The 72089-nt window shown below is 37.2% G+C and overlaps 4 protein-coding genes and 2 long non-coding RNA genes across 7 annotated transcripts; 4 read left to right on the top strand and 2 right to left on the bottom strand.

Moving 5' to 3' along the window:
- Positions 1-14709: 14709 nt before the first annotated feature.
- Positions 14710-19323, bottom strand: LOC110724599. Of its 2 annotated transcripts, XR_002512025.1 has the most exons (4): positions 18695-19323; positions 18490-18588; positions 15136-15445; positions 14710-15027 (listed from the first exon to the last, which is right to left on the bottom strand). It is a non-coding gene; the product is annotated as an uncharacterized LOC110724599 (long non-coding RNA). The 2 variants fall into 2 exon arrangements; XR_002512024.1 differs by having other exon boundaries at positions 18490-19322.
- A 3506-nt stretch (positions 19324-22829) lies between these two features.
- On the top strand, positions 22830-26969 carry LOC110724482 (UDP-glucose 6-dehydrogenase 2-like). The gene is made up of 2 exons (XM_021903903.1): positions 22830-22877; positions 25614-26969. Exons 1-2 carry the CDS (start codon positions 22830-22832, stop codon positions 26967-26969), a joined length of 1404 nt encoding a protein of 467 aa, XP_021759595.1.
- A 147-nt stretch (positions 26970-27116) lies between these two features.
- On the bottom strand, positions 27117-27791 carry LOC110724483 (UDP-glucose 6-dehydrogenase 1-like). Its single transcript, XM_021903904.1, has one exon. The coding sequence runs from the start codon at positions 27789-27791 to the stop codon at positions 27117-27119; it is 675 nt and encodes a 224-aa protein (XP_021759596.1).
- A 5130-nt stretch (positions 27792-32921) lies between these two features.
- On the top strand, positions 32922-42290 carry LOC110724600. The gene is made up of 8 exons (XM_021904011.1): positions 32922-33065; positions 33168-33791; positions 37847-37953; positions 38037-38113; positions 40360-40417; positions 40569-40659; positions 40744-40806; positions 41557-42290. The coding sequence occupies exons 1-8, from the start codon at positions 32994-32996 to the stop codon at positions 42166-42168; spliced, it is 1704 nt and encodes a 567-aa protein (XP_021759703.1). The 5' UTR covers positions 32922-32993; the 3' UTR covers positions 42169-42290.
- Positions 42291-49472: 7182 nt separating this feature from the next.
- Positions 49473-51384, top strand: LOC110724526. The gene is made up of 2 exons (XR_002512001.1): positions 49473-49804; positions 49884-51384. It is a non-coding gene; the product is annotated as an uncharacterized LOC110724526 (long non-coding RNA).
- A 4104-nt stretch (positions 51385-55488) lies between these two features.
- LOC110724484 lies at positions 55489-56337 on the top strand. The gene has a single exon (XM_021903905.1). It carries the CDS (start codon positions 55489-55491, stop codon positions 56335-56337), a length of 849 nt encoding a protein of 282 aa, XP_021759597.1.
- The last annotated feature ends 15752 nt before the right edge of the window (positions 56338-72089 follow it).

The raw sequence follows: 72089 nt of genomic DNA on the forward strand, positions 1-72089 counted from the left end.
TTGTCTAATCATATGTAAAATATGCAATTTTCATAGAACATATAAGCAAGACATTCGAAAAACAACCATTGTTATAGTCTTGTGATCAATTACCCGGCGTCCAACGCCATAGATCAAAATATGTTCAAAGGCATGATAAACATGAATTAGTTTAATTACAAACCAAAGACAAATAATGTGCCTACAAGCAAGACGGAAAGACCATCTTCATTGTCCGCTCGTAGTTGCACATCCACTTGTGAAACCCTCACTTGGTCCCTGAAAATGGGAACATAAAGTGAGTTAAACATGGTATCTAATACCTATGAATAACTTTATACACAAGTGTTAAGGAAGATACTTGAGTTAGATGAAACATTCCTCTCCTCCTCATCCCTTTGGAAGATCTTGCATTCCCTCTTGTAGTGGCCTTGCCCACAACAATAGAAACATTGCATCTTCGCTTTGTTCTTGAAATCCTTCTTCTTTGCTCTCAAGGGCTTTTTGGTTGCTCCATAGGAGGTGGCTTGGCGAAGTAGCTGCACTACATCTCTTAAAGAGTGTATCTCCTTTCCCGCAACTATATGCATCCTAAGTGCATCATAGCCCGAGTGGAGTGAACCAAGCAAGATATGACCCGCCATATCACCCTCCAATGGGATTTCGAGAAGCTCCATGTGCTTGAGAGCCTAGTCATTCTTAGCACATGAGGTTGAAGGGGCATACCGGGTCTCAACTTGGTATCGTAGACCATTGACCAAAGCCGGTACCTCTCCTTAACAAGTCAACCTTCTTCCGGTGGCTTAATCTTCATGTTTGAGAGTGACCTAGTCACATCAAACACGAGTCCATCATAACTTCCATTGAGACTTCTTGGTGACTCTCACATTGATAACGTCCTCAAGTGCTTTGAGGAACATGTCCGGAAAATAGGAGGAGAACTTTTCCTTCCATTCTTCCGGGATGGAATTAGCCATAAGTCGTGAAACTTTCTTGCAATTAGAAGACCATTCATCATGAGCTTCATCAGTCATGATTCCCATAAAGAAGAAGCTTGGAATGGGAATATCAAGAATGTACTCCATGGAACAACTCCGAAGAGTTGTCCGGAGTTCCTTTTCCCACTCCTTGAAGTTGACCAAGTTTAGGCTAAGAGCTAACTTGTCGGGGAGTTCCGGGCACATTAAGTTGTTGTTGTTGTTAGATGCAGACATGTTTTTACAATTGAAAAAATTTGAAATGAAAAACCATTCATAAAACCTATAAGTTTGAAATTTAAAGCATACATGCAAATTTTCAATCTTATTGAGCGTTTCATCCATGCATTAAAATTAGTCCCTTTTAGGCGAGAATAAAACAATTCCAAGATCCCAAAAATCAAAAAGTGATTAAGAATTCTTTGGCTTGTCTTAACACTTAATTTTTTAAGGTAAGCATTCCAATTGCTAATAGCTTTAAGCTACTCTTGGTTCGATAAAATGTCGCATCTAATGCTTTCTTGACATTTTATCTCCATTGCCACGACATCTAAGGACTCCTTACTGATATCATTAAGCTTAACCAAGACCAACTTGTATACCTAGTATACCTTACGTTCCTACGGAAGTAGTGATGCCTCGCTTTGGCGTAGCCCATCACTACGCGCATTAGTTCGATAAGTGTTGTTCTTGAAATGGCAAATTTGGCTCAATATTATAGGGACCTAGGGTTTCTATGTTGGTTGATTTAAGTGAACATAATTATTCATCGCAACATTTGAAATCCTAAGCATGCATCTATCATACCATTCATTCATATGTAAACATAAATATATATAAAACATAAGTAAAAGATGCATTTGGCAACTAGCATGACCTCTTGAGCCTCAAAGTCTTCAAGGGTCTTCGATGCATCCTCTTGGCACATTGTCTTAGAAACGCCGTCTTTGAAACATCTCCGCCAAATATGCAATTACTAGTTATAATGATTAGGAGTAATCTAAATATTAAGGTACAAAAATACGCAACGGTACGTAGACAGTATTTAGATTTACAAAAATACATAATGGATCGCAGTCCATATTTACTATCCTAATCGGGCCCCACTAGTTTCCATATTCACAAAACCTATGAAACAATATACATTCCATTCATCCATTCACTATTGGTGAATGGCCCATGCATTTTACAACGAACGTAAAACAAGTAACAATGCATAACAGGCGCAAACTAGTAACTAACTTAGGTGGTTAATCCGATTAACGCGCCTAATTAAAACCAGTCAAAGTTGTTAACCAATAATGTGATTAAAACGCAATAAAATTAGCTCATGTAATTAACAAAGCTCCCACTAAATTCCGCATCCAACTTAATTAATCTAATTAATTAAGCTGGTTAACCCAAATTTTGTCAAAATATTTTGCAAGTCCCGGCAAAACCAAGGCCTAGCCTCGTTAAAATAATAATATAATTAAAACTGCAAAATTGCAAATCATATAGCCCAACGATGCTTTACGATGCCTAAGTGCTTATCACCAAGGCTCGAGGTGCCTTACGTGGCCGTACCCGCACAACCGCTTGTGGTCACAAGAACGTGGGAGTGACTTCAATGTCTCTTACGCGTTACACCGACCACATCAGCGCACTTGCACACACACAAGACATGGCCTCAAAAGCCTAAATCACGCGAGCTTATGTTGCCTAGCAACACATCACAGCACCAACGCACACCTTCCCGTAGCATCATGCGCGCATATGGGCGCTGGCTTGCCTAGCTAGCATTGTACGCCACACCTGCTGGCACCAGCAGCCTCGCAGCATGCAACGCATGCTTGCTGGCGCTGGCAGCGTGTGGCTGGCATGCTAGTGCTCGTAAGCCTTGCGGCCTAGCAGCACTTGTGGGCAGCCCCCAGCATCCACGTAGCACCCTGCATCAAGCATGCACCAAGCTCCCACACAATAGCGCATTGTCGTAGCATGAGCAGCCCACACTCACCTCGGCAGCCACATGTGGGTTGCATGAGTGGCCCGGCTAGCCGTAGGTGGTGCTTGGGCGATGCTTGCCTCGATTTACGTGCTTTTATCTCAGGATTTAATCCCGATATATGTGTGACATAAAATTGATTCTAAATTAATTTTAGAATCAACATTGAGTAAGAATGAAAATATAACAAGTCTAACTTAAATAAATTCAATTTTAGTGTAGAAACCAAAATTAATTCAAGAACCTTTCTCTAAATTAATTTTAGGTTCATCTTGATGCTACAAATTTGAAGGGCTATACTCATAATTAATTTATCCAAACCTAAATTAATAAGAAATGTAGTCTTCCTCCCTTGCCACCCATCCAAAAAGTTTGTCTCCACGACCCCTTGCCGAGTACTTGGCGATTTTAATTCTTAAGTTCCAGAAAATTCTGATTCTGATTCTGATGATGACAATTGATTCTGACCTGTTTTGGTACAAATGATATGAAAATGGTCCCTTTTGGTGTTTGTGAGGATGATGAGAATGTATCGGCTTCAGAGATTTTTGAGCTCCTGAGATGCCTGCACTTCTGAAATTTCGACAATCTCTAATTTTTGAGATTCTGAAATTGTTCAGATAATTTTGTGCTTCTACAAATGTTGTTTGATCATCTGAAAATTTTGACCTTATGAGATTTTTGAGCTTCTGAAAATTTAAGATTCTGTAATTTTTTTTGATTTTGAATTTGGTGAGATGTGCTTCTCAAAATGTTGTATGACAGTCTTAATTTTTCGGCTTTTGAGATTCTGTAATTTTTGAGAATCTGAAATTGTTGAGATTTTGTACATTTTGTCCTTCTGAAAATGTTGCGTGACATACAGTGTACAGTCGAATGCCAATTTTGCCCCTGTTTGCTTGCTGGCAAGTTGTAGTTCACGTGGTGCTTCTTGTCATTGCTTGTTTGCTTCTGGCAGTGCTTCCCCTTATTTCTTTTGGTCCTTTTACTCATTTCTTTATTTCTTTGTGGATTTCCTTCTCTTTTGGTCGGTTTCTTTTTACATTAACAACAACACTAAAGGTCAATCATTATGTATTTACTTTTTCTTGATTCCCATACAAAATAAAAAGTGGGAATTATATTATGGGACGAAGGGCATACAATATTTAGGCTAACAACAAACCAATATTATGAAAATAAGATTGATCATTTGGGGGGGGGGGCGGACATTATATTAACCTTTCTCATAATTTATGGTATGTGTAACATGAGTAAGTACAAAAGAAATCTTCTAAAAGTAGCAATAACTATCAAGAAAAGGCATGTTGGAAAACAAGGAGAGACAGAGATAAAACAATAGGTTATATGCCAATGCTTTCTTCAAAACATTTAGATGAGAACATGTTACTTAGATATTTTCTATACATTCACAAGTAAAGATAAATGTACACAATACATTAAACCTATCGTCTAGCCCTAATGAAAACAACCAAGTGTACTGATACCTACATTAACCTTTAAATTTGTATCATTAGCTTTCATTACTTGGAAGATGATCACGCTCAATGCTGATGATATTAATGCATAAATCAAGAATTACCATAACGCTCGTGATTTTAATACATAAATACTGCAAATTCACCGATTGAATTTTGCATGAATCTCAAGCAAATGCGGATATATCAATTAACAAGACTTTTTAATACCTTTTGCTCTTTTACTTCACTTTATTTTCATAGCAAGCATATACTTATGCTGTTGAAAGCTATGAAAAATACTAATGTATTTATTTATCATCACTTTCGCAAACAATTACTGTATATTTAGGCTAACTAAAAAAAATGATATTGTAGAAATAGGGCCGATATGCGCTTGACCCAACAACTAGTTTGTTTATAAAGTTATAACATATAAGTTGTAAATAAGGGTGGCAATGGATCGGAGGTGGGTCGGGTGATGCTTCATCCGCCTCCATCCGCTAAGGTTCCATCCGTCATCTGACCCATTCATCACCCGATTTATCCTCCATTCACATCCGCTTTACCTATCATTCACATATGAATCAAGGTCCATCATAGAGACATAGTGTTTTAATAACATTTAGTAGGAACAAGTATAAATTGGATTCATAAGAAATACATTACTAGTACATTAAACATTTATATAGATATATCAAGTGAATAATAGAGGTATAATTCGAATTGAAATATAAAAATCTTATATTAACATTGACAAGAAGGATAAAAAAATATGGAATTCCGAAAAGAGGAAAGAGAATTTGGAAGAGATTTAGTAGCTAATGAACTATGAGTCAAGATATAGCACAACTAAATCCAAGTTTAATTACGAAATTCAAGGAACATCTAAAAAAAATAAAATTCAAATTGATCCAAAATTTACTGAATTGAAGATTGACATGGACAAAAAACTAAGAGAAAGAGATTGGAGGCCAATTTAAAATACCATACCTAGTTAATCAAGAGTGACAACAACCAAGTTACACTAGAGATCCACGCTACCAGTTGATAAATAACTCGAAAATCATCTTTTATTTTGCTGAATTGGGATAAAAAAAAAAGGGGTCATTCTCAGCCATGGGCATACACATGGCATACATGTGATATATAGACGTGGGATGAGTGAAAATGGTTGGGCGCTGGCCGCCATGTTCGAACTTCATCGAGAAGCTCAAAAAGGGGAGAAAGAAATCGGGAGAGAGAGAAGATGTGAGATTTTTTGGGTTATTCATGTGGTAGGTTAGAAGAAGGGAAGCTAGTGCGTATAAATTATAAAATTACCAAATATGCCATTATTTACATGGGTTTTTTGTTTTTTTATCTGATAGATTAAGTTAATTGAAGGGATATAAATGCTTTTCACCCTTCTCACCATAAGTGTGCTTGTCATATGAGCCTAAATCGAAGGGTCGGGATTCGTTGAGAAGGGTTCTTAATATGTGAAGCGAGAGAAACCTAGATATATCAAGTATGCAATGTAAATACATTAGTTTAAACTACAAATGCATTGATGTTATTCTACTATGACATCAAACTTTTATCATTTTAAGTATCCTAGATACATGGAGTAGCCTCTACAAAACTGTTTTGTGTGGTTTTCGTATTTTTGTTTTAAATTTTCTAAGAAATAGAAAACTGGAATAAAAAGTCAATAACAAACGGGCCCTTAGATCTACCAGGTTGTTTGTTTTAGAAATGAGAAAGAAAATCCCTTAAAACCATCATAATCACTGCCCTTCAGCGCAGCCCCTCCCTTCCCCTCTTTCTCCGGCTGCTACCCCTATAGGCCCTACTCTTCTCTGTCACTGCAGCCGCAGTTTCTCCTCCCTTATTCTATCTTTTAATTTTTTTTATAAAACATCTATCTTAGATCTAGAATTTTTTTGGGTGGTGGGTGGAGATTCTTGTTGGTTGGTTGGGTTTTCAGGAGAGTGGGTGGGGTTTTCGTAAGTGGAAGTGAGTTTTTCAGGTGGGTGGAGATAAGGTTTTGTGGTTGGAATAGGGTGGGGTTCTCGATGGCTGGAGTGGATGATGTTTTCGGTGGTTGGTGGCTTAAAGAAAGGGAACTAGGGGGGTGGGATGGGGTATCAAAGTAGAGGAGTTTGGGGGGTATGGAGAAAGGGAACGATTAAATGACTTTGCAAACAACAAAGAATAGAATTAGACACGTTGATTCTCTTTCCATTTCCTGAATACCCTATACCAACCGCCCCCTAAGTTCATAAAACAAATGTTTTGTATACATCAATCCATGAACCATTCGTGTACCCATCGGACAGCAGCCCTTTCGGGGGTAGGTCGAAGCCAAAGGCTCCCTTCTTCTGGTCGTTGCAAATAATACATTAAACAAACATTTATGTATATTATGAAAATCATTAAAAATACATTAAAGAATCAAGAAGTCATTCTAACTTATTAGACCAAATCCTCAAATTCAATACCAGTATACATTAAGAAAATCACTGAAAATTTTAAAAGCAAATAATTTAACACAGACAATTAAATACAAAAAAGCTCAAGATAGCACATTGTTCAAATGCAAGTTCTATTTCCCTGATCTTCAACTTGCTAAGTTCCTCCATACATTTCAAACACTTCAACACTCCACAAACTGAAATCACAAACAATAAAGCTAGATCTCTTGGGCAATTTGGGTTGTAAAGCGGGGGGGATTGAAGAGTTGTAAAGCGAGTACTCCCACTCATGGGAAAACTGAGCAAGCTCAGTTAGTTGGGTTGGGAAAGACAATTCCGGGAGGAACAAAAAGAAGCTAAGGAACAAGAACATCGTGCTGATTCGGGCCGTTGATTTTTTATCCAAGGGACACAATGGCCCAAGTATTTAATCGAGTGTGAGAATTTAGCTAGCATATTATACTTCTCTATTGCTTGAAACTTTAGGTACAGAGAAATGCAACTGACTTTTGATCTAGCTCATTAATAAAGGTTCTTGTGGTTATAAATTCACTTTATATGAAGTTTGATCATTGAGATGGACATTTTTGTGTTCTTTCACTGACTGAAGTTTAAATTTTTATATGAATATTTGCCTGGTTTTTTAATTAATTCATATGACAGTTTGTGTAGTTCAAATACTCGGTGAAAGGATACTTGTAATTTACTTTGTCTTTTGATATGCATCACATTGTTTGATTTATTCTGTCTTTTGATATGCATCACACTATTTGATTTATTCTGTATTTTGCACCCTTTTGAATTAAGTTCTTCAGAATCCCTCGTTCAACAACTATATGGTGATCATCGTGACTTTAAGTTTTGACATTGCAGGTTACCTTCACTTAGGAGTCTGTCTCTTCACATAGATTCGTTCAGGTTACTTCCTTCTTTTTTGAGTGTTGCATCATATTGGAAGGGATTGGTAGAAAGTGGAGTGTTTTGGATCATGCGTTAAGATTGTCAGTGGGCTTTGGAATCAAATTCATACGTTAAGGTTGCTTGGTGAAGTACAGGTGACAGATGCAGTTGTCATTGCAAGAAATTTTCCTCGTCTCACACATTTGTCACTTAAGAAATGTACCTTAATGGACAATACTTTATCACTAGTATTAGAAGGCCAAAAGAATCTCATTTACCTTGATACAACACATGCACTTCTTCGTGAGAAGAATGTTCGTTGGGCCAAGGATTGGGATGAACCTTCTCTTAAAGGCCAGCAGGGTCACACAATACTTGAGATGTGATATACACGTTTTATATATAGATTTATCCCGACTTTTCATTACATTCTTGTATGGTTTTAGGCTCTTTAGAGCCATTTTCCGCTAACATTCCCTTCTCTAGTGTGTTCGGTGTATTTTTATAAGTTTTACAGGAACTTGAAGTTTCTTGGATGATTCGGACATGTTTTGAGCATTTTGGAGATGTTGGTGGACAAGGATGTAAAACCGAGCTAAACAAGAACCAGTCTTAAAAGAATTTGCAAGCAATGAGCATACTTTGTACTGTGTCCGATCGGGATAAGCATGCCCGGTTAGACCAGGCACAGTAGGAATTCTTGGTTGAAGTTATTCAGGAAGTAAAGAAGCGATTTTATGGTATTATGCCACGCGCCCGATCAGGCAGGCCTCGCCCAGTTGGATCGGGCGCGTGGGGGTTGGTTGTACTACGAAGATCAGGATTGCAAGCCAGCAAAGGTTGTGCCTCACGCCTGATCGGGCGCCATATGCCCGGTTGGATCGGGCGCTGAGGAAGAATGCAAGGAAGAAACAACTGCTTATTTAATCCCACCTGCCCGATCGGGGTGTTATTACCCGGTCTGACCGGGCAGTGTATTGCGATTCCGGTTTTTATTATTTTCGAGTTTTTATTTCATTAAGGGTATGAATACCCATTGTAATTATCATTAGTTGACAGATTATCATCTCCTTAAGTTTTATTTCTCTCTCTAGAACCCTAGTTTTCATACTTTTTAGCAGTTTAACTCTTAGGTTAGATTTGGGTATTGTTGATTAACAATTTGAGTAATTTCAATTGAAGCATCATTGGTATTCATCTCTATTCCTTTCTCTTTCAATTATTTCAATCATGTTTTCTATAATTATGATTGTTATTGCTTTCTTCAATATGTGTGAGTAGATTTCTTATTCCAAGATCTAGGGTAGCCCAATTATGATTGATGCATGAATTAATTCTTTAAATTCTCTAATTACCATTGTAATTGTCTATGCTAAATTGATTGTGATTATGCCAATGCTATATTAGAGATAATTAGTATTGTTATTATTCCATTGTTTCTATCTCAACGAGAGTTGGATTTTAACGGAATTGAGTAAATTGATTTAGGATTTGAAATTCAACATGAGAATAGTTGAACGGATAATTGGGAATTGAAGTAAAGTGTTTAATGTCTCTAATTTGCTTGATACCATGAGAATAGGCTTGATTGTGGGTTAGGGAAGCCATTGATACTCGAGAGAGGTCCTTGGTATTGGTTAGGGTTTGCTTTTCCCCATGTTAATTGGAATTGTATGTTAGGGGTAGATATATAATTGCATCGATCGTAATTGTGGTGATACTTGATCTTGGATGTTTTAGTTTATTGATTCATTATATTCTTTTGATTTATTCTAGTTTTCCATACTTTAGCTCTTAGTTATTCTACCATTGTTTGATTCTTGCTTGGTAATTACTTGAGTCTAGATAAATTGGGTGAACCATAGTCTCTGTGGGATCGACCCTGACTTACCCAACTACATAATTAGGAGGAATAGTTAGATTTAGGGGTGGGACTTTTCAAACCGAACCGTGAAACCGTCCGTTACCGAACCGAACCATCACGGACCGAACCGTTTATAAACCGCTAATTTTAAACCGAAAACCGAACTGAACCGTATAATGTCAAACCAAAACCGAACCGAACCAATTAATGTTAACCCGTTACGAACCGTAAACCGATAACAAACCGAACCGTTTATAAACCGAAACCGTTTGAACCGATTAATGTTAACTCGCTAACTATTTAAACCAGACCATTTATAAACCGAAACCATTTAAACCGTAAGAAAAAACCGTTTAAATCGAACCATTTACAACCCGCTAACCGTTTAAACCGAACTGTTATAACCCATTAAACCGTTTAAACCGAACTATTTTCAAACCGCAACCCGTTTAAACCGATCCGATTACAAACTATTTAAACTGAACCATTTACAACCCGTTCCATTCAAATTGAACTATTTACAGCCTAACAATTTGTTAGAATTCCACGAAATATATTTGATGTTTAATGTAATTTAACAGTACAATTTTTTTTAGGTATAATTATTGATTTAAATTTGTAAATTTTTTTGCTATTATAAAATTAAAATTATATTCTTGTATAGCTAAATTAGGAGTTATAAATTAAATAAAAAAATTAAAAAATTTGGCCACCCACCCAATCCAACCACCCTCCACCCACCCACCACCGTAACCCACCCTAATACCACCCCCGCCGTCACCCCAGACCCACCCTAACACTACCCCACCCACCACCGTTACCGTAACCCACCCCCATCCCACCACCGTTACCGTAACCCACCCCCACCCCACCAACGTCAACCCAGACCCACCCTAACACCACCCCCCACCCACCATAATTACCGTAACCCACCCCACCCCACCCCACCACCCACCGTAAATAAAAAAACCCAGACCCAAACCTTACCCCACCCCATCCACCACCGTCACCGTAAATAATAAAAACCCAGACCCATACCCCACCCCACCTACCACCATCACCGTAACGCACCCCACCCACCCCCTTAACAAACCCCACCCCACCTCACCCACCACCGTCACTGTAAAGGAAAAAAAAAATAGTAGACCCAACCCCAACCACACCCACCACCGTCACCGTAACACACCCCACCCCATACAAAAAAACCGAAAAAAAACCCAAACCCACCGTAACCCCACCCCACCCACCCCCACGAAACCCTACATCCTCGAAACCCCCCCAACTCACTCTAACTGCTCACCCACCATAAAACTCCCTCCCTCCCTCGAAAAATCCTCCCTCCCTACCCACCCGAACTCATTCTAACCGCCGCCACTGCACCCATCCTAACTCGGCCCCCTCCGTCGCCCACAACCTGAAAAAAAAAAAAAAAAAAAAACAGAAAATAAAAAAAGGAAGAACGAAAAAGCCTTATATATTAATCCCGAATTTGGCCTCGAATTTTGTTTTAAAAGGCCAAATTCGATCATGAAACAACTAGAACTAGAGTTTCGTGGTCGAATTTGACCATAAAAACCGTCGTGCGTGGTGCCGGTGGACAGAGAAACGAGATGGAAGAAAGGAGAACATAGACGGGAGAAGGGAGAAGAAGGAAGAAGAAGAAAGGAAGAAGGAAGAGGAGATGAGAGAGAAAACGAGAGAGCAGTGAGCATATTAGCAGCCATGGCTTCAAAATATTGATAATATTACAGAAGAGGAGAGAGAAAACAAGAGAGAAATCAAAAAGAGTACTAAAGAGACGATGGTAAGAGTTATCTGATTGGTGGAAAAGAAAACACACGGATCGTGAATTGGAATATGTGCGATGATAGGCCGTTAGATGACATGCAAATCAATGGCTGATATTTAATATAAGACGGTGACACGGATCATGGGATGATGGATTTGGATAGCATGTTTTTTTTTTATTCATAGCTACGTACTAATAAAAACACTACTGTACTCTTAACTTTATGTAACTTATAAATTGTAAGAAACACAAATGTTTGGAAATTGGAATTGATTCAATACGACATATTTAATGTATATTAGTTATATGTATATCAGTATATGTAATAAATAATAATGTATGGTAGATTGGTATCATACTATCATTGGTATGTATAGATAATCGATAAATGTATCTGATTATTAAAACTTAAAACAGTTGATGATCGATCTAATTGAATACTTCTACTTCCCCACCCGTTTTCTTTAATTTGCAAGTTGCAACATATATATGTTGCAGCCTTGTAGGCACGTAATCTTAAAAGGAGATTAGAGAGGGTAAGACAACAAAGTAATTCAGCAATATAACTTTAACACCAAAATTATGGAATAGTTACAAACAATTGTCAATTATTACTTTATTACACTAATGGGAAATTGAATAATCGTGATTTTAAATAAGTATCCAAATATAGTTCCGTAACATTAAATTATTAGTTTATTACAACATCAATTATCGATTTATCGTATTCAAAGTACCAACTCATCAAATCATGGTCATGACGCGATCTTTAAAACAATTAAAACAAGAAGCTGATAGCCTGATAATATTTGATAATGAAACAATAATACATTAAAATTTAATACCTTATAAATTTGTAATAGACTAATATTTAATAAACAACAACAAGACTATAACCAAACTTGAAACATAACACATTAACATGATATAGAATGAATGAGAATTTCTGTAATTCTATATAATCTAATATCTGAATCGATTTATCGTATTCAAAGTAGCAACTCATCAAAACATGGTCATGACACGATATCTAAAACAATCCAACAAGAAGCTGATAACCTGATAATATATATTTGATAATGAAACAATAATACAATATAAATTTGTAATAGACTAATATGATAATATCGAATAAACAACAACAAGAGTATAACCAAACTTGAAACATAACATATTAACATGATATAGAATAATTGAATAAATGAAGATTTGTGTAATTGTATATAATCCGATGTCTGAAAATAAAGTGACGAAGTCCCAACTTTATATTAAACAAAAACAGCTAACCGGTCAAAAATCTCTTAAAACCCAATTTCTACTCGATCCATTATTTTTTTCACCGACCTATGCCGACCCACTAATGAAATGGAAATACTAGTCCCAACTTGATATAAAACAAAACGCGCTAACTGGTCAAAACCACTTTTTAGAACTCGATTTCAACCCGAATCAAACCAACTTTATCAAGTTCCCTAAAGAAATGAACCGTTTCAACCTAATCCAATTTAACCGATTACCAAACTAACCCGAACGATTTTAGCACCAAACCGAGTATAAACCGAACCGATATGAATCGAACTAGGATTAACCCGGGTAAACCCGCCCCTGAACCGACCCGTTTTAAAATAATCCATTCATGACCCGAACCGATATGAACCCGGACCGACGTTGACCCGGTAAAACCGCCCCTGAACCGATCCGATCATGACCCGAACCGTTTATAAACCGAACGGGCATTGACCCGGGTAAACCCGCCCCTGAACTGACCTGTTTCAAACCGACCCGATTACTAACCAAACCGTTTAAAAATCGAACCGGCATTGACCCGAGTAAACCCGCCCCTGAAGCGACCCGTTTCTAACCGATCTGATTATGACCCGAACTGTTTATAAACCGAACCGTTTATGACCCGAACCGAATTTAAACCGTACAAAAATAAACCGAAACCGAACCGACCTGTGACTAATCAAAACCGAACTGAACCGACCCGCCGTCTAAATGAAACCGTTTCAACCCGAACCGTTTCAAACCGAAACCGTTTCAAACCGAGGTCAAACCGAACTGCCAAACCGAAGTCCCACCCCTAGTTAGATTATTTTTGCTAGGTGTGCGACCGCCTACCAAGATGTGAAATGAGGAATTGTCGCTATTGTTACAAAAGGTATTCTCTTTGAAGTGTGATGAATTTGATATTGCTTGAAACTTGAAAGAGATGGGAAATCACAAATTTGTCATCAGTTTGAAAAACTCGTTACCTTCACGGGAAGGAAAATGCTACCTGATCTATTGCAAAGTCGCCCATTATCATGAACGCACAGGGGGCCTAAAAATCACGCCAGCAAGCCTTTTTGTGGGTGGACCAACGTCTGCATCCCACAAATTCATGGTTTTGTTTTGTATAGGTGCTAGACCTAGTTTATCTCTGGAAGTATGCAATTGTACTCCTCTCTGTTTTATTTACTCTTTGCAGACATGCAGTGCGAAGAATGAAACTATATTTATATCATCTAATGGTTTGGTAAAATTAGGAATTATAACAAATGTCCATTTATTTTTAATTTTTTTTTCTTGGACAAGATGATCACAACCTGCTGCCGATGTCGGACCAAGTTACCTACGGAAAGTAGTTGAAGCTCCATGCAAAAAAAGCGTTCCAGCGGCCATGGCCTGACAACATTTCACCTTTGAAGTTCTATTTTGAAAATTCTCAACAAATTACAATGTGCAATAGGTTGAATAGTTAGCTACTTTCTGTCCACTGTTCTTTATATCACCTTGCGCAGGTTATTGAGTGATGAGCATCAGTGAATACATCTAAACTCTCTCGCTGCGGTACCTCATTAATTGAGTGATGCTAACACGAACATGGTGATCAGTAACACGTCCTTGCGAAAGTTGTATGTACGAATGCGTTCGTATCTGTCACCGCTGCCAATCTATAAAAGTTATCAGTAAATGTAGTTTTCCAATGACTAACCAAAAAAGAATTGAAAATATGCTCGGTAGACAAGAAAACAATTCATATATTCATCTAAAACGAGGATGAATTGTTTAGACGTTTCACCTGCTTTGCCCGAAGCTTTGATTGGTTTATCTAAGTTTTATATTTCTCAATTTCATAAAGCATTGCACATAGTATCTCCAATGCATTGGCCTTGTGCTACAAAACAAGTGCATACAAAACTGGAGAACACAAGTAAAAGTATGGAATATAGACGAGAACAAGATATGCATATAACTCGTTTTAACATTGTATTGTCAGAATAACAAGAATATTTGCAAAAGAGAATATTAAGCATGAAATGCACAAGATAACATAAAGACCGACCCTCAGATTGCTAAACTTTAAGCAAAATGCCAAACAGCCATGTCCATTGATATCCTCCTTAACACCTTATGCCTAACAAATACAGTTCCAAAATTTGTCAAAAAAAAAAAAATTTACAACATTTTTACATGATAAAGGGGCAATGTAGCAACATCCAACGCACCCAACCATCCTAAAAATCAAATCCGGATTATAAGAAATTTACAACTCGTTTTGAAGGCAGCCTGCATGTAGTTGTTGACTTGTGCTCCCTGCAAGCAAAACGCTATGCTTCTTCCATTAGTACCATAACCCTACAGGTTAAAAAAAATGATTACTCAATATGCACAGGATAAAGAGATCTACAAATACTTATCGCCCACATCCTTAGTCAGGAGTAATAAGATTGTTAGTGCAATCACCTATTTACCAATTGTATGCAGCTTATCAGCTTTCCTACCCATGTACAAGGACCAACATCTATCTGCAGCTTAGATTTGAGACAATAGCTCAGAAAGAAGAAAGATCATTCCTGACAAGCTATCTGCAGCTTAGATTTGAGATCGTAGCTTTCAGCTAACTGCATATGATGCTTCTCGATGTCACATGCTTCCTTTACCATCCCTGTTTCCAATTTACTTTTGTCTCCAATATTTTAAATTCTTGTGGTAATTGCATCTTCCAGAGCTTTCAGAGAAGCATTATTCTCATCACTTTTCTCACTGCATCATCCTGTACCGAAGCATATATACAAAGGACCGTAGGCTCAATATGAGCTATAATAGATAGGTATACGTTAGCTTCATGCTGATATGAATGGAAGCCATTTTTTAATCAACAACTGATCATATACTATAATGCTTAGATATAAATACTACACAGTGCTAAATCACCTAAACCACTAACATCATTCAAGTGAATTACTCAGGCTCTGTAAAGCAAGGCATCCAACTTGACATATCCGAAAGTAGATTAACCTAATTGATAAACGCGACATCTAAGGGTATCTCATTTTAGTACTAGTAGCAGTAGTTATTCAACAACCAATCTTTAACCATTAGTACTTGACAATGATAAATGATGAAATCAATCATCACAAAAGCTCTAAAATTCCTGCAAAACTCAACAACCTATAGCATTAGGTTGGAGCATAAAACTCAAATAGGAGTTCTTGTACCACTATAATAATTCAAAGAATCCAGAAATAGAGTAGGGCAAAAAGAAGTGCCTTTAAACAAGAAAATAGGGGTTTTGAATTTCAGATATCACATATCAGTAACACAAACCTAATTACTTTCTAGTAAAGGGGAAATAAACAGCTTTCCCAATATTCAAATCTTCTAAACATCCCTAAAACCCTTAATACTTCAGATGGATCTATAAACATCAGCCAAAGTCATGAATCAGGTAAAAGAAGAGAACCCACAAAACCCCCAATTACAACTGCTTCTCTAATATTATATTATGGCAATGCAGAATTATAATTAAATAGGAAGTTTTTAAGGAAATAGAAGAGAGTCCCATATAAACAAAAATGAATCAGCACATAAAACACCAAATCCGATGCAATTTCAATTATTCTACCATTATATGATAGCTAACTAAATTAAATTTAAAAAGTAGTTCAACTAAGACGCACACTGCTAAAATACAGGTAGCACCCATAATCCATGTGAAGTATGAGTCTTAGTATCACTTAATCCCTCTTTTGAACATCCAGGCTATGCATTTGCCAAATTTATTGTCATCTATTCCAATTGAATTAGAATCGATATACAAGTTGGACTCTTGCTATGCAACACAAAATAAACATCCTCTCAGGTGAATCACTCAATATAAATTTGCCAAGAAAGGATTTATAAATATTAATCCCATAACTTATTATCATCTATTCCAATTGAATTAGAATCGATATACAAGTTGGACTCTTGCAATGCAACACAAAATTAACATCCTCTCCAGTGAATCGCTCCATATAATTTTTCCAAGAAAAGACTAATAAATGCCATAAGATACTGCCAGTTTTTTGCGCGCTACCTAATTAGCTAATATAGTTAGTTTACATTCTTTTATTGGGATAAAATATTATATAATAAAATTCTTTTTCTTTCTCAGATTCAGCACCTAAGAACAGGCAGCGCAACCAATTGTTTATAATGCACACCAGTTACAAGAGGCAGTGCTCAGTACCAAACACAACCAAAGTCTAAAGCCGGATAAATTAGCAAATCCTGATCAATCACAACTCAAGAAACAATACGAAAGAAACCAGACATATACACCAACACAAGCTCAAGTCCAGTCCAAAAACTGAATAAAGGGCTCAATTTACATCTAGTACACTTATGGTGCTCCAAGGTGTTTACAGGAAGAGAAAAGGTACGCCAAGCATGCAATACAACGATACAAGAAAGTGTAAATAATAGATTTGAAGGAACTATGGTTGCTTGAGGCTAGCACCTGGGCATGCTTCTTAAACCTTAGGGTTTGTACTTGGTAAGAGATAGAATGGTGTGTCTCCATAGTATTGCATCTAGGAAGAAGTAAGTTTAAGACCCCGTTTGGCCAAGCTTCTAGAACTGTTTATCAACTTGAGAAACAATTTTTCTAGAAGCCCAAATTGGTTTCTAAGAAAGAAGAGAAGGAGAAACACCAATTTAGAGCTTCTACCCGTGCTTTTCGGGGAGCTCTTTTTCCCTTCAAATGAAATTTTCTTCATTTCCATAATACCCCATATTTTTTGAAAAATGTCCCTAATATCCCACCTAAAACTCCACCTAAAACTACTCTCCTACTCCCTGTTCTTCTCTCTCCTCGTCAAGCCATGATATCTACGGATCCTCCTCCTCGTCCTCTCCCTAATCCATATCCTCCATCAAATAACTTTATGATGCCATATTTTGTTGATTTTATAATACCTATTTACTAACAGTAAGAATTCCCATGTTTACCAATTGCATTGTTACAGATCTTCTTTTTGTTTAGTTATTTATTAAATTTTGATGGCTATTTAATTTGATTTTGATATGTCTGGATAGGTTCTTAAGAACTTGTTTTGTCCTCTGTTGTTTTCAATTATGAAAATATGAATTCTTTGGTGTACAGGTGGAAATTTTTAATTTTTAGTTGCAGAATCTCAACGGGTTTCTCAAATTTTTATCAGATCTTAGAAACTTCAAGCCTTGTGGTATTGTGATTAGTTTTACAAAAATGGAGTGAATTATAATGTAGAGAATTATTCCTACTTCTTCTGTTGTTCATCGTAGTTTCCAAGGAGATGATTTACAATTGTTGTAAAAAGAGATGAAACAACAAGCAGAGGGCCAAAAGAGTTTCTTTGGAGTCCTTTGTTGTTGGAAATCAAATTAACTAATACACTGATTAATGACATTATTACACTAACCCTTGTTGGGGAGTTACCCCAAAGAAAACGACCTTTGTTGGCAAATCAAATTAGTTAATACACTGATTATTAACATTATGCAATGACATAATAGAAAGAAAAGGTAGGCCAGCCAAATACTCTTACTGGTAAACAATGGGCCAAACAGGGATTTTGTTTCTATTCCTAAGTAGCACTTCTAAACTTTTTGGCCAAGCATTTCTGTTTTTCACAAGTGTTTCTGGAGAACTACTTTTAGGAAATAGAAGTTCATTTCTAAATGATTGGCCAAACAGACACTGAGTCATGAATTTATATTTTCTTGGACCTTACTCCTAAATATTTTCAGCATGGATGAGTGTAACTTAAAAGCATGAAAAAAGAGAATACATACCATGTGGAGAGTGTCACGAGGCTTATATCAATCAGGAACTTGAGCTCTGGCAAAAGCAAGTGTCAAGGCTCCTCTATCAATACACCTTTGCCACATTATCTGCGAAGGATATCAATAGAGGCACTTACTAATCAAATTGGTTGAAAATGGCAAGTAACTAAGTTCTAAAGTATAGGTATATAATGTGTAAAGCTGATAAATAAACCTTTGCTAAAGCACTCATATTTCTTAGATCAGTACTGAGCGGATCGTCCAGGTGCATCAATTCTGAACTTATTAGTTACACAGTGAACAAAGATAACTCAAAATAAATTGATGCTCATAATAAAGTATTGGCTCATATTCAATAGAAGTACTGCATCATCACCATTCATATAGCAATTGAGTAAGCCTATAACTAAAGATTCATCTCAACTCTCAAGCAAATTGACTACCCCGTGAAAAATATTCAAATTTAATACAAAATCTACTTCCTTTGTCAAATCAAATTACTCATTCACAATAGATTTTATTTAAACAAGAGGCAAATTAACTCAAACATTGAAACATGAACCATTTCCGTTAAAATTAGCAAGTACCCATATCACATTAATGTCCCAAATGAAATTAAAAACCATAAATTCTGCAAAAGAAAAAGTGGTTGTGCTAGATTTTATAAATTCTTTGTATTCAAAGCTTAATTACATCAATAAGTAAAGGGCGAAATTGGAGAGCTTAAGTAGAAAGGGAGCTAAAATCTCATTGGTCATTAAGGTCCACAAAAGCCAGCTATGAAATCCAGTCCTTTGCTATCACAAAATTCAACAAAACTTGAGACAAAAAAAGTTATGTAAAAGCATACCTATAACTCAACAATCGACAACTAATTGAAGTAATACTTGATCAACCAACAACTGCGACAACATCATAACCACAATATTGCAGGGAAAGAATTATGGGTTTGCAAATATGCTAACCAAAGGAAAAGGGAAATAAGTTGAGATACCTAATTCAAGCCCATTAACCAATTTTCTCTTGGTTTGGACTGGCTCCACATCTGCAAAATGTAAAAACAAGCAATTAACAAGCAATTGATGAGGGAATAAAGGCAGCTGAATCAAAGAACAATAACCGCAATTGAAAATAATAATTAAAAATTGAAATCAAAACTTGAATTACTAAAATGATTAAAAATTGAAACCAACCCATCAAAGTAATCATTGAAACAAAAAAATACCCTGACTAAAACATCCGATCGGGCAAATCAATCATACCCACATGAAACCAAACATCAATTAGATCTATAAAGCTAATAAAATTCCCAACAAATTTAATAAATAATGAGGAAATAAGGCACTCTAACAAAACCCAGATACCAAAGGTTCGACATGACAGTAGGTCTGTAGCTTAACTACTCAAATATGATGTATACAAATTTCAATTTCCTTGTGACCCAACTCCAATATGTATACTGATAATGATGTATACAAATTTCAATTTCTTTGTGACCCAACTCCAATGTGTATACTGATAATGATGTCTCCAAATCTATGATCAGTCATAAGACCATAACGGCCCTTTGCGTTCGGTTTTTTTCCCAGCATGACCGCCATTGCATTCGCCAAATAGAATATAGTTGACAGAAAGTAAATTCATTGTTCATCTAAAGTAAATTCATTCTACAAATGAGAATAACAGAAAGTAAATTCATTTGCAATATAATTCAACCAAAAGACGGACAAATTCATCTAATTAAGAGGGAGAAAAGTATTAAAATTCAAAGAACTGAAGAAACCAATTTCCAGAACAATAATTCAACCAAAACCCACAAAAATCCAAACACCAAAACCCACAAAAGTTCAATTAGAAAAAAAAAATGAAAACCATTAGAAACTGAAATAGAAATCAGACCTGGCAATATATAGAACAATAGTGTCCCTGTTTTTTTGGAAATTCATCCAATCAATCTCTGGCTACACTTTCAGTCGATCACACAGGTCACATGTCTCAACATGATAAGCTTGAGGTGATGCCCACGGCGTCAGTTTCTCTCACTTTCCCACCTACAAAATTAGCACTACAAAAATAAGAACAAACAACACCAAGATTAGTCGTAAAAAAATTAGTAAATTAACATAAGTTTTCCAATTAGCTTGAACAGGGCGATTCATCCTAAATTTTTGTTAGCTAAAAAACCAAACCCTTCCTAATTAAAAAATCACTATAAATTGGGAAAAAAAAAATGAAATACACACATTCAAACAATATAGGCCAAAATTCAACACCAGGAACATAACAAGTTACTGAATCAAAAAGAAAAAAGGAAAATTGAAAGAAAAGGGAACAAATTCATTAGAAATCAACCCAATAAACTTTTAAATACCTCGAATTTGAGAAAGAGTCCGAAAATTTAAGAAACGCTAACCCGAAAAACCCTAAAAAATGAAACATACGGCAAAATTAAAAGAAGAACCATTAATCCACAAAACTAAGCACAAAAGATAGTGAACCAGGATCAAAAGAGGGGAAAAGAATGAAATCAAAAGCTTATAAATTTTCTAAGTGGTGATTTGACAGAAAGAATAGAAATACAGAGGAGAGAGAATGGGGGAGAAATAAAGAAGTTAATGAGAGATTACATCTTCTACATTAATTTGCTGGGATTTTGTAAGCGACGTGAAGTTTCAGATGAAAGAAATAGAATTGGATATCCATTTTAGTGAAAAATCTGTAGAATAGTAAAATGCATTACCCCATTGCAATGTCGTGCGCATATAATTAAAGAATTGGTGGCCCACAACAACACCTGCATCAAAGATATGGCAAAGGCATAGTACAACTTATATCATTGAGACTGTTGCATAAATATGTTGTAGAATTTAGATTGAACTTCTACACCTACCAGGAATGCCCTAAACCACTTGCTGGGATATAGCACTTTCCAGTACTTATCATCTGTTACATTCTGCGAGCAAAGAACCAAGTAAGACTTAGTTTCCAACATCAAAATGCTCGTGAAAATAAATATATAAATATGAGCCAATACTTGAAATTGTATTAATATCAACCAATAGAAAACAGTGGTACACAGTGATACACAAATTGTGAGATAGAGGATCCGGACTCACTTTATATACACTCCATACATTGCTTAATTAGTTTACATCATAGCCAATACAAAAAAATTTCACAAGTGAAATAAGGAAAAGTTTACGAAAGAAAGTAAACTAAATTACTAATACTGTTCTATATTCTTCTCTCTGTTTCACAAGTGAAGCTTCCAAGTCCCAGTCAAACTCAATTTCCATTTTGAAGCTGAGTATGAAGAAAATGGTATTAGCTTTGGTACTATGATTATGCAAGATGAGCAACCATCTGAACCTTTGGAAAGGTTGGCTCTAAACAGTAACCAGATTACATATTAACCAAGTTTATTTGAACCTCCCCAATTGAGAGTAACTCTTAAAAGCCCCAACCGCCTTAGCCCAAAATGAGGCTCCATAAGTGACTTTATCCCATAATAATTGAGATGACAAAGAGATTCCTAAAACTACCCTTCAATTAAGCTCCAGCCCCCCACACACCACTTTCATGGAAGGTAATATCAAGGCTAGGGGAGAAAATCAACACCACTGGACCTGATTACCATAAAAGCATTGCTCCACAACAATTTCTTCTCCATACACATACAAAACCCTCATAATCTAATTTCCATTCGATCCACAATATCTAAAGGGAAAACCCAAGATTCTTAATCCTAAAGAAATAGCAACTTCTAGAGGTATCTTACCATGCCAAAATGTAATAATACATGTGAGCAATACTCGCTAGCAACTCAGCAAAGCATACTAAATCCGGCAAAGACCAAACCTGGCCTTCTCTTCCGAAGCATTATCTAAATTCCCTCCGTCGCAGATCAGTTTCACACATTTATTTTGAGAACTCCACTATTATTTTAATACATCTCTCTTCCCCACTACTATAAGTTAGGGTCTTACGCCCTCTCACATTCAATAAATTAAATACTCCACTATCACTTATCACATCTTTTTCCAAAAAAAAGAAAAAAAAAAGCCTTTAACTATATCTTATCACTTCTACCTATTCAATAAAATAACATCGATATCAAACAACTTATCATCTAAAACTATGTCACATGATAAGTGTCAAAACTAATCTAGAAGGGAGTACCGATTTGTTAGGAAAAACGCGAGAACCGGGAGTCTCAAATATAACAATAAATGGAGTAGTTTCACAAAAGAAAAGATTTTGTTAGTTTTTACATGGCTCATACAGAAATGGTAGAACATGTCACTTGAAAAAATCGCTTAGGAGGGAAGAATAATTTTTAAAAGTAGAAAATGGTGACGAGTATAGAGGATTATTTGAATAATGTAGTTAAGGTTACGGTATCAGATTTCAACAGTTCTAAATAAACCACAACATAATGGAGTTTGAAGAGCATGAACAGAGATTGCTGAATGATTTTAGCAATAATCTGTCATGAAAAGCACTCAAAATCCTTTGAGAAAAAGTCCACGAGAATCAATATCTACTTGATAAACATGTCTCCTTTAAGTGCCTCTGGATTCAAATCCCACAGAGAGTTTGGAACTTTGGATAGGTATATATATACAACTCCAGTCTTCGGATGCAAAGCAGTTGTACACATAAATATAGGTATATATACGATTCATTCCGAAAGATGAAAGGTCTAACATGATGAGACAAAGCAGTGCATAATTGTCTTCCCTGGTTACGGTGAAGAAGAGTTCGGACACATGAAGGTTGATAGAAAGGAAAACCACAGCACACACGACTTCTTTGAAATTGAAACCATTAAAGCACTCAAAAGCCAAAGAAACCTCCTTCAAGTACAAGGTATCCCATAACTTTAAATCCAATTCCTTTCCAAGATGCAAATGATACTCAAGGGGAAGAAGTGTGTAATAGATCAGAAAAATGAAACATAAAAATAGGGAAAAGGAAAAATTGGGGAAAATATAATTGATCAGAGAAAAAGAACATAAAAATGGAACATAACTAAGGCTCCCTCTTCCACTAACATCACCCTACACCTCTCTCATCTTAGGCCACCTCCATGATAATAGAATGATATAGCTAATTTATACTGACTGGAAATGCCAACAGGAGCTACGCCTGACTTCTTAGGGGCCTAGGCTGTTGAAGCTCTACCCTTTGCCTTTCTGTTGCTATCTCCGTCTGGTTGTTCACTATGAAAGTTTATTTTACACTTTAATACTATTCATCAACAGAAAAGTTGCACAAGGCCTCAAAAAAAAAAAAAAGGACCGCGTTATGTAGAATCACCTAAAATATGTATCCTTCCAATTGTTATTCGGCAATTGAGTGGTAAAAAACAACCCCTGTAGATACGAAAAGAGAGGTCCCTCAGTCCTCTTGTGTGAATTCTGCTAAACCCTCCATTTATTCATTTCCCAATCCCCTGTCCTTCATGACTTCATCCATCTGCAGTCTACATCTCTGTCATCCATCCCTTTCCTTTTCTACCCAAATTGTTCAAACCAACAGATTTTAGTGCTCATCAATTGACTATGCCCAGTTTCAAGGAGGTATTCACAGTAATGTTAGACAAATAAAATGCTTGAGTCTAAATTGGTAGCTAACGATTGACTGTTCCCCATAGCTCCAAAAATAACATCTCCAGAAAAATAAATATAAAAGAAAGCAGGGTTGCAACAGGCCATAACTCACCATGTATTGTGACCGTTCATCTTGAATAGCTACTGTCAAGCAACAACAGCAAGTCAAATGTTACACTAGCCACCTGCAATTACCCAAATTTAATTAGTCCGAGAGCATACAGGTGAAGAAAGAACTATTAGTCCGCCTTATTACCTGTACACGCCTACCTTAGATATCAAGATATTTTTTCCTTCAAAAGCACCGAAGTCATATGCACAGGTACAGATTGATTATGAAAAAAATCTTAGCAAACAACAGGCTCCCTTTCTGAGAGCACAATGAATGGATCAGTTTTCGGAAGGAAAGGAGCAACTTGAGGTGTCCGCCAACAAAAGGCTCAACCATGAAGCTATGTAAGATGGATCAACTGCTAAGCTATTGTTTTCTGCAAATATCTGAATATATTTTCACTTTTTTTTTTTTGGAAAGCAAGTAAAATTTCACATTATTTTTTTTGGTAAGCAAGTAAGATATATTACAAAACCTTACAACCAAATACAACCTAAAACCTTGGCAAAAACACCAAGATCAAACTGCAAGGGAACATACTGCCTTTAACAACTACCTAGCTGTCAAGCTACTAAACCAGGCCTTAACCTTATCACTTGCTTTCCTAGGAATGATACTTATGATCCTTCCTAACACTTCTCTTTTCACGTTTTCCATACATTTCTCTATACATATAACTCTATGGTAAAATATGACATTAGACTGCTCAAACACAGGCATAAATTTTGTAGAATACAGATCAGCAAAAAAATGTCAGCTTCAGTACATAATTTTTTTTTTGTGATGGCCAGTAGATTCTAAATAAGGACGAGCATACATAGGCTTAGACCTCAGGCGAAGGAAAGGAGAACAACCAAAAAACTTTAATGAACACAAGCTCACATCAAACACAACAGAATAACTCATCAGATTCATATAAAGTAGTTCCTCTGTTTAATAAAAAAACTGCAACAATTGCCATTTTGGGAAGTTTTAAAAAATGTAACACTTATATTTTGGGGAAGTTTTGGAGTCCAAATATCACAAATTCACAATAACCCTTAACCAAACAATCAACATAATTAATAGCCACACCTCCCTTCAATCTCTGGCAAACCACCCGCCCCACTTCCTGAAGCACTACCACGAACGCAATCGGCACCACCTGTTGTGTTAGAAGCCAACTCCATCAGACTCTAAAGTCAGAAACAATAGATGCCAACATATTCGCCGTTGCAACTGAGCTATAATTTTTTTTCTTTCTGTATGACTATTGCATGAATTATCATTCTAAATTTATGTTTTGTATCCGGTGGGTATGAATATTATTGTTGGTAATAATTTTTAATCCCACTGTAAAAATGTGGAAGTCATGTGAGATGCTTCTATGAAAGGTAGTCGATCTAAATCCTCTTATTATCTTATTGCAGGTGCCTGATATAGATGAATTGACTCGCATATGTTGTATAGGATCCGGTCCATTCGGTGTTTTAACAACTCATGTGTTAGCCGATAGATTTCCATTGAAGCGGTTCATTTTGATTGATGTGAATGATACTCTGATCATTCAATACCAAAATGCAGTTGCAGCAATTGGTGGTGTAGGAGCATTCAACCTACCAATCCAGGAGCCACAATTTGATCAACTGTTTACCGCTATTCACACGGCTCCAAACCCAAATGTTCTATTTCGAACCGCACCGCATCATGCCACTAACATTATACAAGCTCAAGTAATTATTATTTGTGCTGAATTAGATTTGGAGAAGAAAACTAGAAGGATCAGAGCTTTAGCAAACATCGACTTATCAGATTGGGAGAAAGCGGTAAATCTGGTTCGTCGACATGCTATTTCTAGGAAACTCGTAATCGACTTTTCCCCTTTTCCCCCTCTAGATGGGAATAAATTGGGGGATGTGATGGGTAACCATCTACAACATATTTTAGTGTCGAACCCTCAATTTTTTTCCTTAGGAACTGCCATATCAGATTTGACTAATCCCACGAGAGTTGTTTTGGCTTTGAAATTTAATCATCCATTTGGGTATTTGAATTTGGTTCGGTTATTTTATCATCAAATGGGTCAGGGAATAATATTGAATGCGAAATTCAGAGCAGCTGAGTTCGGTAGACTAGCCGCTAATTGTTGTTTGGGAATTATGGCTATTTTTTCTAACATGATGACTAAGGTTGGTAATCAAATTGAGGTTCATATTGAGAATGTCATGAGGGTGATTACTACTGATGTAAGGATTGGTAATAGATTTTTGGATCCATATACTGCTGGTTGGGGCCCAAATTTATTAAGGGATCTTAATGTACTTCAGTTTATAGCCCATCATTACAACTTGGATGATCACGCAAGATTTATTAGATATGCAATTGCGGCTAATGAAGAGAGAATGACTTGTCATATTCGCAAGATGAAGACCTCAATGATTTCATTCAAGGGAAAAACTTTAGCAATTTTTAGGATTGCATTCAAGGAAGGCACTAGTGATATTAAATATTCTACGGCTGTTTCAATGTGCAAAAAGTTGGTAAAGTATGGTTGTAATTTGAGAATATATGATCCTTTGGTACCTAAAGCTATCATTAGGGGGGTTTTCCCAATAGTAAATAGAGTAACTATTATGGGGAAAACTCAAGCTGACATGCTTAATACTTGTCAAGGAACTCATGCCCTCTGTTTTTTCACTCGGAGTGCTAAATTCCAAATTCCAACAGATGGATTGGGGTCCAGCTCGTCCCTTAATGGCTCAGGGTACACAAGTTTTCATGTTTGATTTTGCGCGCAATGCTTTTATAGATGTTGTCATTGCACAAGCCGATATCACCATCGGGTTTCCTCATTTTTTTGAATGAAATGTAAGTATTGTTATTTTCCTTTAGTATTTACTTACAATTAATTAGAATTTACCATATCTTACATTTCATTCAAAAAAATGAGGAAACCCGATGGTGATATCGGCTTGTGCAATGACAACATCTATAAAAGCATTGCGCGCAAAATCAAACATGAAAACTTGTGTACCCTGAGCCATTAAGGGACGAGCCGGACCCCAATCCATCTGTTGGAATTTGGAATTTAGCACTCCGAGTGAAAAAACAGAGGGCATGAGTTCCTTGACAAGTATTAAAGTTTTCCCCATAATAGTTACTCTATTTACTATTGGGAAAACCCCTCTAATGATAGCTTCAGGTACCAAAGGATCATATATTCTCAAATTACAACCATACTTTACCAACTTTTTGCACATTGAAACAGCCGGAGAATAGCTAATATCACTAGTGCCTTCCTCGAATGCAATCCCAAAAATTGCTAAAGTTTTTCCCTTGAATGAAATCATTGAGGTCTTCATCTTGCGAATATGACAAGTCATTCTCTCTTCATTAGCCGCAATCGCATATCTAATAAATCTTGCGTGATCATCCAAGTTGTAATGATGGGCTATAAACCGAAGTACATTAAGATCCCTTAATAAATTTAGGCCCCCAACATCAGTATATGGATCCAAAAATCTATTACCAATCCTTACATCAGTAATAATCACCCTCGTGACATCCTCAACATTAACCTCAATTTGATTATCAACTTCAGTCATCATGTTAGAAAAAATAGCCATAATTCCCAAACAACAATTAGCGGCTAGTCTACCGAACTTAGCTGCTCTGAAGTTTGCATTCCTGACCCATTTGATGATAAAATAACCGAACAAAATTCAAATTCCCAAATGGATGATTAGATTTCAAAGCCAAAACAACTCTTGTGGGATTAGTCAAATCTGATATGGCAGTTCCTAAGGAAAAAAATTGAGGGTTCGACACTAAAATATGTTGTAAATGGTTACCCATCACATCCCCCATCTAGAGGGGGAAAAGGGGAAAAGTCGATTACGAGTTTCCTAGAAATAGCATGTCGACGAACCAGATTTACCGCTTTCTCCCAATCTGATAAGTCGATGTTTGCTAAAGCTCCGATCCTTCTAGTTTTCTTCTCCAAATCTAATTCAGCACAAATAATAATTACTTGAGCTTGCATAATGTTAGTGGCATGATGCGGTGCGGTTCGAAATAGAACATTTGGGTTTGGAGCCGTGTGAATAGCGGTAAACAGTTGATCAAATTGTGGCTCCTGGATTGATAGGTTGAATGCTCCTACACCACCAATTGCTGCAACTGCATTTTGGTATTGAATGATCAGAGTATCATTCACATCAATCAATATGAACCGCTTCAATGGAAATCTATCGGCTAACACATGAGTTGTTAAAACACCGAGTGGACCGGATCCTATACAACATATGCGAGTCAATTCATCTATCCGGCACCTGCAATAAGATAATAAGAGGCTTTAGATCGACTACTTTTCATAGAAGCATCTCACATGACTTCCACATTTTTACAGTGGGATTAAAAATTATTCCCAACAATAATATTCATACCCACTGGATACAAAACATAAATTTAGAATGATAATTCATGCAATAGTCATACAGAAAGAAAAAAATTATAGCTCAGTTGCAACGGCGAATATGTTGGCATCCATTGTTTCTGACTTTAGAGTCGGATGGAGTTGGCTTCTAACACAACAGGTGGTGTCGATTGCGTTCATGGTAGTGCTTCAGGATTCCACTATACTTCGTCCAAGATCAGAACGAGCTTGCCTGGAAGCTTTCGTTTTGGGTCGAAGCACTAAAAAAAAGGATCGGCACTACAAAAACCAAAATATACATAAAAATCAATTTAATTAAATATTATTCAATAAAATCTAAAATCTTCAGGAACAATTAAACAAAACAAATCGAAAATAAACAATGTAGAAATAAAATCGAGGATAAAGTAGAGCCGACAATCAAGTTGAGTTCGGGTTCGATTTTGATTCGGGTCATACTTAAACGGGTTGAAAACCCCAAACCATAACCTATAAACAGGTTCAAAAATATGAACCCTGAGATCGACCCAAACCCGACATGTTCAACCTATTTATTAAAAATCTTGCTATAAACGGGTCAACCTGATCTGCTCAACCCATTTATTTTGCAAACAGGTTGATAAACGGGTCAACCTGATCCGCTTAACCCGTTTATAAAGAGTTTGATATTTGCTTAAGTTCAAGTTGGCACTTCGGTAGCACAAAAGACTTGTTGTCCCATGTTTGTTGTTCAAACAGTCTAAGTAAAATCTAAAGATACTCCAAGTTAAACAATTATTACATCCAGCTAAGTAGCCACTTAAATACATCCAAAGTTCAAAAGTAAAACACTTGAAAATGTTACAATATCAACAACAACATTAATAACAGTAGCTACAACATCAACAACAATAACACCAATAGCAACAAAAATAAAAACAAAAACGACAACAACAGCAAAAATACCAAAAACAGCAGCAACCACAACTTGTATCCTACAATAACACCAACAACAACAGCAGCATCAACAACACCAACAACAATAACAACATCAAGAACACCAACAACAATAAAGCGGCAACAACAACAACAAGAAGACAGCAATCAACATTTCACAACGATTGTTTCAACTAACACCAAAGAAGAAACAAAATATTAACTTCCTTAAGTTATTACCTTAAGTTATTACCTCTTACCTTAAGTTCAACATTTTTTTTTAGAGGAAAGTTATTACCTTAAGTTATTCTAACTTAGACTTATTATTACTCAATTGATTAACTTATCGTTCATACTTAGAATTTAAAAGAAATTGAGTCCTTCAAATTTATGTCCATGAGTATTTCTAAGTCTAATTAGTTCTAATTAAGTCATAGGATAATTGAATTGCAAATTTGAAGTCCAATTGTCATTTTATTTCAATTTTAAGTTGCCGGAAATTCGTCGGAAAATGTTCAAATTCGTCGTCAGAAATCAGTTGAACTAGTCAACTTCCGGGACGATTTCCCGGGGCCTCGGGCGTCCAAATCCCGATCCGAAAAGTGCCATGGACTCCCTGCAATGTCTTCTATCCATCCATGTAAAAAACAGTCCATCCAATACATAACCAATTCAGTACGAGCGTCCAAAGATAGCAAGTCACACAGAAATGTCGGAATTTTGAAAGTGCTCTAAAAATTCTGAAAAATTTACACAACAGAATAAGCCATACAAATAGCTCATACTCCAAAAATCAGTCGAAAATTTCAAGTAGAACACCTTCAATTAATTATTCCAAGTCACTGAAATTAACAAATTATACAACCAATATACTTAACTTAGCAATTACAGATATACATATCCATAGATAGTACATGTATCTAGTTTATGCTGGAAATTAATTAATTGAAAATAGTTTTAGGTACCTTTAATTGAGGAAGGAAAGGAGGAAGAAGTTGTGTCTTCAACACAACACAAACACACGAAAGGACGAAGGAGCAGGAGAAACGAAGAGAAGCTGCGGCTTCGGTGGTTGCCAGACAAGAGAAGACAGACGAAGAGGGAGAGGGAGAAGGAGAGGAGGAGGATGAGCTGGGTTGTTCGGTGTTGTCGAAGAGGTCGAGGGAGTTGAGTTGTGTGAGCTGGAGAAGGGAAGTATGGCTGGTACGAAGGGGAAGGAGAAGGCAGAGGAGAAGAGGACGGCGTGAGGTGGTGGTGGCGGACAGTGGCGGATACAGGATTTGATTAATAGGTTGTCCCATCATCGTCCATCCACCGCATAAAGAAGGGTTCTCTCAAGGTTATTAAAACTAACAATATCATCAAAAGAACGCCCATTAACCTCAATTTTAGTCCACCCTTCATCTCCAAATCTCCGAATTAGCAATTCCCCACTAAATTTCAAAAACCCAGAACAACAAAATCACCATTTTCAATAGCTAATAAGAAGGTTAATTTGATTATACAAATCATAGATCTAACAACTACCTATAAATAATCAATAAAGGCATCATACATTTAAATTATAACAAATTTTGCTTGAATAATGGAATTTGGTACTTTAAACTCTAAAGTCCTGATCTTTATCCTACCCCTTAATTATCTTTAAACTCTAAAGTCCTTATCTTTATCATCATTATGGTTCCAGATTAAAATACAGAAAGGATACTAGTGGAACAATGCTTATGGAGGTCAAGCACTAACCTGCTAGATACCGCGTAGGTTGGACAACTATTATCAATTAAACAGAAATAATACTATAAATCTATAATAGGGCTCAAATAGTCAAATATCCGGCCACAACTCACATTCACAAATCATAACATTCAAGCTCTAAATCGGCTAAACCACATTAATATTACTGATCAGAAGCGGCCTCCACCTAGGCATTCCGATCACTTGACCTCACTGAAGAACTAGGTTTCTAATAAATCAGAACCCTCTATCAAAATAATTCACTTGTTGGAAGGACACCATTCCTTTCACCTCTACCTCTCCCTCTTCATGTTAACTCTCCCTCAGCTACAATATCTGCATATGTTGCTTCCACGTCAGTGTGTTTGGGGTACAATGATCTCAATTTCAAGAACATTATCTGGGGTTTCAATTCTACTAATGGCCTGAACATGTCTCTCAAATTCTTCCCAACTGACAACCTGAGCTTCAACTTCTGGACTTTTCTTCGTTTTAGGTGTGAGTTTATGTCTCCTACTACTCTCAACTTCATTAACAATAGGTTGTTTACCTAACATTAATGACCTAGCAGCTACCACCCCCCCAATGTCCTTCAACCCATCCCCAATCCATATATATATATATATATATATATATATATATATATATATATATATATATATATATATATTTATATATATATATATATATATATATCCTTCTTCCTAGATAAATTAGCAAATATTTTCATTATTAAATCAGCATCACTCTTTAGTTCAACATGCTGCATTTTATAAACATACTTAAAAGTAGGATTTTGGGGTGTTTCTATATTCATTCCTTTGCCTTTTCCCAATATTCAACAACTAGGTTTATCATATTAGCCTTATCAATATCATCAATTGTAATGGTAACATCTTTAACCCTATACTGTAATTGCAACACTATTTTATCATCCATTCTGCAGCAATTACATAAACAAACCAACAATCACACAAACAACCCAACAAGCACATCACATATAAGAATCTAACCCTAGAATGCAAAAAACAGAGCATAACACGCTAGAATGCAAAAAAGAACACATACCTTACTTGTATCAAAATTAATATTGCCGATTTCTCTAGAAATTGATGAAAGATTCGATCTTTGATGCTCAATGTAAGAATTTATGAGCGAAATCAACAAAAAAACCGCAATAATTCTTCATGAAAAATCCCCCAAAATTCAACTAACAAACCCAGTAAAATTACCCAAATTGTAGAATAATACACTAAACTACTCACTCTCCACTAAGAAAAATCAAAGCTCGCAATTTTCAATTGTTGATGTTCTTCTCAATTTTGGTCTCAGTTCATCAACTGAGTTTGTGAAAATAGTGATGGAAGTTCAAACAAATCCTTAAAGCTTGATTAGACACAATTGGTTGGGGAGGAAAATAAATAGGGGTATTTTTGTCTGTTCGTGGTCATTTGGATTAAAAATAACTTAACTCATGTCATCATTGACTGGGTTTAATAAATTATTGATTATCATTGATAAAATCTTATTTCACCCTTTACTAAAGAGAAAAATAAATGAAAATTCGATGATATTAGTAAGAATGACAAAAAAAAAAAAAAAAAGGGGTACCTCTTAATCTTTTTGTGCTCTAAAACCCTACACCCAACGTTCTCCTCTTAAACCCCAAAACCCTTCTTCAAAACTTATTTCATCATCTTCTTTAACAACAACAAAAAAAAAAAAAATGCGCCCTTTTGTTCACCATGCCTCTAACCAGCTTACTTCTTCAGCTCCTGGTACTTCTGCACCTCAACAGGTAACTTGCCCTACAAATTCGTCCCCTGTTTCGACTTTTCGACGAAATCCATGAATTGTTTGATTGATTGTTTCTAGTTTTTGTTTGTATTTAATCTTGCAGGTTGTTGGAAATACGAGTAATTTGTTGCCTAATTTAATGCAAATGCAATCGCAAATGGGTTTTGTTAACAATAATGCTAACTATAACCCGAATTTGGGTAATGGTAATGCTCAAATTCCCCTTGGTTTTATGAATGTTCCCAATTTCAATGGTCATATGGGTAACTCAGCTCAACAAATTCAATCTAATTCTGGGTTTTCACCAAATAGTTTTGGGCAGAATTTGAATGTTTTCGGGTTTCCGGGAAATGGGCAATTGAGCAATTTGGGTCAAGGAAACCTGAATCAATTGTTTGGGAATAATGGGCAGTTTGGGTGGCAAAATCAATTACAAAGTATGAATCAACTTGGGAATATGCCAATGTTGAATCCTTCTCAAGTTAATGCATTGACTCAGTTATTAGGTTGTGCTAACCAAGTTGCTCAGGCCATGAATTCGCAGAATGCTGGTTTTCTCGGTAACCCTAATCCACAGCTTGGTTTTGGCCATCCTAATGGTGGTTTACAGCAGGCAGGTTTCAGTCAACAGCTGCCTGTAGCTCCTCCGCAGCTGCAGAATGTTTCTGTTCCGCCTTCAAATCCCGCTGTTTCATCTCATCCGCATGGTCAGTCCCCAAATTTTCAGGTATGATTGTGATTTGTGAACATGGTCGTTTGAATTCCCTTAAAGTGTTTATGCTGTTGCTTTCTTTGTTAATATAGCTTCTTCATGATGGCTTATAAGTTATAACCAAATAAGATTAATGCTGCTTATGGGTGATTTTGCTATTACTTTTTTGTTTAAATTTTGTAAACTTGGTATTACTTTATTAAAGCTATGATATTCCTCTATGTTAGAGAAATATATCCTCAGTTATAAATTGATATATATTCTTATAGATTTTCCAAATTCCAAGACTTCATATGATTGGAAAAGGGAGGGTGGAAGTTATTCACTTCACTTTGCCTAACTTGTTTCCCTCTTGAATTCCTTGACGCTGTGTTTAGATAGAAGGAGATGGAAGGAAAAGAAAGGAAGGGAAGGGGAGGGGGACAAACTCTCTTGTTTGGGTAAAGGATTGGGGGATGGAAGAGAAAGGAGAGGGAGGGATCCATTTTCCCTCTCTCTTTAAGAAGCATAATCTCTCCAAAATTGGAGAGATTTGGAGGGAAAATAGAGCTAACCTCCCCCTCCCTTTCTTTTCCCTTCCCTTCCCCTTCCTATCCTTCCTTATTTGATATCCAAACAAAGTGTGAGACTTTGAGAGTGTGGAGTTTCCTAAGGAAAGCTATCTATCTTTGAGCTTCAGCTTGAAGTCTCAGTTTCCTTGTCTCCCATCTTAAATGTAAGGAAAGAAAAACAAAAGGCATTTATATGAAGGCGTTCTATGTTGTATTCTTTCCAGATGTTTGGTTTGTAGGAATTTATCATGAAATTGATCAAGTTTCATACTAGAATATCATATTGAAAGGACGATAGATGATGTAGATGAAGTTCTTTGTAGTGTTCATGTGAGATTGGTCTTAAAGGTTTTAGAGGTTAATAAGTTTGGAGCCCTTAATTTTGGAGACCAAAGGGAAAGGAATTTTGGAACACTCTTGATGTTGGTATTCTCTATAATCGGAGTCTTTGGACTTTGGAGACAAAAGAATTTTTTATACTCGTATTTGCACTATGTTTGGATTGAAGGAAATGGAGGGAAAGGAAGATAAGAGAAATGGAGGGATGAATTATCTTCATTTGGATAACAAATGAGGAAAGAAGGGAATTGGAGGGGGGAGAAATGGAGGGATTAAATTGTAAGAAATTGATCTCTCCAACAATAGAGAGATTTTGAAGGAAAACTCATCTTTCTTCCCTCACCTCCCTTTCTCTTCCCTCCCCTTCACCTCCCTCCCCTTCTTTTCTTTCCCATTTCCTTATCCAAACACACCGTTAGCCTTCGTTCTTTCATCACCTAGACTCTCCCTAATAGTTATTTGCAAAGTTAAATGGGAGCAACCTAGGCCTGTATGTACTAGGCTTTATGAACCAGTGCAAAATTCTATAGATAAATTCTTGCAGTTAGATTACCTTGCATTATGAAGCGAATACGTTATTGAACGAACGTGGTGCTGGATTTGTCAGTTACTCGGTTGCACACAGAGGTTATGCTTGCACGGGAGCATTCTTCATCAAGGATGCTCTTGATTCCACAAAATTTTGACTCTGATGATTGGAACCTTTTCCTAGCTTTACTCGCCTGCATTTAAGGAATTTGCTTTACTGGAAATGACTAGGGGGAGTGGGGAGGAAGGAACGATAGAAATATTTTCTTCAAAAAACAATTTTGATTTTAACTGGCTTATGTATTATCCTGGCAAAAAGAAATGAAAAAGGAGAACTTAAGTATCTTTACCTCGTACTACACCCTAGCATATTTTTGATATGTTATATCTCTATCTTTTTCCATTGTGAATTAGAATATACTCTTTCTACTCCATAGTCTTATTCACGAGCTTGATAAAGTTTGTTTAAAGGTTGTACTGGCAGCCTGGCAGGGCTTGAGTAGAGAATTTGTATCTTTTTCCTAAAGATTTCTATACATGGGGAATGAGCTTGTGAAGGCACGTTGCATAAACAATACAAGCTAGGGTGTCTAGTTAAAAACAAAAAGGGTGTAATTTTAAAGCAAACCAAGTAGTTACTAGCTGTCTAGCTCTCATATTCTTGAGTGTTAACAAGTCATTGAAAGGAGTTTTGTCAAACTCGTAACCAATCATGTTTATTCTTATTCTTTTGACCTCCTAGGTTCCATATCATTCCATTCTGCTTGGTTAAATTAGAGAAACAAATTCTGAATTTCATTGTGGATTATTGGTTTAAGAAATTAATAAAATCGCCACCACCCTTCATACTTTTTCTCTTCCTCCCTTACTTTTTCTAACCTTATCTTCTTACTTCATATGTGCGAAGGAATCAGCATTTATTATGCATAATCATCCCAACACCAAAGCCTCATGTTCTTCTACCTCATCACCACCACCATTCCATTCCATGGCCTTCCTACTGCACCAATCTTCGAAAAATTGGATCCTCACTAGTTCTTGTCCTAAATCTCCACATCATCAGAATTGGAGAAATTTAGCTGATCTTTGTCTGAAAGTTCCAGGCTACAACTTGGAGAGTTTTGTTTTCAAATAATAATTCTATATTATCATTATTTTATTTTAATTTAATTTATTTATTTTTTGTGGCAGATTGAATTTTTGGTGCTTTCTCCCTCTTTTACTCTCTAGAAATGAATGAAAACCATTATGGTATGTATGGAACCATCTGCATATTTCAAGATTTTGTTAGATTAAGTGGTATTTGGTCATACCCTACATTTGTCGTCACTTCAATTTTCCTAGCTTGATTGCATTCTAGAGTGCTATTGACTCCACTTTAAGGAATTGACTTTCCTGAAGAGTAACACCTCTGGCTTTTCCAATAAGGCTTGTTAAATGTCCCTACTATGGCTTTCAGCCTTTAGATGAGTGACCGATATAATTTTCTTCATTTGAACAATAGTATAAGAAGCCACTTTTACGGATGTGTTTGTGCAAATGGTTGTTTGTCTCCACATGTTTGAAGTATGTTGTAATAGTATAGTGCACTAACCTGAGGGGGTAGGACACTATTGGTATTGCAATATTAGTCTGTTAGAATTAGTTTGGGGAAGAAGACAAAGAGTTGTTAAAAGGGAGAGATACAAAGGAATTCAGAAGGCTATATGTAGAGAAGATTCAAATGAAGATAAAATAAGCCAAAAACTGTGAGATTTAATGATTTAAGTGCATCAAATTACTACTCCATTACTATATTTGTTCTTATTGACATATGGGAAGAAACTAAGGAAAAGTGGACGCATTTAGTAAAGTGGGGTATTTGGGTAAATAATAACTTAAATAGTGGATAGGAAGAGTTAATGGAGGTACGTTGGACCCAATTGATGGGGTATATGGGAATAAAATGGATAAAAATTAAAAATACTGGATTTAAAGGAAAGATTTTAACAAGGAACAAGCAAACTGCAATTTAAAACAAACATAAATGGAAGGTAGAACAACAATTAGAAATAGAGGGAGTATCAACTATTCAGTTTTCCCTGAATTCTCTTCTATCTTCTCCTTTCACTATTTCTCTGATTATGTTGCATTACTTGCATATGTATTGTTGGATCAATTGCATATTCTTTCTGTTTTCTTTGGGGAAGTGCATACATCTTCACTCATGACTGTCTTGCATCTGCAAGGTACTTGATATAGTTCTGTAGTAGCTTAGAAACAAGCAAACTGCAATTTAAAACAAACATAAATGGAAGGTAGAACAACAATTAGAAATAGAGGGAGTATCAACTATTCAGTTTTCCCTGAATTCTCTTCTATCTTCTCCTTTCACTATTTCTCTGATTATGTTGCATTACTTGCATATGTATTGTTGGATCAATTGCATATTCTTTCTGTTTTCTTTGGGGAAGTGCATACATCTTCACTCATGACTGTCTTGCATCTGCAAGGTACTTGATATAGTTCTGTAGTAGCTTAGAAGAGTATTTATCAAAGACTACCAGCTCTTTTCCCACTCAGCATGATATATGCATATTGATCATGCTATGTTGGTTTTGCATCTTGACTAGAGTACTAGACACTGGACTGATTTATCTGATAATTATGCAGGGTAATCATGGTCAAAAACAAGGAAGGCATGGAATGCATATTCCAAACTCAAATCCTCATCAAAATAAGAGTTTTGTGAACCCTAATAGAGAAGCATCTAACTGGAGGTATACTGTGTTTATTATGCTATCTTTTTTTTTGCAAAATAATTACTCTAATTTTTGTCTCTAACTTTGAATTCTTACTGCAGAAATCAAAAGTCTCAAGATCGCCAGATGCCTAATCCAAAAGGAAAACTTAAGTTTCCTAAGATGAATGAAGGAAAAGGTATTTTAACTTATTCTTGTTGACGAAGTTATGCGGTGTCTTTCCTGTGCTAAATTCAATAGTCATTGTATTACAGAGGGTAAAACCATGTTTGCTTGTAAAACCATCAGCTAGTGTGCTAGTTTGGCTGGATTGACCAGCCTTTTGAAATTGAACCCTTTCTCTCACATGGAAACACATTTTGCTGCGACATAACATCTGGAAGTGTTAGGTCCTTAGGCGTTTCTACCTGAAGCCGGCTGAAGCTCCTTGTGGAGCTGTAGCTCTCTTGCTTAAAAAAGAAATAATTAATCATCGTCTATCATACTAATATAGTTGTTGATATCAGAGCCTATATTAATTATGTTGCAAAAGGATGCCCCAGACTGATTTCATAATTTCACATGAATAATTGTCTTTGAGTTGCTACTTGATAATTGAAAGATTCTTCAACTGTCAAACTGGTGTAAGCCTTATTTCTATTGCTTTATTTTTTGGTTGATATGTTATGGAATGTAGCAGAATTAAGTCAATGAATAAAATAAAGTTTTCAGAGCGTGTAATAGCACATAATGAAATCCTATATATAGCCTGTGTATACTTCATAAAATCTTAGCATATCTGTAAAATATTCTTTTTGGAAACTGATCTGTTGTTGGTAGAGGTGTCACAACCACACCCGATCCAAAACCGACCCGAAAAATATCCGATTCAGATTTGGACTCGCATGGACATAATAATTCAGCATAACTCAACTTTAAAAATTGACCCGACCCGACCTCATCAGACCCGATCCGATCATCCGAATTGACACCTCTAGTTGGTAATGTCATCTTTATAAGAACTTGCTAGCTCAAGAAGTAGAGAGTTTTGTTAATTTCTGGCACATTGCATATGTATGTTAGATTTAATCAGTTAATGAATAATATGGTGATATCTGAAGTCCTAGTCATCTGGCATAATTTTATTCCCATAGCTTATATCTAAAACATATAAACCTAGCTTTATGTATTTATAGATATTAAATTAAAGTTGAGCTGATGATATAGGACCAATGAAGCCAAATGTTTTAAAAACTAGTACAGAAAGTGCAGCAGCAGTAGCAACAACATCAATATATTGTGCTCTTGTAAAGTAGGATCCACAGTAGGTGAGATTATGCAGCTTAGAAGCTCAAATGTTGTATAATTAGATATAGTTTTTTGAATGGCCTGAAGTAGAAAAGCTAAGGCAGTATTCAACCTAAATAAGCAGTTTTTGTAGTAAGGTGCCTAAGGTAATAAGCATTGGTGAATAGAAATAACAAGGAAACCTAAAAAGATTATGATAGTGGAATAAGGTAGAGTGTTTAACAAACTAAGCTCAAGGAAAAGAGAAGACAAGGCCAGACAAGCTATAATTAGGATCTCCCCTGAAGGCCTAGAAAGCTTAAGAAGTGCTGTTTGGAGATGCCATAAGTAGTGTAAGTCTGAGACACCTATGCTGCCATGGAATCTTATCTTCCACTTGCTGCAGTAAATCATGTATGCTTGATCTACTTAACCAATGCTTCTATGCCTCTTATCCACAACCTACCTGTGTTACTCAGGCACAGGCATAGGCATAGGCATGTAAATTAAGAACCTTGGCATGCCAGGTTAAAAATCAAGGTGTCAGATTAGGTTTTCATACTCATGTCATAATGTGAGTGTCTGAAATGTTCATGTAAGCTTAATAAAGAAGTCAAAGTTACATATCTGAACGGAGTGTAATGGTACCCTACTGCATGTGTAGTAAAATTGCTTTTGCTGTGTCTTCTCTTTAATAAGTCTTTTCTTCTTTTTGATCAACCATACCCTTGATTTTTTTCCTTGCTTGGCCTTACTTCAATAGCAGCTTCTGAATCTCTTCCATCTGCAACTCATGAACTTGTATGTTTGCATAACTAATAATGAATGGCTAGCAGTCTAGCAGTAAGTGACTAGAATTTATCATGTATGTGATGCCATTGGCTACCCTCCCTTCAGCAACGATGGTATGAATTATAGGATCTTAAAACTGCTGTCATCTATATTATTTCCTCACAAAAATGCGAAATACAATCATCTTTCCATGCTTTTAGTTCTTATCTGGTCTTAATTGTTCTTTCTTATGGCACCATTCTGCATGCCAATACATGCATGCCTTGGTAAACAGTTTTGTTTAATTGTTAGATTTTCTTTGGTGTAAATCTGTGAATGTATGGATCTGTTTTATGAAATGAATTTCTTCATTTCTTCTGCAAGCAGGCGTTAAAAATGTTGGTTCTGATGATTCTGCAAACCGATCTCAAGGTGGAAAGAGAAGGTACTTGGTTATACAATTGTATACTTCGTATTATATAACAATGAAAAATCAATCTACTCTGTACCACTGTAGTTAGAACTGTGTAGATTCACTCAGTCTTCTGTTTCTGACAGTGTCGTATCTGCGGTATTTCCTTCTATTTTAACTATAGGTCACTCTCTGTGTTCTACACTGAGAAAGAAATTCAGCAATGGCGTGAAGAACGCAAGAAAAATTTTCCTTCAAAAGGCAATGTGGAAAAGGTTGGATTACAGTGCCCAGATTTGAATGCTTTCTGTTGATTAGCTTTATTTCATTTCCTCAAGGGTTGGTTATGTTATTTGCAGAAGCTGGCACAAAAGCAAGCAAATGCTGATGCTGCAGATGAAGATGCTAAGTTACGACGTCAAGTATGGTTTTCCTTTTTATTTATAAATTGACAACTTTTATAGGGTTTGCTTCTATTATTTTCTCAAGGATATGTGTTGGGTATGGTGTGGTGCAAAAATGTCATTCAATAGTTACTATCTCAAGGATTATTCCTTGATGACAAATACGAAGTGTGAATTATAGATATTCTTTAAGATATATGTTTTTCATAAACATATAAAATGTCTCTACCCTTGTTCCCGTCAATTTGAAGAAAAGAAAAAAAAAATGTCGATCATCGAAATGCTGGAAATCTGGAATTGGCTCATATTTGCAAAGAGGGGATTTTAACCTCTTGTGCGATGTAGTTTTAATTATTTGGAGGAAGGTCCTCACAAATTATAACATGAGAGCATAACTATAATAGACTGGATTCATATCAACTTGGACTCACATCTGAGTGATAAAAAAGGAGGTTAACAATGCTTGAATTGTGCTGTGTTTGCAATCTGCAATTTAAAGTTTTGAGTATTTGTCTGTTTGTGCCAGATTTGGGTTGTTCTATTCTAGGGTCTACCATGAAAACTTTGCACGTATTTGGAGGTTTCAAATCAACTGCATTATACTGACAAGCTTCCTGTACATATTCATTTGATATTAGTTATCTTTGCTTGGGGTCAGGATGTTATTATGACCTCCATGTAGGCGATATTGAACATATTTTCAAATCTGGTCACTGTTACCATTTACATGCAGTTTGATTTCTCATTTTCTTTGTTTGGCAAATGCAGCAACTAAAGGATGTATTGGCAAAGCAAGTTGAGTTGGGTTTTGAAGTTCCAGAAATTCCATCCCACTATCTGTTGGATCCGGAGCACCAGGCTCATGGCAGGGATAAATCTAGCAGGCCATTGAACAAGGGCCGCTTCCAAAATAATGGGCGATTCCAGAATAGATTTGATAAAGGGCGAAATTATGACAGCAAAGATCGGTTTACTACAAAGAGGGGCACAGAAGATGATGGTTCATTCAAGAAGTATGATCGATTTGCAAAAAGGCAAAGGTTGGAGAATGATAATGCACCAAAGGCTCATTTGAGTGTCAAGGAACCTACACTTCTGCAAAAGCTTTTGAGCACTGATATAAAGAAAGATCAGAGCTGTCTACTGCAGGCTTTTCGTTTTATGGTCATCAACTCTTTCTTCAAGGACTGGCCTGAGAAACCTCTTAATTTCCCTAAGGTTATTGTCAAGGAAATTGGAGTAGAGAGCAATGCGATTGAAGATGAGTCTTCCATTCTCGAGGGAGAGCTCAGCAATGACGAGGACCAAGATACTTGTGATGGGAAAGATGGTGAAAATGATGTTGTTGACCCTCAAGAAGAGGGAGAAATCACAGACTAGGAGTATTTTTGTTTTGTGACATTGTATATTATGTGTATTTTTTGTACTCCTGACCACAATTGACAATCTCAATTAAGTTTTTTGTAATTGTGTTTCGTTGACCCAAGCTAATATTCATAGTGAAATAGATAAGTATTTATTTTAATTATAACTTGAAGCTTGTATGATCATTTAATAGCAGCAACAACAAAGCGTCACATAATGATTTGGGATTGTAATTATGAATTTGTAATGAGAAACACAAGGAAAATGAACCAAGAGAAGTAAAGGGCATTACCAATTATTGGTTTATGCACCCAGATGCATCCGTAAGGGCAAAATTCAAACAACATGAATAAACACAATTACAAGGCCTAATACAAAAGAACACGAACCTGTAAAAATGTAAGGCTTGAAACGAAAGAACTGAACCCCAAAAAACAAAGAATATGTAGTTTAAACACAAAGAACATGTATTAGTCTCCATGTATAAAAAAAACATGGTTTGTGTTTTAGAGGCTCTAGGTGTCCCTTGAATACGACATGTATAATGACACAAACATTGAGAGTGCCAAGAAAACAGAGAATATCCCAAGGATTAGAATATTTCTCTCCAGACGATCAAATTATTCACTAGAAAGTCGAGAGAGGTTAGACTGATTTTTGAGTAGCACCTTAATATGTATGTAATACCGAATTTGTTTCATTAGTAAATGAATGTTGTTTAGGGTAAAAATTACCCTAGACACGTGGCGCATCACCATTAGTCAACAGGGCTCCAATCCCCTGTTGACACGTGTCCTTGGTACCCTCCATGGGAGACTTGTCTGCCCCACTATAAATAGTGGGGCAAACCTCATTAATGGGGCATTCATAAATACAAACACTATTATCGAGCAATATTAATTGTGGAATTCTCCCAATCAGCGAGAAGAATTTTACCTATTCCGTATTCTTTCCTCCTGTACGTATACTAATTTGATCGTCGGAGGCGAAGCTCCTACCAACCGGAGTCTTCGTGATCTTGCAGGTACAGGCACCGGCAGCTCAGTCTTGGAATCGTAACTCTCCCACAGGACACATCAAAAAACCCCGAAACATTGGCGCCGTCTGTGGGGAGGGTACTTCTAAGATGACTTATGATACTGTTCCATCAAATCTGGACAAACGGCCCATGGCCGAGCCTGAGGTCCAGACGGACCATGAAAGTAGTGACGACTATGAAATCAACACCTATGTGGCCCCAGACGGGTCCTTTAGAACAAAACGCACCCGTTCCAAAGAAATGAAGGAACGAGGTGAGAATCAAGCTGCTCCCAACAACATGACCGGTATGCAGGTTGGGGAAGCCCAAGCAGCAGCAGGATCTGCTCCCGTCACGAGAAACGAACAGGCGACGGAGCTTTGTGCTGTAAAGCAACCGTCAGATTTCAAGAAATCTGACAGAAGAGACAACCGGCCACAGCAGCCGGCAAAAAAGGAAGACAAGAGAAAAGGAATCTAGGCGGCAGACCGGTCTGGTCAGCTGGCCCAGAAGGCAAGAAGAAAATCTGAACCGTACGTCCCCAAGTACGAGTTCACAAAAGACTGCTCCTCAATTCTCATGGAAATCAAAGACCGGTTGTCCCTCCAAAAACCGGTCGCCATGAAAAGCCCCGCCAGCAGTCGGGATAAGAGCAAGTACTGCCAATACCATGAGGATGTTGGCCATGACACTAGTGGCTGCTACAGCCTCAGGCGGCTGTTAGATCGTTTAGCTGACGAGGGAGCTCTTAAGTCTTACTTGCCAAAGCCCAAAGGCAACCCCAAAATAAACAAGGGGCAGACGGCAAAACCCGGCCCTGCTAACTCCGAGACGGATGAAGAGACAGTCTTCACAATAGCAGGCGGTTTTGCCGGTGGAGGCCCAACCATCCGGGGTACAAAAGACAATATTAGGAAGCTGGTCAACTCATTGGATGAGGGCCAGGCGTCGAAAGACACCTTTCCTGAGGTCCTTATTTCTAAAAAGGACCGGGGCAAGGTCAGACGGCCTCACGATGACCCCATCGTCATCGAATGCAAGGTTGCCAACCAGAGGGTTGGCCGGATCTTAATAGATACCGGGAGCTCGTCTGACCTAATCAGCTATCAGTGCTTGACAAAGCTCAAGTACAAGCCCACCAGCATGCAGCAGGCGCCTCACCCCTTAGTTGGTTTTGGGGGAGGAGTGGTGCATCCGGTAGGAAGTGATTAGGGGATTTTTCCCTACCAATCACCATCTGACAAGTGGACCAATCAGGTTCTGCCATGTGTTCGCCACATGGGCCAATAGGAGCCTGCCACGTGTCAAGCGTTGATCTGTCCACCATGGACCAGTTGTGCCTCGCCACGTGGCCTTCATATGCCAAGCAGGCCACCTAGGCGCAATTGCCAAGGGAAGCCCAGTCAGCCCTAGGTTAACCTAAACCTAGTGTTTTGGCACATTTCCCAAGGTTATAAATACTCTAATTAATCCTCGTTAAGGGGGATTAAGCAAATTAATTACTCTCACCTAGAGAAAACCTTTACCTTTTTTCCGCATTTATTACTCTTAAAACAAGTACTAACTTGACCGTCGGAGGCGGAGCTCCCATCACCCGGAGTCTCTGTTGTTTTGCAGGTACAGGCGCACGGTTCCAGTCCCGGAATTGTAACTCTCCCGTAGGACATCAGAAAACCCCAAAACATTTTGGCGCCGTCTGTGGGGAGAGTACTTTCGAGATGGCATCAAAGTCTGTACCGAATCCAGAAGAGAGGCGTCCAGTGGACAACCCTCAAGTCTACTCAGACCAAGATACTGAGAATGAGGTCGAGGTTGAAGCACACACGGCCTCAGACGAGACCCTAAGGGCCCGACGCACTCGTCACACCGAAAGGAAAGAACGGGTAGATTACCAAGCTGGACCCAGCAATCCAGCCGACCAACCGCCTGAGCAACAACAGGAGGCTGAAGGATTCGCTCCCATTACAAGGAATGAACTCATGACTTTCATGAGGGGATTCAAGGGAGAGATCTAAGAGTTGATTAATAAGAAGACGCTTGTTCCCTCCAGGGAGCAGTCGGCTAGAAAACCTTCTCAGTCTGGAAGAAGGAAACCTGTATAGGGTCGAGAGGCGACTCCTCACCCTAAATCTAGGAAGTGGGAGCCGCCTGTGATTGACTTAACAAAGTACCGCTTCCCCTCACCAGGGAAGAGAAAGCCCATTCGTCATGTACAAGCGGATGGGTAAAAGAAAACATACTCAGATGCTCGGCTATTGCTAGAGCAGAAGAAGAATGACCGACTGTCAGAGTCGGCCTCTACTTCAGATTTTCAAGATAGTCTGCACAATACCTCCATGAGGTATACTCAATCAAATTATAAGAGTCAGACAGGCGGTACCTCCCTTCGGTCTGGATTTCATAAAGATCAGTCGGTACCAAACATGCCATACGTACCACAACAACAATACTTTTTGCAGCCTCCTTTGTTTGGAGGACAGGCGGCAAAAAACGCCCAACCTTTGGACTGGCAACTACGGTTGCTAAGACTTGGAGAACAGCCGTCCGCCTTCTCCAAGGAAATTACAGAGGCCGCCCAGCCAGCCAAAGTTAAGAATGTGTTAGTATGCGCCAACGATGGCACTACTAACCCTGAAGATCATTTAATGGCGTTCACCAACCTAATGTACCTCCAAGGGTTGGATGATCCCACTTGGTGCAAGTGTTTCCCAGCAACTCTCAAAGGAATCGCACAACAATGGTTTGACAACCTGCCGACTGGTTGTGTGAATAATTTCAGGACGCTTGCCTACTTGTTCACCTCCAATTTTGCTATGAACATTCCTGCAAAGAAGACGACCCTTGATTTAGGGACCATTCAGCAGGGTGAGAAGGAGGGACTCCGTTCCTACATCAGGCGATTTAACCTGATGAGGATTCAAATACAAGGGCTGCCGGATGAGGTAGCCTACACTGATTTCTTCAGAGGTCTTAAGGATGGGTCGACCTTCAAGTTCGACTTGGTCCGAAAGAGGGTTGCGACTCTCCAAGAAGCACTGATTGAAGCTGAAGCCTACATACAGGCGAATGATCTCTGTAATACTGGAAAGCAGTCGGACGGAAGGAGGTCTGACAAAAAAGAAAGTCGACCAAAGCAGTCGGCAAATAAAGATGAGAAAAAGAGAAAAGAAGTCTGGGCGGCCGACTCCTCTCAACAGCCGGCCTGGAAAAAGAAGAAAGAGTTCAAACCATACTCTCCCAAGTATGCGTTCAACAAGGGTAGCCAAACTATCCTCAAAGAAATCAAGAGCCGGATCTCAATCGAGAAGCCGGCCCCCATGAAGGGTTCTGCAAGCAATCGGAACCAGGATAAATTCTGTCATTTTCATGAAGACATTGGCCATGAAACCAATGAATGTATAAGCCTCATGCGCTACCTGGACCGCCTAGCTGAAAAAGGCGACCTTGACTCCTATGTCAAGAAGTCCAAGGGCAATACTCCCCCAAAGAACAAGCTGTCGGCCAGGAAGAATCATCAGCCAGCCGACAGTTCTGAGACTGATGACGCAGTCGTCTACACTATAGCAGGCGGCTTCTCCGGAGGCGGTCCCACTATTAGGGGAAACAAAGACAATATCAGGCGGCTGGATGTTAATTCCGTTCACCAAGAACGGACCGCCAAGAGTTCATTCCCAGAGATTGTTATCACAGAAGAGGATCTTGGAGGTGTTAAGGGGCCGCATTGAAAGGAATGGTGTCCTTCCAACAAGTGTATTCTTCCGATAAAGGGTTCAGAATTATTACAAAGTTAATTCTTCAGTAAGATCAAGTGATCGGAATGCCTAGGTGGAGGCCGCTTCCGATCAGTAATATCAAGGTACAATTGATATTACAACTTAATCTTAACTGAACCCTTCGGGTCGAACCCAATCGAATCACCGATCCGAGACGACGAATTAATCTGAAAGGATTTAATGAGTCGACAGAGTTTAACGAATACAGATGTCGGATATCGAGCCTAGGGCGTCGAGGCCGAGCGTCACAAAATCACAAGCGATAAGTACGAGCGTAGCCGTAGCACCAGAATGGTCTAACCATGTGGATGCTAGACTAGTTCGAGCTAGCATGCACCTAGCATGGCTAGGCGTAAGCCTAAGCACACTAGGTGTGATAGGCACACCATCGCAGCCTATCATAGCCCATCGCAGCCCAAACAACATCTCTAGGCGCACCATGCGTGCCCTAGGATGGCTGGGCACCATCGCAGCCCAAACAACATCTCTAGGAGCACCATGCGTGCCCTAGGATGGCTGGGCACCATCGCAGCCCAGGCAGCATCTCTAGGCGCACCATGCGTGCCCTAGGATGGCTGGGTGCCGTCGCAGCCCTAGCACAATGCTGGGCGCCGCATGGCAGGACCACACACACCAAGCACAGCTAGTGCTAGGCACTGGCGCATGCGTAGTGCGTGGTGTATGGCAGAGGCTGGTGCATGCATAGTGCGTGGTGCATGGCCGAGGCTGGTGCGTGTGGATGGCGAGGCAAGGGGCCAGCATGCGTGGCTCGCTAGCAGCACACATGCTAGGCCTTGCGTGCGTGAGGGGCTGGCTGGCATGGGTGCGCATAGTATGCGAGTGTGTGTGCGAGGCAGTGTGTGGGAGTGCTAGGGGCCAGCGCCAGCATAACGTGCTAGCAGTGCCTAGCACCAGCACGCACCAGCGCCTAGCACTAGCACGCACCAGCGCCAAGCATTGCCCAGCACCAAGCATGCACTGCCTGGCTGGGATGCGAGGCTGCTGGCTTGGCTGGCTGGGCTAGCTGGCACTGCTAGCTGGCGTGCTAGCTGGCAGCAGCCCAGCAACCCTTGCTTATGCCGGTTTTGTGCTTGCTTGTGGGGATCAAATCAAGGGCCTTGGGGAGCAAGGCAAATGGTCCCCCCCACCTAGCTTTGGCCATCACTCAAGCATGTGATTGTGCCACTTGTCGCAATGTGATTAAGTTGATTATTTATTCAATTTGGAATTAAATAAATTGTTGAGTTTACCAACTCTCCCACATTGATGGGAGATTGGAAATCAAGGGTGCATTTCCCTATAAATACCAAAGCATGGTATTGGGAAAGACACAACCTTGAGTGGAATTAAAAAGGCAACTCTTGTAATTAGAGTAAACCTTTGATTCGTAAAACTCATAGTTTTGTTTGTCCGGGTCTTGACTAACCTTCAAGACTTGGGACGCTCGGGTCGGGTCGAGGGTACGATCCGTCGGAGATCTCGTAGTTTCGGGATTTTGAAGTAAGAGCTCTTCGGGAGCGAAGCACGCAACAAAGGTATAATTCTTGTTCTTAGTCTTGCTTGATTAAGTTTATTATGCTTGTTAATTGCTTTAATTAAGGGGCCGGTCTTGGGGGGGTTTCCTTCCGCGTAGTGTCGGGTCACTACGAAACCCTACAGCGGTATTAAAGCCATGCTCCTTTTAATTTTTGCAATTATTTATTAATTAAGGTATTTTAAAAGAATTGCATTTATTAATCCCAACTTTGCACGATTTCATTTTATTAATCCCAACTTTGGAATATTCTGCTATAATCCCAACTTTGAGGTGTGTTTTCATTCTTCGGTCCGGATTACCGGTTACTTGAAGAAAGGGTTAAAAAAAATTTAAAACCATTTATTTGACACGTGTTGCATGCTAATTGGTTTATCAAAATAAAAATAAATTAATTAAAAAAAATTAAAAAAAAAAGAAAAAAACACAAAGACCCATTTTCTGTTTTTTTTTTTAAAAAAAACAAAATAATTTTCTGTTTTTTATTTTTTTTAAAAAAATAATTTTCTGTTTTTTAAAGGAAAAATTGCATTTATTAATCCCAACTTTGCACAATTTCATTTTATTAATCCCAACTTTGGATTATTCTGCAATAATCCGAACTTTGTATGAGCTTTCATTAAGGACCACTCACGTGGCGACACGTGTCCAGCAACCTACAATAGAAGGTTGTTGACTTTTATTGACCGGTTTGGGTATGAAGAATGAAAACACACCTCAAAGTTGGGATTATTGCAGAATATTCCAAAGTTGGGATTAATAAAATGAAATCGTGCAAAGTTGGGATTAATAAATGCAATTTTTCCATGTTAAAATTCATATTGGTTGGTTTTTGTCGTCACTTTGAAAAAACTGCTTTTACTTTTGGAGGTGTAATAACTCTATGTATATTTTTGACACGGCACACATTTGTGGTGACTGCCTTTATTACTGCCATTAAATTGAATTAGCCTTTCTTAGAAGAAGTTGTAGCCTGTTGAGGTGGATAGGTGGGTGTTATGATCTTTATTAGATTAGTTATTTACCTTTTAAGGCAATGCATTGGATGCTCAAGTGAGCAATATGACTCAATAACTATTTCTTTGCTCGTATCGTGGTGTTGTTCTAATTCTTCGTAGCATGCTGATTTTTTTATTTCTTTGCATTTGTTGGCAGATTGTTGTTGGGAGCCATTAGGCAAAGAAGAGTGCAATCAATGGTACAACGAGGTAAAGTCATGCTCAGGACATCTCTAGAGTGCCAAGATGCTTCTCTGGCACGTTATGGATTTGGGAAGGCATGACCAATCGTTTTGTGTAAGGCTAAGTCACTTCCTCTAGCAATCAGGTATTACCATTTTCATCATTTGTTTGCACTATCTTAGTATCTTAGGCTTACTACCTGAGATGTGGTTTTTCCGTTATAGGTAAGTATACTGATAAAAGGCTTAGATTTTGTATGAGCAACATCAACCTTGAATTTAGCAAAGAGAGAGAAACAAGATAATGAGGTGGCAGCTGCACAACAAAGATAGCAGCACCAAGGTGGCAGCAATAGACCCTGGTTGGTAACGGTAGTGTATAAAGGCGGCAACAGCAACATCTAAACTAGAGGTGAGAGGATGGTGCAAAAGATTTGAGGTCTGGGGTTTTCATTAATTCACAAATGTATGCTTTTTGGGTGGAAACAATTGATTGGTTTTGTTGGGTTTTCTTGTGAAGACAAGTAGATAATCCATTTCAGGGTTTTAGTTTAGGATAGCTTAAAATGTTGTTAAATAGGTTCTTGCATTTGATGTAACTTAGATGGATATTATGAGAGTTTAAGATTAATCTTAATTTTTGGCTATGTTCTTCCATTTGTATTAATATTACATATCACGTTACGTAGAGTTCTTACAAGTTATCTCGATATTTGTTCACTTTAGAGACTTGTAAGTTATGAAGCCATTAAAAAGGAGCAAAAAGAAAAGGGGGAGAGAAGAGGGTTGGGAATCAAAGAAAAGAAAAAGAATACTTTTTAGAGTGTAATTGAGTAAGGAGATGATAGTGCTTTTTAAAAACTTCCTAAAATGGTTAAAATCATAAAAGACGAGTGAAAGACCGATAAAGCTAAAGGGAAAGGAAAAAAATAGACATAGCAAGATAGGGGGAGTAGGTTTCAACAACTAGATTTGGACAAGCTTCTTTTAATAATCAATAAATTATTAATTAATCTATGAGATTTTGTGACAATTGAGGCATTCAACTGATTAGAATGAACTTTAGAATAAATTATTCAACATTATGATAAAACTGTGTTAGATTCATGGGTAAATGCTTTTTATGTTTGTACAACCATAGTTATAGATAACTTTGGAAAGATAGAGGGTAAGAGGTAGAAAGGGGGAGAAGGAGTGGGGGAGGTTCGAGAGAGGAGAGAAAGAGATACAGAGAGTAAGAAATAAGAGGTGAGGGAGAGAAAAAAGAGGGGGGATGGGAAAGGAATAGAGGGGCCGAGAAAGAAAAGGGCTAGGAGAGAGAGAAAAAAAAGTCGAGAGAGGAAAATAGGGCAGGAGAGGGAAAAGAAGATATATAGATAAATAGATAGAGAAGGCAATGCCGAGAGAAAAGAGAGACGAAGGGGGTGTTGAGAGACGAAGGTGTTAGGAAAGAGAGGGAAGGTAAGGCTGAGAGAGAGAGAGAGAGGTGGGGAGGGGGGGGGGAAGGGGCTGAGAGAGAAAGGTGCTATGAAAGAGAGAGATTGCGGGCTAAAAGAGAAAGAGAGAAAAGCCAAGCCATGAGCTAAGAGTAAAGGGCATGTCAGGGGGTAGACAGAGAAGGGCTGGGATAGAGAAGCCAAGAGATGGGAAAGAGGAAACATATATAATTACCGTGTAACGGAAACACCACAATTTTTCCTTTTACAAAAAAAAAAAAAAAAAAAAATACAAATTTGTTTATAATGAATATACAAAATGGCAATGCAGAGCAATATCAGATTGATGCATATAAGGGAGAGATAGGAAGTTGGAGGGGCCAAGGGGAATAGGAAGCAAGTGCAACGTACTATTCAAAGCCTTTTAGAGAATGAAATAAAGACAAGAACGATTAGGAAAAAAAAGAGAATAAGAGAAAGAGTTTGAGCCAATAAAGGAAAGAATAAGTAAGAAGGGAGCAATTGCAATTTATAATTTTCAAAGCAAGGATAGCCTATTAGTCAAATCAATAATCCATATGACCCTTTAAAATTAGAGTTTGGATGATGCAATCAGATTTAGTATTCCCTAATCTGCTCCATTTGTTAAATAAACTTCATTCAAAGATTTTGGTAAACATTCTAATAAATGAATGCAAATATACATTATGGTTTCAAAGTATTTATTTCGAAAAAACTTCAAATTTATTATTAGAATTATATATTTCTTAAATTTTACACATTATTTTATTTTTTACCATAAGATCATTGTTTTTCAGTTAATTTAATTTCCTTACCATATTTATTAGTAATGTTTTACAACAATGACCTTATGTAAATATCAAAATTTGTGCTATAAAACATTACTAAGAAATAAAGTGATATCCAAGTTTGACATTTACATTGTTTTCTTAATTTTAAGTCATTTCATAATTTAAGTCAACTAAAAATGCTCACTAAAACAATGATCTTACTTTTCAATTAAATTATAGAAGACAACTTAATAAGGTCTACTATTAGTTTAAATTTAAGAATACCCCTAAACTCTAGAAGAAGGGTTTCAAGATCAACTAATGTAAAGTACACAACTGTGTACAGAAATATTATAATATAATAAAATTAATTCACAATAATTACTTTTAAAATTTACTACTTGATCTCCTCCATATTTTAGAGATACCATTTTACCTTTCCCATTAACTAAAATTTACTATATGATCTCCTTCATACTTTAGAGATACCATTTTACCTTTCCCATAAACTATTTCATTTTTTTGAAAAGACTTTGCAAATTGAACAACTAATAGCTTAATAACAAACAAGTACAGTCAATCAAACTACCTAAAAGGCAATTTCCAACATAAATAGAAAAAAATTATAATATAAGCAGAATACAACTTGAGAACATAAGTAAACCAAAATTACAACACAAATGAAAAAATTAAGAACATAGATAAAAGAATATCTAGAACATAAAAAAAAAAAAATGAAAAACATAGGAATACTTTATTACATTGGAAAAACAATTTTACAACATAACTAAACTAAATTTAGCAAATAAGTAAAATGAAAAAATTCAAAAAAAAAATGATTTCCTTTAATACATTCAATTCTAACAACAAAAGCACACTAATAAGATTAATTAACATATAACTAAATTACCGTATAGATTATTTTCCAACAAAAAACAAACGGGAATGAGGTACAACACACAAAGGTAAAGTTTTGATAATTGTACGATGACGTTATTTATTTCAATAGTAATTCAAAAAACTTCTTTTTAATAACATAATTTAAATTACATCTATCCCATATACTAACTTTAAATACAACAATCTTCTCTTAGATTACATTTAACAATTTAAATTTTAACGATATGCACACAATACGCATACATAATTATCGTGTAACAGAAACACCGAATACAGTAATCACTAATAATAATCATTGCCATTGGGGTGGCGCGCGCGACGCCACAACTAGTGCTAATAAAACGTGTTATTCGGAATTGGTATGGTAGATTATAATATATGCAAACACGGAGTTTTTACATAGCTTTGAGATACTGTTGAGTTATAAATTAGCTATGAAAAATAACTCGTAAAATAAAAAAAAAATAACTCATAGCATTTCAAGCTTTTATGTGTTTTTTTTTCTTTTTTTTTACGGTTATTTTTTTTTTTTTTTGGTGTCATCAGAAAAAAAAAAACCTCATAAAAGCTTGAAATGCTATGCTGGACACTTTACTTTGACACTTGTAGAGGACATTGGTATCTTTCTTTTCTATGACTATATGAATATTTGTTAACAATTATGTCAACTGTTTAACAACACTTAATTGACAAGAAATTATTGAATTTGGCTCATTTCATATTGAAGCTGGATATATAAACTAATTTGATTATATGTCCTACTTATTTCTTGATGATTTTTCTTTGATGCAGAAAAATTGGCTATGTTGTGTACAAGCCCCGGACATTCTTCTCGTAAGACTTGGATTAGGAAAGAGGGATATTTAATTTGGCTGAGAAAAAAACTTGTGTGGACCTAATTGACAATAACATTATTGTGGACTTGGGATCCATACTCGCGTAATTGACTGAATATTAAACGTAGTGACCTTAATTTTAACATAGTAGCCTTAATTTTACAATAGTAACCTTTATTAAAACTTTTGTGACCTTTAATATTATTATGAATTTAAAGTGTGGTATTCTGTTGAATATAGTGACCCTAATTTTAATACAATGATTTTTTTTTTTTTCACATTAATCAGTACATTAAAAAAAAAAAAAAAAAGAAAGATACCTAATCTGTTATGACCTTTATAATAATATAGTAACTTTTGTTTTAACATAATAAACTTTATTTGAATGAGTAACTTTTGTATACATCCGATGTATGGTAATTACTGTACATCGGTGGTCACTTTTATCAAATTTAGTCAATTTTACAATTTTTGGGTAACTTTTATTAATAAACCATAAATACTTCGTTACTTTTATTTATGTCAGAATAACTTTTATTCATATTAGGGTAACTTTTGCTCATTTTAGGGTAACTTTATAACGGATGTACAATAATTGTAAATCATAATTGAATGATTTGGTAAACTCTAATTTGCTATAATAATTGAATGGGGACCTTAATGATTTTTATTTACAATTATAGGCTTAACCATGGTTAAGTTTTATAATAACTTAAACAAAAAAAATCACGCATTCCCCACCACAGCCACCCCTTGCCCCTACCCCTCCATTGCCGGCGCCCGGGCCTCGTTCCCTGCCGGCGCCTAATCCGTCAGCCGACCCCTTCCCCGATTTCCTAAATGCCCCCCTCACCCTAACTCAATAAGTTCAAAGAAACCTTCAAATTCAACAAATCTGGGTTACCTGCCTTTTTTATTCCAACAAATTTCGCCAATTCTCTCTCCAAAGTGGTAGTTTTGCAGGTACTTTTGATGTTCTTTGTAATTCGGGATTTTAGAATTGTTGATCTTTAATATGGAGTTGATAGATGGTATTTTAATCAGACATTGGTTATTCTAATGGTTGTGGCTTGCAATACCAATAGCCCCATTATTCTCATTATCTTGCCATTTTCAATTCAAATGTTGGCTTGCAATGGTTGTTGGCTTGCAATACCAGTAGCCCCATTAGACTTGTGCGTTGCACGATTTAATCAATTTTTATTATTATGCATAAGATAAAGTTTTGTCATTTGTGTAAAAAAGAGTGGTAATTTTTTTTGCTAGAAAAATGTATAGTGTAGGTTAAAAAAAATAAAACAAATGATGACATCACACATAGAAAATGGAGGAAAAATTTTTAATGTTAAATTGACACGTAGGATAATTTAAGGGTTGATGACATCAGCAATGTTTTGTTTTAATAATAGTTAATAGATTACAATATTACATTGTATGAGCACTTTGTGAAATCATGGATTTTTCGGGTTTGAACTGCTTGTATTGCTGCGCAGGGGAGGGTTCGACACACATTCTTATTCGCAACAATGGAATCGACATAAGCAGAAAGGGGGGACTGTTGGGGTGTCGGAGCTGCCGGCGGGGCAGAGGGGAAGGGGCTGATGGCAAGGGGATGGGTTTGATCGATTTTAGGGTAGTGGGGTTTGAATTTTTTTTTTTAAGTAGCTTTTTAATTAATTTAATTGTTAAATTTAACTATAGTTAAAACTTAATTAATAAAAATCAATTATTAATGTCATAAATAATAAGTATAAATTGTTTAAGATTACCAAAGATAATCAAGCGAACTCCCTTGAAAGAGAGGGGCGACACTACCTCGTGAGAAAGGTTGACCTACCTTGAAAGAAAGGATGTTCATTGGTCGATTATGGCAGAAGAACTAGCAAATCAATGTTCAAAATTACGATTGCACGATCAAGAAAACGAATTTGTTGATGTTGGTGAAGTGGAGGACGATGTTTCTGAGGAACGAATTGCCCTAATGCTGGTAGGGCGATTAATTACCGATCGAAATTATAATCTTGATGCCTTTAAGCGAACCATGACACAAGCATGGTCGTTGGCTAGACGAGTTGTGATCCGTGTCATTGGAGCAAAACTGTTTGTTTTTCAATTCTTCCATTGGAAAGATCGTGAGAAGGTCCTTGAAGGGCGACCATGGTGCTTCGAGAACAATTTGCTTGCTTTAAGTGAGGTTGCAGGGAATGAGCAGCCATCAGATGTTATGCCAATGCATTCTCCTTTCTGGGTAAGACTTGAGAATTTACCCTTTAATCGACGATCTGATAATATTGTTAAAACTATCACAACATCCATGGGAGAACTTTTAGAGATTGAAAACGATGATTTAGGCCTTGACAAATATAGGAGAGTCAAACTAAACCTGGACATATCGAAACCTCTAAGGCGTTTTGTTAATATGAGGGACAATGATGGACGGGTTTTGAGAATTGATCTGAAATATGAAAGGATGCCTTTCTTTTGTTTGATGTGTGGAGTGATGGGACACAGTGAACGTGACTGTCTGAATTTGCCGGAAGAAGAGCAGAATCAGGGGCTGGGCTGGAATCTTCGACTTCGAGCAACTCCTCGCAAAGGGAGACATAAACTGATGGAGGAAGTAGAGGAAGTCAAAGCTTGTAGAAAGATACTTTTTATTTCCAAACCAGAGGCAAAGAGTGAAAATAAAGAAGGGGAGGGAGCAGGTTTGATATAGGGGAAGAGTAAGGAGAATGAGGAGGGGAGTATTTAAATGAAGAGAATGGAGAATTAGTTGTACCATTCCTTAACCAGGACAGACTAATTGCTCCAGTGATTATGAGTGATACTCAGGAGGAGGAGGTGAGGGGAAAGATGGCTGATGATCCCTATCAGAATAATGGCGAAAAATACAAATGGGCACCGGTTCAAAACCCCCATTTAGCACAGGTTTTGAACCGGTCCTTATTTGAGGGATGCCAAAAACCAAAAGATTTCGCACCGATTCTTGCTGTGAACCGGTGCGAAAAATGGCCTAAAAAAATTAAAAAAAAAACTTTTAGCACCGGTTCTGTTTCAAAACCGGTGCGAAAAATGCCCCAAAAAATAAAAAAAAATAAAAAAATTTTTGCATTTTTTTCACTTAAATTGATATATAAACACTAACATATATATAAAGTTACATATTTTCATTAAAAAAGACTGTAATATTACAATTTTCGTCCAAAAAAGTAAAATATAAAACAAAATAAAATACAAGGTTACACACAAATAAAATAAAATACAAGATTACACCCTCCATTCCTTCTTTTGTGACAATTTAACAATTTAAACAAGGACCTTTCGAGGCAGCAACACCCTTACCAAACCAGCTGCAGCAACAGCCTCGGCAGGGCACAACACAAGTAGTAGCAGATTAGATAGTGAATAACCATGCTATTAATATTTCAATTCAGCCACAACAACAAATTTTAGCGTATTCAAAGCAGAAACAAATCAATAACACTTGAGCAGGCAAAGCAGATCAATCGAAACCAATAACAAACTAAACAAGAAGACTAATTGAACTAAACAAACTAAATAACAACAAACACAACCTCACAACCATTCAAACAATCAACACTCTTCACTAGTAGCACTCACCTGGTTAGCTTGGCATTCAATGCCTATTCAAACACAACAACAAAAACCGCAAATTTCATCAAAATAAAGCAAATAATTCATGAATCCATCAAGGGTTTTATTTTCATCCAAAAACTTCTCAAACTGTGTTACCTCAACGGAAAAACTGGAGCAAATCACAGTGAAAAGCTGTACGATGAAAGTGAGTCCCTTCATCATATGGATTATCCTAGTGTAACTATTTACGGCCAAGGGACTCAACGCATTATGATATCTATAGCACACAGCATGTCCGCTCAAAGAGGTTCATTGGGCACATTAATAGTACACAATCAAGGAACAATAATCCAGCAACAATAATCAAGGGACATAATCAAGGAACAATAATCCAGCAACAATAACCAGCAACAATAATCCAGCCCGCCAGCAACGTATGCTAGTATACAACATGATTGCCGCGCTTTTTTTTGGGTATTAATAACAACGTATGCTGGTATACAACATGATTGCCGCGCTTTTTTTTTGGGTATTAATAACAATTGGCACAATCGGTAGCAGGAGGGAAGCAGCATGGCAACACAAGCTCACTTCATGCGCAACAACAGCAACACAAGCTCAGCATAGACAAAGGCAGAGACTCAACATGCGCAACAACATCAACACAAGCTCAGCATAGGCAACAACAATAAAAGAGGCTGACCAAAGGAATCAACATCAACAATGGCTGACCACATGAAGCAATAATAATACAGGCTACGCATAGGAAGCAACAACAACACAGGCTGAGGGACAGCAGCACAACCTAACCACAGGAATCAACTGCAACACAGGCTGACCATAGGAACCGACAACAACACTTGTTGAGCACAGGAAGCAATAACAACACAGGCTAGGCATAGGAAGCAACAACAACACATGCTAAGCATAGGAACAAACAACAACACAGGCTAGTCACATGAAGCATTATCAACACATGGTAACCATAGGAAGCAACATTATCATACCCTGACCATAGGCATTCACAACAACATAGGCTGACCATTAGAACCAACATCAACATAGGCTGACCATAGGAACCACAACACAGAATGAGCATATGAAACAAAAACAATAACACAGAATGAGCATATGAAACAAAAACAACCCAAGCTGAGCAGAGTAACAAACAGCTACACAAGGTGGGCAAAGGAATTAGCAATAACAAAAGCTACACATAGTAAGCAACAACCACCACACAACATCAACGAACACCAACACAAATATCATCAAAATCCATCCTGGCCAGCAACTGAAGTTACTGGCATACAGTCACAACCACAAACAAATCCTCCACCCTAAATATGCTGCTATTTAAAAAAAAAACACGGAATGATAAATAAATTAGGGTTTCACAGAGACATTTACCCACCAGCTACAGTTACTGGATCTAACGCTTAAGAAGCAAATCAGGGGGAGACTCAAGATTCACATACATCATCTTCATCATCGCATGAGATTTTTGCCCCAACTCCATGAATTCTTCTGAGGGTCAGACAAGACACCCTACAAACAGATGGAAGGTGTAATGGGAAAACATTCATGGCCGACATCGAGGGACTCAAACACAGATCTAGGGTTTCACGATTGTCGACGGCTTTCAAATCAATGACTTGAACAACAAGATCTGGAAGATCTTCAGAAGAATCAGGAGATGGGTTTGCAATAATCTTCGAAATCGCATCTGGGATTACAGTATTCACCACCATTTTATTGAAAAAAGGGGAAATCAAAAGAGAAATTAGGGTTTGATTGAGGAGAGAAATTAAAACCCATAATAAATTGAAGAACCCTAACAATTTACTAATTCGCGTACAACAAATCAGACATCAATTAAAACTAATCAATTACCTGTTGTTCGAAATAGTGGTTAGAATACCCCAAACATTTAGATTAGAGAGAGAGGTTGTGCGATTTTAGAACCGTAGGTAGCTGTAAATCGATGAAATCGCCAAACCCTAGACGATGAACAATAACAACAACATTAGTGAGGAAATCTCTTCACACTTTTGAATATCAACACAGCAAATAAACGGTTGATTCACAAGAATTAAAACCCCTAAAATTCATCAGAGTTGATTGAGAGATAAGAGAGAACGAGGGATGGAGGAAAGACAAAGAAAGAAGACAAAAATAGGAAAGAAGAGCAGGGGCGAGTTTTTTTTTTTTTTTTTTTTTTTACATTAACATTCAATTCGCACCGGTTCGAACCGGTGCGATTAACTTATTTTCGCGCCGGTTTGGTTTGAACCAATGCGAAAACTCTTTCCCTCAATCCCGCCTATTTTTTTTCGCACCGGTTTTTTAAAATCGGTGTGCATTGTGCGGTGCTCATTTGGCTTTTTCTACTAGTAACTCAACAAACTGTAATTCTTTTCATGTTCTAGTCAGAAACTAATTTAAAGAAAGGGATGGCAAAAAAAGGAGTGAAGATCAGAAGAGAGGGGGTATTAGGGGGTGGAGGGAATGATGGTAAAGGAGACAGCAGATGTCGGAAACGTAAGGAGCTAGGTGTCAAAGGGAAATGAGATGGAGGTTGATGAGTTTGTTAAATGAGCTCGTATGCATAATACTTTAGCTCTTGATGAAGTAGCAGGAGTTGGTGTCACCCAACCTCGCGAACAACAATGAATCTGATGTGTTGGAACAACCGAGGGGTAGGCAACCCTCAAGCAGTTAGAGCACTAAGAAGATGGTGCTTATTTTATTCCCCGGTTTTGCTTTTTATTTCTGAAAAAAAAATAAATAAGATCGAGTCAAAGAAGCTTAAAGGAAGACTTGATTTTGATTGTTCGATTGGCGTTAGTAGTGTAGGGTTAGGTGGAGGTCTGTGTTTATTCAGGAAGAGTAGTTCTATTTCTTTCTCTTTGGTCTCTATGTCGCCAAACCACATTTGTGGTGACATCATTAAGCTGAATGGTAATTCTTGGAGGTTTGTTGGCTTTTATGGTTGGCCGGTGTAATACCCCGTATTTTTATACGTATTTTAATTTAAATAAGTATTTCTTAAACTTAAATGATTCGAAATGAATTATTTAGGGTTTTTCATTAATTTAAAAAGAATGATTTTAATTAAAAGTATATTTTTAATTATTAAATAATCTTGGAAATATTTTATTTCATGATTTTGAAATATTGGGGCATATTATTTTATAAAAAAAGATAATTATTAAAGTCAATGGTATTTAAGGAAAGTTAAAATACAAGTTTGATTAGGAAAGGGATTATTAAGGGCAGTAAAGGAAATTTAAGTAGAAGGGTTAAGAACTATAAATACCCATCACATGCCTAAGGTGGAGTGCACCTAAAGGTAAACTTTCTCTCTCTCCTCTTATTTTCTTTCCTCCTTAATTTTTCCCCTTCCCCTTATTTTATTTTATTTTATTTTCAATCACCACCCACACACCACCACACTCGCCGGCGCCACCACCACACGCCACCCGGCTGGCGGCCACCACCACCGGCGCACACCAGCAACGGCGACCACCACCATCGGCGCACACCAGCCGCCTGTTCTTGATTTTAATTAAATCTACCCTAAATCTAATTATTGTTTTTGGGTTTTGTGATGATTTTAGGATGTTTAATGATAAGTATGTTGTATATAAATTTCAGATTTAGTTTTTAATTAAAAAGCCCCAAATTGAAAACCCTAGGTTTCTAAATTAATGTATATTGATGGAATTTGATTGTAGGTAATTTAAATTATTAAAATAGGTGTTTTAATGGTTTAATAAAGCTAGAATTTTTATATAAAGGTTATAATTAGGTTTCTTGAAAGGATTTTTAATTACCCATTAATTGGGAATAAAAGTAAGGGTTTTAAATTAAATTTCAGATTGTTTTAGAAGGTTTATGAGTGATTTAAAGAGTGTATATATTGCTGGAAATTTGTGTGAAAGAGGTATTAATACTTCTTTATAATTTTGGTTTGTAGGAGACTTCCAAGTGAGTGATTTTATTTAGACGTGGCGATTTTGAGATCATATTCAAGGTACGTTCGCGTACTTGGTAATTGCTTGAATGTGTAGAAGCATGCTAGGATTTGTTTAATTAATTCCAAGTAGTATCGACAGGTGTTGGTTGGAATTTGTTGATTGGATTGATGTTGGTGAATGATTGGTGATGTATGAATTATTCATGGTGAGTTGGTGATTGGAATTAATTGTATTGGCATGTTGATTATGAACCACAATTTTATTATTGGCATATTAGAGAGCATGTTTAATTAAACTAAATGTTTAATTTGGTTTGGAATATTGAAAAGGAATTTTATTATGGTTCATAATATTTCTATTGATGCTATAAGCATGAGGAAGGAGATATTTAAGTGTCTTAGTACACAGGAATAAATTATATTGCGGGGCCTATGTGCACTTAAGGTGTTTCTAACACCGAGGGATAGGATTTGCGGTGCTTTATCCGCTTAAGGTGTTATCTAACACTGAGGTATAGTTTAAAAAGGGTTCAACATTAAATTTATGTGGTCACTAATTATTCAAGAATTAAATTGGTATGTTTTATTGCTTGAATGAGTTATGATGTTTGATTGTGTTGTGGTTTGAGAGTCTTCACCAAGTCTAATAATATGTAAACAACATAAAGTGAAAGAGATTACGCACCAAAACTCTTGGAACGTATATACCTTGAGTATGAACATATGGGGGGGAGTTATGGGGTTTTATATTTAACCATAACTTCTACTGGGAGTACAGGACGCTGTATTTTCCTTTTTATTTATTTTATGTGCAGGACGTCCAGTCACTTCATGTGACATTTGCCTACCCGGTTAGCTCCCGGTGTAGTTTACCTCAATTTATTTGAGGCAGGGATTTGGTGGGAAACCCGTTCAATGCGTAATCAAATTAAATAAGCAATTCATTTATTTGTTGGTTGGTCGTTTTATATGTGTTGAATGTTCGTGTGCTTGTAAATAGGTGCAACAAGGTAAGTTGTGTGTTAATAGGATGAAAGCATGTTAATGTGTTTTATTACGCTTATGTTCTCAGCATTGCTGATTGTGTGTTTGTATGTTTGTTTGGCATTGTCTTTACCTTGGCCCTACGACGACCCATTCTAATGGCGAGTAGTGGGGACAAGCAGAGAGAAGCTTTCAGGTGATGAAGCATTTGCATGATGGGAATGAGTGAAGAGCGAATCATGCTTAGTTCCTATAGGAATATGATGTGTTTATTTGTTTTGAATATTATATATTTATTTGTGCTCATGAGACTAACGAAAAGGTTTTCAGTATTTTGGTTTTAAGGGCCTACAATGATTCCAAGTTGTAGGTTGACTTTGGTTGACTTTGGTTGACTTTGTTTGACTTTACTTTCTTTGTTTGACTTTTTAAAAGTTGACTTGTTTTAAATGGTTTTTAAAGATAGTCTTCCGCTGTGTGTCTTTGATATTTGTCTTAGCCGTTTTCACGGTGGCGGTAATATCTTAGATTTTCCTATTTCGTACTTTCAAAAGGGCAAAACAGGTATATTAAAGGATATAAATTTCTAGGGTGTTACAGCCGGAGTCTGGGAACAAATGGAAGTCATGGCAACTCCTTAGGCAAATTTGTTCAACAGTTGATAGACCGGTGCTTGTGGGGGGGGGGGGGACTATAATGAAATCTTGAGCTATGACGAAAACGAGGGTGGGGCTGATACGATTCGAAGGGACATCCCTGAATTCCGGGCAACTCTCGAGGATTGTCGATTACGTGACCTTGGTTACGAGGGGCAGTGGTTCACTTGGGAGAAAGGCCTAACTGAGCAAACTTTGATCCGAGAACGTCTTGATAGATTTTGTGGTGATGATGAATGGTGTGGTATGTTTCCTGATGCAACAGTTGAAAATTTAGTGCGAGGGAAATCTAATCACTCGGCTATTCTTGCTAGGCTTAAAAGACCGAAGAAGAAACGAAAGAGGGGAAAGAAGAACTTCAAATTTGAAACGGCATGGCTAGCTACTTGATGCTTCTTGTGAGATGAATCACAAATTTGTAAATCATGGGCTATGAAATCATCCACCACTCCTATATATCCATCACCTGTATAAATACTAAATACGCAGTCCTATTTGTAAACCAAAGGGCATTAAGTGCAATCATCAAACATGGAAATCTCTCTAAAATCACTAAGAAAATAGTCTAAACTACACTCAATGAGGTTATCAATCATTTATGGGCGGTTGAAATAACTTTGGATAACTAGGCTAATGTTACACTCCCTCAAAACCCCTGTCATGAAAAATATCCTCATTCACGACATGCGAAAACACGAGGTTTAAAAAAAAAAAAAAAAAAACATCCATGCTCAAAATTAAATTTGCTTTCAAACAAGGATTCTTGAAAATGCCAAGTTAAGCTAAAATTTATCAGTGCCACACAACAACTTTCACATAGAGTCAAATATTTTTTATACACTTCTAGCCAATGATATTTTCCAACACCACAATGAAAGCAAAGAAAATACAAAATAGCCCCAAAAGAAAATGTAACTAACTATGAATAGTTCAAATTGGGTAAAAGCAAACAAATCCATTAAAATTTTCAGAAAACGAGGGGGGATATCCCAGAAAAATAAGCAATAATAGTTTCCAAAAAAATAACAATTCAAGACTACCAATACCTATTCTAAAGAGATTCCTAGGTTGAAAATTTCTAAATAACAAAACAATAAAAAATCAGATATCAGAAAGCTTAAAATGGTAAACTTGCATAATAAGCACATCAATCAAACAAACAAACCAAAAGCAATCAATTCGGTGTGAAGAAAGGCGCGAAGGGCAAATGATATAGTAGATGAGTCGATGGCAATCACCCATAAGGCTTTAACCAACTACACAGCTAACATCCACTAAACACTACATAGTTAACAAAACACAAGATTGGGAAAAAAAAAAAATGCCTCCAAGATACTTGCATACACGACGACGATGAGACTTAGCATGAAATGGAATTGCAAGGCAAGACGAAGGAAAAGCAGACATAAATTGGCTGAAGGCTTTCTTGTCATGGGTCCAGCCATCTCTCATAATAGCAACAATCACCATCTCAAATCGATTCTTCATTTCAGTAGACACTCAGAAGCCCTGCTCCGAGAGTCTCTGCACTACCTGCACTAAACAAATCCTATTAGTTTCCATTCAATCATATGATAGGATGCATGGTTCACAGTAGAAATAATGTCAATATAAAATAAGTGCATTCTTCAAGAAACGAAACAAAGTCTATAACTGGAAGACATCTGAGAGACAAAACCAATTCCTATCAAAATAAGAAATATTGAGTTGTGCTACTATTCTCTATGCAAAAGCAAAACCAACTAAGCGAATAGGATTTATAATTTTTCATCCAGAAAAAGAATTCAGAATTTGAAAAATCAAGCAATAAAGATGGAATTAAAACCCTAGTCACGAAATGAAAAAGAAATTTTGTAATTGAAATAATTATGACAAAGGAAATTTTGCAAGATGTGGTGCAATGGTTGTGTTGTTGTTGTTTCTCAGGAAGCGCTTCAATGGAGAACTCGTATCACGCATTAATGGTGGTGTGGTCCTGGTGGAGGAGGAGAGAGAGAGGAGTTGTCAGTTGGGATTTGGAGAATGGAGATTCCTCCCACAAACACGTGAGCATTTATTTATTATTTGATGGTAATCAACCTTTTTATTATTTGGGGTTTTTTCTAAGGTTAATTTATTGTGTTACATATTAAAATCGAAAATCATAAATATTATTGCAAATCATAATTCTCCTATAAAAGTTAGAAGGCTTTAGGGAGAACGAGTTTATACAATCCCACCGTCACAAGATCATCTACGATATTTCTGTCTCTTTTAATACGAGAAAGCTTACAAGACAAAAATAACGGCATTTCATTTGTTACTTATTAGTTTTAGACCAATTTTATTAGCAAGTATTATTTTAAAATAATTTCTCAAAACTTATCTCGAATGGCATTTCATTTTTGTTTTGGCTTTTTAAATACTCCTACTCTCACTTTTTCTTCTCGTCCTACCCCTAAGAGTCTTCATGTGTCTTGGTTGCCCTCTTCCCCTGGTGTTACTAGAATAAATTTGAGATGGTTTTGTTCGGCTTAGTTCAAGGTTTATAGACATTGTTTGAAGAGATTATTTGAGAAACAATGTTATAGTCGCTCTTTTAATATTGGTATAGAGTACTCCGCTTATTACATGAACGAACTACAACCCTTCGTAATGGTCTTCTTCTGAAATAGGCGGCTTATAATATGTCAAAGGTGTTTATTGAAAGAGATAATTTGCACGTGAATATATTGACCTTTGATTTAGTATAATAACCATATGTTTTTCTTGCCTCATACCTTTATTGTTGGTTTTTTAAGGCATAATAACGTTGATTAATAGATATTATTCATATAAATATTCATTTCAGAGTGCGGACGAATAATTTTATATTGGTTTGATTCTTGTTTTCTTGACAAAGGTTTCAAGTGCTATAAAAGTTTCTTATGGTATTCCATTACAACCTTCGTCTATCTACATTTTAGGCCCTGTTTAGTTTATCTTATTTTTGCTTATCTGATCTGATCTGATCTGGTCTGATATGATCTTATTGTTTGATTTGACCAATCTTTGACCTTAAGTGTACGATAATCTCTGTAAGGTAAAAATATATCAAGTGGGATCTTGTTAGATTCGTAATAATGTGTATTTAATTAATATTTAATTTTCATAATTTTTTTTATTACGAAATTAAAGATATTTAGCGATAAAAAATTGCACATAAAACGATGATATGATCTGAACTTATTTTTTCTGATCTGATTTGATCTAAACTTATTTTTTCTGAAATAAGTAAAAATAAGGTGAACTAAACAAGGCCTTAATCATGATTGTCAAATTAGGTAATTACTTGACATGTTTTTGTATAGTTGTATACATGGTACCTATTTCTTTTAGTAACCTCCAATGCTTCAAATAAGTCGATATTAGAATTGATGAGGTGCATTTTAAGAGATGCTAAATCTTTTTTTTCGAAAAAAAAAAAAAGAAAAAGCTAATTTGGCCAAATTAGATTGAATAATACAAGGTTTTTCGAACTCCTTCGAAAGACAAGGTGTTCTCTGCGCTTGGAATAGTATCAGGTTGTGGGGGCTACGGTTGATATTGGTTACTCTGATTCATGACAAAAAATTATCACAAGAATTTTCTTCCTCTAAAAATTACGAAACGACGACGGATCCACACAAAAAGTTGTATGAGACAAGAAATCGAGAATGTGCCGAATTGTTATATCTATGTATTTGGATTCTTAGTCGTTCTCTAGTTAATTCTTGTTTGATTTTGTTAAATTCTTTGTCGTTAATCATCAATTGTAAATGTCGTATGGCTTTAATCAATGAAAATTAGTGTCCTTTGGGACTTCTTTACAAAAAAAAAAAAAAAAAAAAAAAAAAAAATTAATATGACCCGAAAAGAAAAAGAATATGGCTAAAGTGCGCTTGATAGGATTAACCCGAACCTCACAAGTGATGCTAAAAGCTATTTAATGTTACTCCGTATTAGATTAACGAATTTTAACAAAATTTAGCTTAATATATCTTTATGTTTTTTTAAAATCAAAATATTATTTACTCTATAATAGCAAAGCTAACCTAATAATAATACGGGTACATAAAAATTTTCACAAAATAGTTGATTAGTTGCATGGGCGGAACAGGGGGGGGGGGGCGCTGGGGTGAGTGGAACCAGATTAACAAAGTGGCTACTGGTGCACTTACATAGGTACATACTTGCAATGTTGCAAACTTGCACCAACTTGAATTCCTGGTAGATGGGTAATGTGGTACAGTATAACATATTAACAATATCTAATATTATAGTAAATATATTTGACTAGGAGCACAACATGAAGCGCAACCAACCAACCACATACGAAGCTATTCAACAATCCACATACGAAGTTATTCATTTAAGCTATACATTCCGTATAGAAATCTCATTTTAGTTTAAGAACCTCATATTATACATTTGCTAGCAAACAAACCAACTCTGATACAAGTATAATTGTATTAGAAATTAACGGTCTTTGTATCATCCTACTTCGTACAATCGTACTTGTATATTGTATTGATTAATTTTGTGACAATCTCAATTAAGGGATTTTGATATAAACAAGTTACACAAAAATGAGGCTGCAAAGTATAAACCATATGCACATGCGTTTGCTAACACTAAAAATAAAAACCACTCCATCTCAAAATACCACTGTTTGGCCTTTTGGCGGGGATTCTGTTACATACTATTCTGAGTTTCTGACACACATTCCTTCTCCTTCTCTCTCACTCTCTCTCTACTTTCTCTCTCTTCTTTCCGCCATTAAAGCTCCATTTAAGCTCCTCTGAAGCTGATTCACCTCCTCCATCTTCATCATCATCTCTCTTAAGCTAAACTAAAACTGGAATTTAGCGACACTGTTCTACTCTCATCAACTGCTTGCTCGAAAAGCTCCACTTGAACAGATATGGTAACAATTTTCTCTGACTTTCTCTCTGCAACTTCGTTGAGCCTTCAATTTTAGCTTTGTTTCATCGGTTAATGCTTTTGATCGATTATTTGAAGTTTATTTTTCTAGCTAGGTTTAACTAGTTCATCCTCTGTTTTCGAAATTATTTTTGAACTTGATATTGTGTTGGCGTCGATTTCTTAACTTCTACAGATCTTCAAGTTCATCTAAAATGGTGATAATCCTTATTTTTTTTGGATATTGGAATTATTACAGAATGAGTATGATACCGTTAGTTAATTTGTCCTCTGTTTTCAAAATTCCAAAATCAACTGGAAATTTTTGTTTGGGTCGATTTCTTAATAAATGTAGTGCTTGATCTTCAACTAAACTGAAGGAGTTCGATAACATGATTCTGTGTTTGAAATTTCGCATTATGAGTACGGAAATGTTAGTCCACTCATCCTCTAATATCAATGGGAGCTTGAGATTATGTTTGCATCGCTTTTGTTTCTGTTTTATACTTCATATAGTTTTACTTTTTAACAAAAGTGACGAAATTATATACAATATAAATTGCATTTTTAAATTTTCACACTGTAAGGATGAGTATGCTAGTAAATCTAGCTCTATTATGGAACTTATGTGACGAAATCAGTTTTTGTGAGCTAATAATTTAATTCATCCAGAAGTTCTTCAAACTCTAGTCAATTTCCAATTAATTGCAAAATTTTTCTTGTCAAAATTTGTTGTAATTAAAATTGGAATTACGTCAAGTTATTGTTCAATGTTCATCAATTTTTAGTGTAACTGCGAATTTTTTTGTAAAAGTAATCAATGGAGCTTCACAGTTCACTAAAATCTTCTCTCTGGGTATAAGGATGGCAGCAACAATGCATGCGAAGATGAAACGGAGAAAGCTTGATCAAATCGATATCATCCGAATATAGATAATGTTAATGATATACGTAGTAATTATGATTGTGTGTGTGTGCGTGTGTGTGTTTTTTTTGGTTAGGAAATCATATGTTGGGATATAATCAAATAATAATTTATGTGATTATGATTATTATTACAATGTTTGTTATTACTGGTATTATTAATTTTTTTTTTTTTGAATTGTATATCTATTTTGTAGTTGAGGCTGAGTAGACTTCTATTTGTCAGACGTCGACCTCTATTTGTCAGACGTCGACGTCGAGCAACTCGCTTGCCTTCTCCTTCTCCGGTCGAGCCACGGGCAGCTGAGCCCCTGACCGAGTCACAGGCTGCTGAGCCCCCGGCCGATATATCCCAAGGAGCACCTGAGATAGTCCCCGAAGCAGAGCACCCGAGGGATCCTACCAATTGTGTTCTGCTTTTTGTCTCTGTAAGTTTATTCGTTGATAACAAATCATTCATTGCTTTTTTTTTTTTTATTTTTTATTTTTTATTAAGTGTTCCAAATATCTCTAAAGGTGTTGTTAGATGTTAAATTGAACCCATAAAAAATAGTGAGGAATGTTTAGGAGTTAAAAAAAGGTAGATAGTTCTAATATACTCGTATCATTTAGAGAATAATACAGTCTTCATTATATCCTTTCCTTTATTACAACTTAACCAAAAAACAAAATACGGAGTACCTAAATGATTTTCTCAATTTATTTAGTCAATTTCCTAATGTAACCGTTATTAAAACAAATTAAATGTCGCCTAATGTAATGCCACCCTAGCAGTCTAGCACGGTGCTGCATTTAGTGTACTTGGTATTTTAACTTAATTAAAATAAGTTAAATTAACTAAATTAAAAAATTAACTTAATTAATAACTATATTAACTAGTATTAAGTTTAAATACAAAAAAATAAGTATAATTATCATAAATAAATCTTAAAATAAAATTTTGGTTGCTGGCCGAGTATTGGGGGCTGGATTAGACCTGGGTTCGGCGCGGCTAGGGTGGGTGGTTATGTGGGGTTTGATCGACTTACGGTGACGGCTGGGTAGTTTCGGCGACGGAAGCATGCGTGGGGTGCTGAGTGGGAGTTTGCGGGAAAAGGTTAGGTTTGGGTGGGTGGGAGTCGGTCGTCGCCGGCAAGGGTAAGGGTTCGAGTAAGGGTCACCGGGTATAGTAGGGATTGCCCGGTTGGGGGATGAGTGTTGTTTCGGGGTTTTCTGGTGTCCTGCGGGAGAGTTACAACACCGAGACTGGAACCGGACGCCTGTACCTGCAAAACAACGAAGACTCCTTGTGGTAGGAGCTCCGCCTCCAACGGTCAAGTTAGTACCTGATTAAGGAGTAATAATTGCGGAAATTAAAGTGATTTAGTCTCTCTAGGTGTGAGTGTTTAATGTGTAATCCGTGTGTTGTTTTCGAGTCCTCTCTCTCTTAATGAGGATTAAGAGGAGTATTTATAACCTCGGGAAGCGTGCCACTCTCTAGGTTTAGGGTAAACCTAGGGCTGACTGGGCCTCTAAACAGGATTGGGCCTTGTTGGCCGGTTTTCCCATTTGGCATGGGTGGACACGTGGCGTGTCTCAATTGGTCCGTAGAGGACGTATCTGTGATTGACACGTGGCAGGCTCCTATTGGCCTACGTGAAGGACACGTGGCGGAACCTGGTTGGTCCACTTGTCAGACGGTGATTGGTGGATAAAAATCCCCTAATCATTTGCCCCTCACAGGTGGCACGTGACTAGTCACATGTCACCTGTGACAGGTGTCGCATGGTGACAGGCGACGACCTGCTACAGGTGTCACCTTGCAAATGGCCGAGAGATTTTCCCGCCCAAATTTTGAATTTGGAAGTGACCCTTCGCCTTCCCACTTTGCCTATATAAGGAAGTGCTGACTTCGGTCATTTTCACATTTGAGAACTTTGCGAGAGAACATTCGGACCCCTGAACTTGCTCTGACACTTTGGACTTTTGTTGCCTACCGCCTGCTCTGACAAGCCGTTTGCAAAGGACTTCAGAATTTCATCAATCGTCACTCGTTCAGGTAACCGTCGGTTCTCTTATTCTTAATTTTTTTTCCTGATTATTATTTTTTGAAATGGCACCATGGAAGCACACGACACGACCTAAGTTAGTGATCAGCCGGTCACCGGGGACGGCTGAATCTAGGACTAGGAGTGCCGCCTGCCCTTTTCTGGACCCATCTTTGCCCTTTATACAAAGTCCGACTGTATCTGTGTCTATGCAGAACGTGATGGCCAGAACAAAAAAGACTGCTACGATCTCAAACTCGGACGGCTCTTCCCAAAGGGTGCCCATTAGTGAAACATCTGACCAGGCGCCAGATGTAGAAGTGAAACAAGGCGGCTGCCAAGTCGACAGTTCTGAGGGAAGGATCAAGGTGGTCCCTTCCTATCTCACCGTTGATATGTCTAACTTTTCTCCTGCTCCTTCTAAGGGAGAGGAGGCGGGCCCCTCTGGGAGAGGGGAGGAGTCGTCCTCTTCGGACTCGTCAGAGGACGAGTCCGAGTCCAGCTCTTCTGGCCACGCTTCTCCAGGCTCAGAAGAAAGAAACAGCCGCCTACAAGAGGCGAGGCTTTCTCATGCAGTTGAGAAGGGGGGCAATTGGGCAGAGCCGTCCGCCTCTTACAGAGAGGAAAACACCCCCTACTACTGCACGGTACCCCGGGGCCGGATCGCAGCCATGCAAGACAAAGTGGAGGGCTTTATAGCTAACCACAGAATGGGCCCCGGATTTTTACTGTTCGTGCCGGATCCAGAAGACACTGTCGTCTGGCCGGCTGGTACCAGCTATGATGACGGCTGCTTTGGCTGCTATGTGGCGGCCATCAAAGCTGGACTGCGCTTCCCATTACATCCGGCTGTTCAACGGATTTTAGATGGGTATGATTTGGGGTTATGGCAGTTAGCCCCCAACTCTTGGGTAAACGTACTCGGCTATGTGGCCGAGTGCGAAATGTACGGGGTGGAGCCAAGCTTTGAGGCTTTCGCCCACATGAACTATCTCAGCCGGACCCCTAAGTCGGGCGGTACCGGCTGGTATCAATTAACAAGCCATAGGGGCTACCTCATGACGAGAGGTAAGGCGAACAAATGGAAGGATTGGCGGAACACCTTTCTTATCATCGAGGGTTCAGACAAGGAGCTGAACAGACGCTTTAACAAGTGGAATAGGGATCCGCCTCTTCTTGCAGGCGGCCACAGCATGCCGCCTGTTCCCCCAAAGGCTAAAAAAGAGATCCTAGACAAAGGACTCTTCAAAGTAGAGACTAGGGTGAACTCTACTTCAGGGGTACGAGAGCAAGTACCCCTAAACTGCGTCCCGAGCTTCAAGTGGCTCTATGACGAGTACTTTTTGGCCGCCTGTGGCCTCAGCAGTTGGTGCTCTAGAGGTAG

Source organism: Chenopodium quinoa, unplaced genomic scaffold (genome assembly GCF_001683475.1).
Source record: "Chenopodium quinoa cultivar QQ74 unplaced genomic scaffold, ASM168347v1, whole genome shotgun sequence".
Lineage (NCBI taxonomy): Eukaryota > Viridiplantae > Streptophyta > Magnoliopsida > Caryophyllales > Amaranthaceae > Chenopodium > Chenopodium quinoa.

Coding starts and splice junctions, on each gene's coding strand:
- LOC110724482 (XM_021903903.1), top strand. CDS start 22,830: ATGGTGACGAGTATAGAGGATTATTTGAATAATGTAGTTAAGGTTACG. Junction 22,878..25,613: donor ATAATGTAGTTAAGGTTACG/GTATCAGATTTC, acceptor ATCTTATTGCAG/GTGCCTGATATAGATGAATT.
- LOC110724483 (XM_021903904.1), bottom strand. CDS start 27,791: ATGATGACTGAAGTTGATAATCAAATTGAGGTTAATGTTGAGGATGTC.
- LOC110724600 (XM_021904011.1), top strand. CDS start 32,994: ATGCGCCCTTTTGTTCACCATGCCTCTAACCAGCTTACTTCTTCAGCT. Junction 33,066..33,167: donor GTACTTCTGCACCTCAACAG/GTAACTTGCCCT, acceptor TTAATCTTGCAG/GTTGTTGGAAATACGAGTAA. Junction 38,114..40,359: donor TAAGATGAATGAAGGAAAAG/GTATTTTAACTT, acceptor TTCTGCAAGCAG/GCGTTAAAAATGTTGGTTCT.
- LOC110724484 (XM_021903905.1), top strand. CDS start 55,489: ATGGCAGAAGAACTAGCAAATCAATGTTCAAAATTACGATTGCACGAT.